The sequence below is a fragment of the Malus domestica genome, chromosome 06 (genome assembly GCF_042453785.1).
Source record: "Malus domestica chromosome 06, GDT2T_hap1".
Classification (NCBI taxonomy): Eukaryota; Viridiplantae; Streptophyta; class Magnoliopsida; order Rosales; family Rosaceae; genus Malus; species Malus domestica.
This window is the reverse complement of record NC_091666.1, coordinates 7,813,285-7,885,373: the sequence shown is the minus strand read 5'-3', so window position 1 is coordinate 7,885,373 and position 72,089 is coordinate 7,813,285. Positions and strand designations below refer to the sequence as shown.

The 72,089-nt window shown below is 38.2% G+C and overlaps 2 protein-coding genes across 9 annotated transcripts; one reads left to right on the top strand and one right to left on the bottom strand.

Moving 5' to 3' along the window:
* Positions 1-44,763: 44,763 nt before the first annotated feature.
* On the bottom strand, positions 44,764-60,649 carry LOC114825617 (uncharacterized). 7 transcript variants are annotated; one of them, XR_011581940.1, is made up of 5 exons: positions 59,750-60,649; positions 59,575-59,646; positions 59,387-59,486; positions 56,716-56,797; positions 44,764-44,962 (listed from the first exon to the last, which is right to left on the bottom strand). XR_011581940.1 is itself a non-coding variant. In XM_029104543.2 (3 exons), the coding sequence occupies exons 1-3, from the start codon at positions 60,365-60,367 to the stop codon at positions 59,481-59,483; spliced, it is 696 nt and encodes a 231-aa protein (XP_028960376.2). In that variant the 5' UTR covers positions 60,368-60,649; the 3' UTR covers positions 59,120-59,480. The 7 variants fall into 7 exon arrangements, 2 of the variants coding, with proteins under 2 accessions (XP_028960376.2, XP_028960377.2); XR_011581941.1 differs by having other exon boundaries at positions 56,716-56,782; XR_011581942.1 differs by having other exon boundaries at positions 59,580-59,646.
* A 966-nt stretch (positions 60,650-61,615) lies between these two features.
* LOC114825616 (E3 ubiquitin-protein ligase HOS1-like) lies at positions 61,616-68,627 on the top strand. Of its 2 annotated transcripts, none has more exons than XM_029104542.2 (10): positions 61,616-61,946; positions 62,611-63,001; positions 63,346-63,480; positions 63,594-63,769; positions 64,220-64,624; positions 64,742-64,900; positions 65,615-66,112; positions 66,687-66,824; positions 67,176-67,903; positions 68,062-68,627. In XM_029104542.2, the coding sequence occupies exons 1-10, from the start codon at positions 61,833-61,835 to the stop codon at positions 68,234-68,236; spliced, it is 2,919 nt and encodes a 972-aa protein (XP_028960375.2). In that variant the 5' UTR covers positions 61,616-61,832; the 3' UTR covers positions 68,237-68,627. The 2 variants fall into 2 exon arrangements, with proteins under 2 accessions (XP_028960375.2, XP_070679533.1); XM_070823432.1 differs by having other exon boundaries at positions 61,658-61,946; positions 64,742-64,904; positions 65,619-66,112.
* The last annotated feature ends 3,462 nt before the right edge of the window (positions 68,628-72,089 follow it).

Here is a 72,089-nt window from a genome sequence, read left to right as displayed (position 1 = left end):
GTGTCCATTTCCCGATTCGGCCTTTGACTATTGGCCGAGTAAGCATTTATCGAATGACATCCGTCTAGGCAATGACCTGAGTAATGGATGGGAGCATATAGTGCCGAAGTTTTGATGCGGCGAAGAACAAAGCCAAGCAAAGCTTCTCGACAGGTGAATAATTGATCTATGGAGTATTGAGGTTTCGGCTGAGAGAGAAAATAGCTTGTTCTCGCTCAGCATCAGTATCTTGCATGAGGAGGCAACCGATGGATTCTTCGACCGTTGAAATGTAAAGCTTAAGGGGTTTATCACGTTGAGGCGGTACGAGGACGGGCGGAGTTGCAAGAGCAACCTTGATTTGCGTGAAAGCCGCTTAATGTTCTTCACGCCACTCAAACTTATCTGAGTCCTTAAGTTTCAAAAGCTTAGAGAATGCCGTCATTTTGCCAGCAAAATTAGCTATGAAGCGACGAAGAAAACTTATTTTCCCGAGCAAGGACTGGAGTTATTTTTTGGTCATCGGGGGTGGGGCGTTAATAATCGCACGAGCTTTGTTTGTGTCTACCTTGATGCCGTGATAGTGGACAAGAAAACCTAAGAAATTACCGGCCGACACACCAAAGGTGCATTTGGCCAGGTTCATCTTAAGGTTATGTCGACGCATGCGAAGGAAAGCCTGTCGAAGATCATCAATATGCGTTCGGTGACTTTTCGATTTGACCACGACGTCATCAATATACACTTCTATGGTGGTGCCGATCAGGTCATGAAAAATAGTGTTCGTCGCGCGTTGATATGTGGCACTAGCATTTTTGAGACCGAATGGCATGACTACCCACTCGTAGGTTACAAGTGCCCCCGGGTAGCGAAAAGCAGTTTTATGAACATCGATCTCGATAATAAATATTTGGTTATAACCGGCATGTCCATCTATGAATGACAGCATGTCATGATTAGCCGCGGCGTCGATTAGCAAATTTGAAATTGGCATGGGATATGCATCATTGGGTGTTGCTAGATTCAAATTTCGAAAATCAATGCAAATGCGTAGGGCCCTATTTTTCTTTAGCACTGGTACGATATTCGCCAACCATTCGACGTATCGAGCAGTTCGAATAAACTCGGCATTTAAAAGTTGAACAATTTCATCTTTTATGCTGAGCTGTACTTCGGTCGAGAATCGTCGAGGATGTTGTCGAAAAGGCTTGCAACCAGGTTTGATACGTAATTCATGCTCGACAAGGGTTTGGTCAAGGTCAGGCATCTCATGATAGCTCCAAGAAAAATAATCTTTAAACTCGCCGAGTAAGTTACAAAGTTCAGATCTAATAGAACGGGGCAACAAAGCACTAATAAATAGTGGCCGAGGGTCATCAACCGTCCCAACATTTATTTCCTCCAACAGATCTTTGACTTGAGGCCGACTGTCTTCGAGTTCGGCTGGGGCGGCTTGGACTTTGTCAAGAGATAAAACAGGACCATTGTCCCCTCCGGCGAGGAACTCTACGAGGTTAACGCCCAAATTCAGTTATTTAGAGATCGCATATCAATGAGCCAGCAATCGTTCCATGGTCGATGAAACTGCGGCTCGGTGTTTGGTCTGACTGGTGTCAGACATCGGGATCGGAAATAAAGCTAGCCAATCCGAGTCTCGCCAAATCCTGGTGAACAGTTTCGGCGCCAACCTCGATGGCCTTCTGAACAGATATCTGAGTCGGTCTTCCTTCCTCATTGAAACCTTGTAAGGTAATGTAGTCGACGTGGTCATCATAATATCGTGCTTGGATCATGTTAGCTTCGAAGGGTTGAGCATCGGCCGGATGAACAATAATCGATTTGCCGTCCCAAAAGATGAGAACTTGATACAATGATGAGGGGATATAATTTGTTTGATGAATCCAATCTCGACCGAGGAGTGCATTATACTCAGTTTTGGAGTCGATGATGAAAAAGACGGTCATGTGATTATGACCGACGATGTTCACTTCTAGTGGAAGCACCCCTTTGGTTTGGGATTTGTCCCCGACGAAACTGCTCATGGTGATCCCTGATGGAATAAATTCATCGTTAGAGCGACGTAACGCCTTCATGATGGTTACAAGCATGATATTAACAGTTGATCCACAGTCAACAAAAATTTTAGAGACTGGGTATCCTTCGATGTGAGCCGTTACATACAACGGCTTTAGATGATGGAGATTGGTCGATGATGATCAATGAAATAATTCTACCATAGCTGTCTTGAGGTTTTCATCTTTCGTTGTTGACTCAGTTTAGGCAACAGTTACAAAGTCAAAGTGAATAGCTTCCTTAGTAACTACGTCGCCATCCAGGAAATTCGGTTAGAATGTGCTCGGTTGAAAGTCGACTGGAAAAACATGGACCATATTGATTTCCATGTTATCAAGGACTGAAAGACTAATCGGGTTACGATCTTCTTCTTCGGGCCTCTCTTCTTCCTGGCTACCTTCTATGGAACCTCCTTCTGTTGGATTTGTATTGAGTGTATCTTCTTTTCCTATTTCGATGGTATGTTCCCGTGATGTCTCTTTGGAAGCCTTTTCATTATGTTCATTGGCCTCAAGTTCGCCTGGAACTGGAATTGAGCCTGGGACTGGTGGCAGGAGATGAGATTGCTCCTGGTACATAATACAGGCATCCTGGGTGTCAAGATAGGCATCCAATCGTGCGACACGTTCAATTTCATCGATCGTAAGGTCGAAGAGAGAAACGGCCGAAAAAACTTTGAAGTGGTATCGTAAATACTGAAGGTCCTCGAGCGAAAAGGGAAGGTCTGCCGCGTCGATATCAGTGTATGGGTCAACTTCAAAGCCAAGGACTCGAGCTTCCCGTATGTGTTGGAACCTAGCTTTCAACCCTGGATCTGAGGTCTTTTGGATAATTCGTTTAGCATCTGGACAAGTTAGAACAAGATCAATTGTATCTTGATATGCTTTCGGCAAACCATATAAATCGTTAGTCGAATCCTTTTTATGGAACTCTTGCATGTATTCCAAGGCCTCCCCAAGGAATGGTGGATATAAATTCCGTCGAATTTTGGTTAAAGGTTCATGTGGGGTTAGCGGGGAAAGTTTTCTTTCAGTTTCCTCCCTGAAGTGCTCAAGGCGTGCCTTCATTTCCCCGGGCCGAATAAGAAGTTTAATCCGCTTGTTGGCCTCCTCAAATGTAGTTTCAAAATCATGATTGACCGGCTGTTTTCCTTGAACCAACTCTGTCATAATGGTTGGGGATGGTCGTTCATCATCGTTGCCAATTTTTTCTTTCGATCGCCACTTGGAGACCGAAGTTTCCTGGGCTGCTCGTCGGCAGGCCATGCAGTCTATTCTTTGGTGCCGATGCTTCTGGGATTTGGACAGTGTAGTGTATATACCTTTAGAAGAATGATAAGTATACCAACACTAATCTTGCGGTTTGGGAGGTTTGAAAGTTTTCTGGCTTGGTGAAAAACCTGAGCTGCTAGAATTACGTGCGTAATAGTCCTCGTTATAAAATGGTGCATCGAAGTCGAGGCACCGTCTGACTGAAGGTTTCTCTTCAAACCGTGCTTTAGGGCCGAACCTATCAAAGACCCTTTGATGTTGACCTGCGTCGCGCACCTTTTGATGTGTTGCAGCCATAGGTTGCTGTATCAGAACCTGAAATAGCTTTTCCTTTAGCTCGGCGTTGATATTTCCTTTACACTGTCTGCATAAAATCGCTGACCCGTCCTCTTCATCGGTGCTGAAATCTGTCATGGGCTTGACAATAGCTGATCCCGAAAGAGCTATGGGTGGCTTGTTTGAACAAAAATCAATGTTGAACTATGGCCGAGAATTATACTTCAGAATGCGTTACATTGTAACGAACTCGACTTTCCCTTTTCCTTTGTCCCTAGGTAGGCGAGCATCATCCATATTTACTGTTGCCATGGGAAATGGGTTGGTGTCGACACCCATTTTCTTTTCCGGAAATCTGAGTTTACCGTTATTAATCCAGCTTTGGACAGCATCTCGAAACACGACACAGTTATTTGTCGTGTGCTTGTTCAAGTTATGGTACTTGCAATATATCTTCCCTTTCAATTCTTTGGCCTTAGGGATGTTATGTCCTGGCCAAAGTTTGATAATCCTCGCAAGCAACAATTGGTCGAAAATTGTATCAGCCTTGGTGATATCAAAAGTATAAACTTTTGATGTTTTGACTGTGGTTTCTTCAGAGGTCGAACGACTTTTGGGATCTGTAGAGTTAAGATAAAGTAATGCCTTGCATATGTATGGTTTATCTATGACAATTTCGACCGCATCTATACTGGCGTATTGGGAGTCTTCTCATTCGGTCGATGCATAACTAACCGAAGGGTTCTTGTAGATTGTTCCTCGGGTTGGAGATTTTGATATCTTTTCTTCTCGGAGTAGATAATCATACTGCTTGACGTGTTGAGCCAATTCATACATATCCTGAAAATTTGCCCCCAAGAATTTCTTTTTATATTCTACATCCAACCCGTTCAAGGTAAACCTGACAAACTCAACTTTGGGAAGAGGTACTCGACACCAATTTCGGGCTGACTTAAACCGTGTGAGGTAATCCATGGGCAACTCATCAGTCATTTGAGCCATTCTGGCTAATGAGGAAACTGACATTTCCATTCCTGGTCGATATAACTGTTCATGGAATTTTTCGACTAGTTTCTCCCAACTTTGGATGGGATTAGAAGGAAGGTTAATATACCACGCGAATGCCGAGCCTGTCAACGAGAAGTTAAATAACCACAACTTATGAAAATCACTATTGACATCTCCACACTGCGCTGTAAATCGAGCGACGTGCTCTAAAGAAGACAAGGATGATTCTCCCTCAAAAAGGCTGAAATCTGGAATTTTGAAAACTTTGGGATATTCAAATTTCTCCACGTAGGCCGGGTATGGATGAATGAATTTTGGGAATTTTGGCCCTTTTATCAAGGCCGAATCGATCATCATTTGAACCTCTATTATATCAACAAATGTTTCGATCCTTTGGTCGGATCCATCTGATTGACTGTTTGATCCTCCTCTATTTTCTAAGTCAATTGGCTTAAGTCGAATAGGGATTGGCTCGACCTGTACTATTGGTAACAGATTATTTCTTGGTGGCAATTACCAGGAAAAATCGAAAGACCTGTCGTCGCAGACCTTGCTAACCAGTATTTCAAGCAATTTGGTTTGTGTCTCACTGGTACTGCGTATCACATCGTGCAGTTTATCGATTGTCAAGTCGTCTTCGAAGAAACGATCTTGTTGGTGGATCAAAGCCTTCACCACCATCTTCATCACAATCCTCCATTGTCCCTTCATTGAGAACGTAGGTGTTTTTGTTAAGGATTTCTAAACTGCGAAGCTGATCGCCGAAACCAACTTCCTTTTTTTGGCGATTTGTGCTTGTGGACTCAGGTGTCACGGCGCTAAGGGGATTCTGTGCCTGTGGTACATTTTGTCCTATGTTCTGAATTGGTAAATTGGTTGTTGATTTTCCCATAGCTGTTTTCTTTTTAACCGATCGTGTCTCAATTAGCATGAACTTTGTAGTTTTAGCACTAGGTCCCACCGGGGGTGCCAAAATGTTGACCCTAAAAACTACCAAGCCTACGTGGCGCGCAGGTCGAGTAATCTATGAGCTAACTACGTCATTCGGTTGAATACGGGGCATGCCAACTAGACGGTCGAGCTCGGTCGATAAGTAAATGTGTTGACGTTGCATTGAGCGTGCGGCTGACTTCTTGCGATTGCGACCGAGGAAAGAACACGTCTCGGCCTCTTAGGTTCTCGAACCTGAAGACAAGGCTACTATTCTTACGAAATTCACAAATCATCGTCGTCGGATTCTGTCACAATGATGGTATTCGTCAGAGTAAACTCACGCCGAATCGACACCAAAGTGTAAGGGCACAAATACTCAAAGCGGATATAAGTCTTAACAGTAAACATAGTTCGGCTGTCGAAATGCCGAACTCTAAATCCCATTTGAGAGTATCCAATCACAAAATAACTCGAGTATCCAATCACAAAATAACTCGGCGTGCAATGTGCCGAGTCCAATGAACTGTAACACCTCACTTCGCCGAGAAGGCTGATGAGATGACCTCGACCAATAAGGATTTAGAAATCCTTCTCGACCGAGACTTGGATAGATAACCAATCGCCCTCGACACAGTGTTGTTTATGCCAACTGAAGATGCTACGACATCGGCTGATTCTACGGCGACAGTGATGTTTATGCCAACTGAAGATATCACCGGTTGCCTCTACAGTGCTGTTTATCCAAACTGAATGTGTGTCGGTGAAAAAAGAAAGGAAAAAATCTCAAGGTTGTTGAGAGAATTTGCCCAAGGCAGTTGTGTGTTAAATTGGAGGGGCTTGTTTCAATGTCTTCCCTCCTTATTTATAACAGTCAACCTGTATTGAATCCCAATCACTTCCAGATTAGAACTCATGATCCAACTTTATCTCGCCCAATCCTATTCCTACTAGGACTTCGAACATAATTCATTATCAGACTGTATTCAATCTCAGCATCCTGATCCCCTCGAGACTCCCTCTCCTAATAGGATTTGTCCACATTCCAATTTTCGATAGGATATAGCCCACTTCGATCGCGCAGCCCATGGGCTAAATATCTCCTAATAACACTTGTTTACGACTTTTGGGCCGAGGATGAATCTAAACTCAGCCCATTCAACACTGGGCTGAGAAAGATCTAACTCGGCCTAAAAATAATATTTTTGGGCCCAAACAATATGACTTGCCTTCTTAAAACATGAATGCATGGTATCTCGCACTCCAAACTACCAAGTAGGCTCGATGCACAGGGAAATATGCTTATGCTACCTCCATCCATGTTGACTCCCTGTCTTGGAAGTAGTCGTTTCTACATTCATCACAATGATATTTTGATTTGTGTACATTAAAAAAATCTATTACTTGTCTCCTTTCAAGAATGAGAAACACATAGCCCCAAAGAAATAACATTAAAATAAACATAGAAATTAATTTATTTGCCATGGTATAGCCTAGTTGATGATAGATGTTGAGGTCACAACATAAAACTAATTGACAATATGAAGAGTGATCAATTATTAGAAGCTATTGCAAAATTTGTTCATTCTCCGATATTATATTTTGCATTTCACATCATCACAATTGTTTCCTCCTTCCATTTTTGTATGTTGCATTTCTATACTTACAGTTTTAGGTAATTTTCAATTTAATACCCTCAAGTTTCACAAAATTTGCACTTTACTACACCTATATTTTCGTCTCACTTTTATATATAAAGTTTAAATTTTCAGTCAAATGTTACGTTAACTGATGACGTTGTGTAGCTCTTAATTTTTGACTTGTCAATTTATGCCATGTGGAGTAATTAATTAATAAATATTAATAGGTAATTAAATATTTTTTAATAACTTAAAATTGAGGGAAAAAAAAAATCTCTCGCTTCTCTCTTCTTCTCCCTCCTCCACTCCGTTAGAGCAATGTCACCCATTGCCAAAGGGCAAGGACAATTACCCTTTAACCTAAAAGACCAACTCTAGCGGGCAAAAAGAAAGAGGGCAATTGGTGGGCCATGTAAAACCCGCCCAACTACCCATACAATTAAGCTCGGTCTTGTGCCAACAGGCACGGATGACGTCAAACATATTTCATATTTTTTGTGTGTGGCGTGTGTAATACACGAGCAAGAGAAGAGAGTTGGTTAACAACATATGTTGTCATGGGCCCTACTACAACATCTCTAACAAAAGAGCCAAACGGCTCTATGACGTGTCACAATGACCTGATGATATGGACTGGTAGATTTCCAATGGTTCAAAAAATTTGAAAAAGTTACCATTGTGCCACGTGACGTTCAGGTTAAGGATGACAATTCTAACTGTTAAACCCGATAACTGTGGATAACCGTCCGAATGGATTGGATTTGGGTATGAAAATTCGGGTATATTTTGGGTATGGGGAAAAACCATGATTATTATGCAGTTATGGTTTGGATATGGTTATAGGGGTCCCCAATCTGTATTCATCTCCAAATCCGAACCGAATAATATATATTATATATAATATTAAAGTATTTTATATATATATATATGTATATATATATTATTCACTGAATCCATTATCTTGAGAATACAAAAATTGTATTGTGTGAGTTGCATTTTGTGGAAAAGTTCAAAAGTTTTAATATGAATCAAAATCTATGAGAATTCAATTTTTACTTATGGGAGATATCAAAAGATCAAACCAACATTATCAACATTTAGCTTTAATTTTTATGTTTCACAAGATCCATTCATTAAATCATTTTATACATCAAATATTTAATGATGAAATTAATATTTACTAAATTATCATTCATCGATTGAATGAATATATATATATATATTTTGACGAAAATGGATATAACCATTAATCGATGAGGAATCTGTTACCCTGTGGGTATGGTTATGGATAATACTCGATGGTTAATTTGCGGTTATGGATATGGTTAGTTTTCATGGTTATGGGGATGGATATAGTATTTCCATCCCCAAACCGAATCGTTGCCATCCCTAGTTCAGGTGCGTCTGATTTCAGAAGAGTAGAGAAATCAACGACAAACTAATCTTGTTGGTGCACAAAACTGTGTTGACTTTAGAACAACGCAAAGTGTCAAGGTGTGACCTTTGCAAGGTTGCTTCGATCACCAAATGAAGTTATTATGTAAAGAGATAAATATAAGAAAGCAAACACAAGTTGTACATGGTTCACTCTAAGTTGTGTTACGTCCATGACAGTAGAGGAGTTTTCATTAATAATGTAGAGTTTACATGATGCAAAGGTTTAAGCATAATCATCATTGTTAAGTTCTAATAATGGATTAACTAGAATAATAGCATTAGGGATCAATTGTGGGAGAATGACTCATTTTATAGTTGAGAAGAGTCTCATTCTTTCGTTCACGGTCGATTTAGGACTCTAGGAGCTTTATTTTGGTGTCGACATGTGTCACTTGTGATTGGTCTTTTAATTGGAGAGGAACTCATGTGTTTCGGCAAGGTGCATCAACACAAACCTTTCAATATGTATTCGAAGGTAGTTAGTTGATCGGTACTCGGTAGTTTCAAGATTGGTGAAGTATGGTACGAACTAATCCAAGGGTAGAAAAAGAAAAAAAATTGGAAAAAAAAAAGAATAAATTTTTTTAGGGAATTGTTATTGGCACTCCAAAAATCTCATTTTGCACTCCAAACTTTCTATAATTAGAAAGAAAAATACACTTGTGAAGAGTGTAGAATGAGTTTTTTAGAGTGCCAATAACACTTTCCTTTTTTTATTATAATTACCTCACCCTCTTTGTTTATCCTATACTACAATCTCCTATATTTGTTTTTCACTTTCCAAATCATCTTTTACCAAAAAAAATGAGTGAGAAGGCAAATTGGTTTATCAGGGCAAACCTTACTTTGCCTAAGGGTTAGGTGCATGTTACTCATAACCCTGTCATGGAAAATGAGATTGTGCAACAAATGTGGAAGAAGATTCATGCATAATTTTTCAAACAAATTCAAGGCACATCCTGGACTGAGCAATCCATGTCAAGGTTCGTCCCTACTACCACTACTTAACTCCTCTCACCACCATGAACATAACCCACTCCAAATCGACCCCGTTTGGCTTCCGTTTCACGACGAATTAAGCTCGCTTGTTGTGAGTTTCTCGATGATGAACTCATCATTCTATCCACGACACCAACCACCACTACCAATCAACATCACAGGAACCCATGAGGATATCTATGCTTCACGATCACTCATCAGTGTGAAGCCACGAAGTTTCTGCAATCCATGACTTCCACGGTGGTTTTCACCATCTTTCATCCACAATCAAGCTCTGGTGAAGGTATGAATGTTACTCTACTTGTTGTAAGCCATCTTCTAGTAAAATTTGAGCCATTTTGGCGTTTTCTAGAAAATTTAGTGAAGCTTGGCCATCGCGTTGCATGGCTAGTGACCATACCCTGCTTCTTAAGCTAATTTCGATGCCCTGAATCCGTTTTTATATACGTTTGTTGAGATTGCATCGTTTTAGCCTAGTTTCGTAATGGACGACCATTTGACCTTTGTAGTAGAAGGAGATCCGAGCGTTGAATCGTTATGAAATTTTATTATGTTGTTGTGTACGTAATGTGATACTCTTAGGAATTGGTGGACTGGAAATTCAATGTGGGAATCTTTTGAATTGAATAATTAGGGTTGTTGACTTTAGCGGAAACCACTTTGATAGAGGGTTGACTTGTAGAAGTGCATGAACTAATTTTTAAGGATCGAAAATCAGTTTATAGTTTTGGTTAAGTAACCTATTGGGGGCACATAGGGAATTTTAAAATTTTGGTTTACTTGTTTTTTGGCTAGGTTTGTTGGGATTTAGGCTTTTGTCTCTCCTTGAAATCATTCAAAACTAGTGGAGTTCTATGAATGTAATTTGTGTTTTTGTCTCTATAGGTTAAACTCTTTTTTATTTTACTAATATGAGCAAAATCTTTTAGCCACGTCAAAATTAATGTGGCGCAATTTTAGGGGTCAAAACATGTCACGTCATCAATTAACAAAATATGTAACATAAAAGTTAATTGAAGTACCAATGTGACATAAAAGTTAAACTTTAAGTATTAAAGTGAGACAAAAAAACATTAAATATAGTAAAGTACGAATTTTGCGAAACTTAAGAATAGTAAAGTGGAAACTACCCTATATTATGTAAAAAAAAATTAATTTGATCAATGACCAATACTTAACAATAAAAATAAATAAATATATAAAGTACGATGAAACATAATAAATTTTTCACCCTATGATGTGTATGTTCTTTCTTAAAGAAGTTAAATTCAAGGTCTAAAATATCGATATTATCCCGATATTTCCATCAAAATTTCCGTGTTTTTGGACTACCGATATTTCCGATATCATCGATATTTTAGACCTTGATAGGAACTCTATGTGGTACTAAGTCACTCATGTATCTTACCATGCAATGTATAAAGTGTAAAATATTGTACTAATTCATTATATATAAATGATTATGATGTGTTTAAACTTCTTTCATTAATTACTACATATTTTCTACACTCACAATGTTTGCCAGCTCGCTATATAATCAACTTAAATCTGTCAAATCCATCATGCAATGCATTTCCTTCCAATTTTTTTGTGATAAACTAATAGATAATTGACTAAATAAACATCCTGCAAAGTTTCAATAAAAATTTCCAAGTTTTTCTTACAATTTCCATGGTTTTTATTCAATTTTTATCAATATCGACAATATCCCAATATTTCCGTCGAAATTTCCGTGTTTTTGGACTACCAATATTTCTGATATCATCGATATTTTATACATTGGTTAAATTGCGTAGTGAAGGAAGGTTGTTCAAAAACAATAAATTGCATAGAGAAGGAAGTACAATGTACAGCCTGTTGGGCCTTTCTTCAAGGATTCCAAGCTATCATTTTATTTTTGGGAGTTTTAACAAAATACTCATGTTACTGTTTATTTTTAACGAAAATCATATTTTTACCTTTAACTGGCACTATTCACTATACCTTTAATGAAAAACCATATTTTTACCTTTAACTGACACTATTCACTATACCTTTAAAAATGACTTTTCGTTAAAAGATAAGTTTTTTTAGACTTTTCGTTAGTTTTCTTTCTATTTTTTTGGTTAGATCAACATGCTCCGATCAATGATTGATTTCATATTAAACTGACCTGAAACCAAAATTGATTTCTTGAATCAATGAATCAAATATTTGATTAACTGTCAACGAAAACAAGAACTACTGATTTTATTGCGCAATTAAATTAATGTGCATTTTATAAATGAATGCACCAACACACATGCACTCACATGCACATTCATATACTTAGTTTAGCAATTACAGGGCTTACTTAGGACATTATTAGTGCGAAATGTAAATTTGTAGTCTCTTCAACTAGTTTAAAGGAAACAAGGTTTTCGATCACATTATTCGGGAGACCGATTCTCTTCAACTAGTGCAGGTTGTTGTAGTCTCTGATCAGATCACACTTTGTTCAGTTCAGTACTAGATAAAATTAAATCTTGTCCAAATTTTTCAACAACGAATAACCAATGTTGTGGTGCAATGACTAGTCAAAATTTCTTTATTTTTTTAGCATGAATCCTTTTAGTTTTACGAACCTCCTCGAGATATTACCCCTGATGCGTTTTACTTTTAAACTTGCATATAGCAAGAATATCCCTCCTAATTAGAAAAGTTAACACTGTTAACTTTGAGCTAAGGCAAAGGATACGTGTTCAAAATTTAAAAAGGAGACATGGACGAGACATAAATTTGGGAACAGCAGATCCTGGCCAGCAAGAACAGCTTGGCCTTCTATTATTGCCTCTCATGTGGATCCTACGTGGCGCGGCGTTTTCTATGGAGCCGACGGACAGCAAAGCACACGTGTACCTGGCCACCCACACGTGCAATCCCGGTCAAACTTATCCTGTCTTTACTGGATCCAGTCAATGGTCAAATCCCTCCTCCCCCCGCCCTCCCCAATGAGTTGCCCCCAAATTTTTTAATATCCCAACTGTGCCCCTCACGACGTCCACTCACCTTCTTGATCGGCCGTGCGGGTTCCCCTACACGCACAAACACTCCCTAGCCGTTCGATGTGGTCTTGAAAGTTTATGGTGGGTCCCAAGTGTCCGGTTCTCTGACCTGCTGAGTTGGTCGCCATGTGATTAAACTGTTGGACGAATCGTTGCTTTAATTCGGTTTTTCCGTTAATCGATGTTTCTGTTGGGGCTGCACGTGCGTCGCACGTACGATACACGAATATCATAATGCTAAAGTGCTATAACACAATGGAATTAACGAATATACCCATACTTAGTTTAACTGGAGGTGTGGTCTACCTGCATAAATAAAGGGTACTTTTGGAAACTTGAAAAGTGGGTATGATTTTATAAAGGATTGTGTTTGCGAAAAGCATGTTTTGTTGGTCGGGGTTTACATATAATAATTGGGAATGACAGAGGATATTAGGCTATCATAGTTTAATCATTTTAAATTTAAATTTTACTTTATTTTAATTTTGGTACAAGATTGAGTTGAGACTAATTAATCTTTTGATGAAATATAACTCGGAGGAAGATTCTCCTTTTTTCTAATCTTTCTAATTTTCTCTTTTTTTATTTAAATAATTACAATTAAATTACGTTAATATTTATATTGATTTTTTTATATAAAAAAAAACTATGAGAACAAAGAAGAAAAAGAGATGAAAATGAAAAGAAAGAGAATCTCACTCCGAATAATTGGCTCTCCAACTCAATCACGTCATTCCTTCAAATGATGAAAGTGTTCAATTATTAATTATTAAAGGGATTTGATTTAGTGAAAAAATGGTAAAATGATTAGGGCATGAGAGCAACCAAGTTGAATAAACAAATGGAATCTCCCCTTTTGATAAATTCTAGGGTTCCTTCATCATTATGTAATCTGAGCATGTGTTCCTAAGACGTCGAGTTAATCAGCTTTAATCTCAGCATAAACATGGCCTACTTGCATTATTAATTATAAATAATAACTAGTTAATCAATCTTAAGCTGGTAATAAGAAAAAAGTAGCATAATTCATTTAATCTTGATCACGAAGGCTCCTACTGGTTGTGTTGCATGCACCGCATCAGGTTTAGTGGAGCCATGCATGGACTGCAGGTCGCCTTGATTCCTTTGCACTATTTGAGCAAGCTTACATTATTCCTTGATTTACACAAGTTGTACATCGTTCATTATTCTTAGAAGAAAACTAATGAAAAAAGTTTGAAAATTTTGAGTTTTAACAATAAAGATAAAATAAAGGATAAATTAAATAGTATCAGAATTGACTTTTTAGTGTAAAAATGTAGTTTTTCGTTAAAGTGAACGGTACCGGAAGCTTTTTCATTAAAATTCCCTTATTCTTATATCCTTTGCTTATGGTCCTCTCACACATAAAGTTTTGACCCCGTTGCTAAATTTATCATTCATGTTAATCAGAGAATCAAATGAGTAGTGGAGGATCCAATAATAAAGACCGAAAAATATGTAAACAAAAGTAACATTGAAAAGTTGATAATAATACATTTCATTCATCATCATACTCAAAAAAACATTACAAGCTAAAAATCGTAATCAAGTCGTCCACGACTAGGTTTCATAGTCTGAAAATGTTCCATCACAGATTCATTACCAACACAAGAAAAATATTTTTCTCAATGTAAACAACTAAACCATCACTCAACAACTGATCTCCCATTTTATTAGAGTGGACCATTAATGATATTTACAGTAGAAAATGCCATCTCCACTGAAGCAGTTGCGAAAAATATCACTAATTCCCACAATTGACAAAAATCATTATAATAACGCAAAAAAAGAATATAAATGTCAAGTTGATCTTCGAGTGCCAATCCATCTCATTCCTAGAAATCTTTAGAATACAATGGAGTAAGACGAGCTGGCTTTTCTTTGTCAAGAGCACTAAAAACGAATCATTTAGATTCAAACATGCCAAGCAAATATGCAATCTAGTATTCCCTGCAGTGAAACAATCATCTAATTTTGTAAGTTGAAAATCAATGACCTCAAAACAGAGTTTCACTTTGTAATGATGACGCTTGGTCTTTCTTGGAATGATAGTCTTTCATTCGAATTCTTTTTTCTCAGGTCTCTCTTATTATTCAAATCTATATGACACTGATTTTGTCTTGAACTTGAACTACCTGAACTAATAGATGGTGTTATTGGCTTTCACTTGAAAAATCTTTCCATAATTCTTATTCCTACACTACACTATTAATAAAAACACACACAAAATATACCTACAAACCAACAAAAAATATTCATCCAAATTCCAATAAATCAAATAAGTATGCAAGAATTCCAATAAATCTAATGAGTATACAAGCATAAAACATATCAATAATAGACTATACATTTCCATCAATGTCTAATAAATTCAATTGAGTATTAATATAATTCAATCGAGATTAGATTAGAATACTAAAATACTAACTTGAATTTTGAAACAAATCAAGTTATGAGATTGGTGTACAATTGAAATATGAGATTAGGACTGAGAATTTAGGGTGCGTTTGTTGCACCGGACTATCTCGGACTGGACTAGCTTTAGGGACTAAGCTGGACTAACTTAGTGAAGCGTTTGGTGCAGTGTCGAACTAAAAAACTAAATAAAATAACAAATTATAATATTATATTTTTTAATATATATCTAATAATATTTTATTATTAATTCAACTTTGTTTTTCCCTAAAAGTTCGAACAAACACTTCTACCTCTCTCCAAAAAGTTTTTACTTTTGTTCATCTTTGGTTCCGTCCCCAATTCTTGCTTTCCTCCCATCATTTTCCTACAAAAGGCTTCAAGACCAAGTTTCCTGCAAAATTGTACCCTTTTCCCCCCTCTCGGTCTCTTAATCTCTCTTCGTCCCCAACTCTCTCCCCTTCTCTATCCATTTCTCTCCAGAATTTTCTGGAGAAAAGGGAACCTTTATGGGAATTTTCTGGGAATTTTCGAAAATAAGGTAGAATTTTTCTATTGAGATTGTTGATGTTATTGTTTTGCTTCTTCTTCTTTTTTTGTCTTCGGATTTTGGTGGTTGGATTTTGAGATTTAGGTTGTGAGTGGGTTTGGGTTTCAAATCTGGGCAGATGGAGTTGCCCAGGAGCATGGAGACTTGCAGCTTTCATACGACATGCAGACAATTTTGAGAACAGGACTAGCAATCCCATAGTTTTTGAGGGGTTTCACTAAGACCGGCTAATCTCATGGTTAGTCGGAGCGAGTGAAGGTTAGTGCCATTAAAGTTACTCCCACCAGGTACCAAACACGGGACTGGACTAACCCTTAGTCCAGTCCAATCCAATCCAATGAGAATTAACGAGGGCAAACAAACGGCCCCTTAGGGTTTAGGGAATTGGGGGATTGGGCGTTGGGATGAGGGGACGGGAGAGCTGGGCCTCTAAAAACATAGTAAAACACTTGACTAAAACAGTGTCGTTTTGGACAAAGTCTTTAAAATTTTATTTTCTTCATTGTACTAAAAAAAAAAAAATCCTTTCTTCTTCTTCGCGGTTGTCTTCTTCGTGAAGCTGCCCATTGCAGGCCCACAGAGCAAAGCTTTCAAAATCGAGTTCAAGTGGTACCCGAAAAATTTCAAGCAGGGATTCAGAGTCGCCAATGAGTACTAAGACCTCGTAGGTCCCTTTATAGATCCACCACTACAACCTCTATAAATCCACCAACGCAACCTTTATTGATCCACCATTGCAAATGAGTATTGAGGAAATTATCACACAACCAAACAGCCATAGTTCTGCAAACCAAACATCATTCTTCTCCCTCTCTCCGCCCACAATTTGCTCCAGACTAGCAAAAACATTGTAAATCTTCCTTGAGGTTCCTTTTCACCGACTGATTATAACCACTATGGAGATCCATATTAATTAATGGCACAAAATGTGGCTTCAGGATCTTACTCATCGCCACAAACATCACCAGGTTGAGATCAAATGGTAAAAACAACCCTCCGAATTGATGGTGACAGGTTGCAATCATTGCTGTCATCCATAACAGAGGACGACGATCGCAGTCATGTAGAAAAAAAGGATTGGGGGTCACCAGAGAAGAGAGGGGTTGCGGGTGCGTCTCCGAAAAAGAGAGGGGATTCAGTGTTCAATGCGGGAGAAGAAGAATGTTTGGTTTGCAGAATAAGGAATGTTTGGTTTTGTGGTTAGAAACTTAAAAATGGACATGTGTCTTTATTTTATTGGGTTATTAGAAGGTCAGTAAATTTTGAGTATTGAATAGTCAGCACCCAAGTATTATCCTTATGAGAAAGCATGTATTCTCCTTTTGTAAAACGTGATTTAATTAGAGAAAATGGTTTGCTATTTTGCTAATGAGTTACGATTTTGTTGAAGACCCAAATGAACTGGTTAGGAAGATTGCTAATTTCGTGCAATTAGAGCCAAAATTAACTGTTAAATGTAAAATATAAGGACTAATTAGATTATTAGTCCCCGTAGTGATAGAGTAGTTGGAAAATAACCTTTGTGGTTAAAAAAAAAAAAACTAGGATTTCAATTTTTGTGATGAAGTCTGTTAGGATTTAAGCCCAAAATTGAACATTCCGTCAACTCTCTGTTAATTATTAGCACGTGAGCCACACATATAAGGCTAAAACATAGTTCTCCGTTAATTGTAAGGCTAACTTTATTTTTTTAGTTCACATATGAGCCTCATGTGTTAACAATTGACGGAGGATTGATGAAAATTTAATTTTTGACCTAAATCTTAACATACTTCACCAAATAGGCTTAAATCCTGATTTTTTTAATCATACGAGTTATCTTCCAAATACCCTATTACCGCAGGACTAGTAATCCAACTAAGACAAAATATAACAATGCTTTTGTATTTGGGCAGTTGGGCTTCATCCACACAGGGTTTAGGCCGATATCGAGTTGGAGCAGGCTGAAATGTTTGACCACTTAGTCCAAAGCAGAGCTACGGTCTTAAGCTGAGGTGACTTTTTAATTAGGTCCGGCTTAAATATTAGGATTAAGGTTATGTTTGAATTGGCTTTTAGAAAATAGAAAATAGAAAATAAAAAAAATAAATAAATAAAGAAACCCTAAAGTCGTTCATTAGACTTTTTCAATATTTATTTTGTATTTGACATGGTAAGCATGCAGAGTCAAGAACAAATCAAGGAATTATTTCACATGCACTTTTTTTATAAGTGAGACCGGAGAAGGGGAGAATTTAGCACATGAGCTTTTTATGTATAGTGATACTTTTAACGAACTAAGCTTCAAATCTATTGTGTTAAGAAGGCACTTGAGATATCGAAACCACAATTGAAAAATAATAATAATAAGAGTAAGCATCCACCAAGAATTAGCTAACACAAACTTCAAATGCAATAAGATGTGTTATCTATCTATAATGAACAAAAAGGAATCAAATTGATGAGTCAAAATCCATACATTTATTGAAGATGTTTACTAAACTGTCTATATTTTTAGTATGAGTGATATTTGTTCGTCGCAGGAATCTCCTGGCGGACGAGCACACAGCTCCCCTGGGAGAATGGCGTCGGTTGAGGGTATCTGTCGTACTTCTGCTTTCTTCTCGGACTCGCTCGGGCAAGCCTTTGTCGGGCAGATCTTGGTCGGGCAAGACACACTTCGGGCAAGGCTCGTCGGGCAGTTCTGAAAGAGAAGGACAGAGTTAATTTGAAAGGGTGCCTTTGTGGGGCCTTAGGTGTAGGCCTTAAGGCTCACAATCAAGATTAACTTTGTCGTGCTCAGGCGTGCCACTGCCATCTTTAGTATGGCAGATGTTGAATGGGTGTTAAGCTTTGATTGAATATGTATACGCCCGAGAAACCAAGTTAGATATAACAGGTGCCTTTGTGGGGCCTTAGGTATAGGCCTTGAGGCTTCCTGTCAACCTAAACCAGCGCTTGGATGTATCATATTTGGTCTTTTATGGTTGCCAAAGTCTTATCACTATTATACCTTTGATTATCTGAATCCAAGAAGTAGGACGAACCCAAATGAGTGCCTTTGTAGGGCCTTAGGTATAGGCCTTGAGGCTTCCCATCAGAGTTAATCCTTATACTCGGACCAACTAGACCGCAACATGAAATGAAGCTAAATAGATGCCTTCGTGGGGCCTTAGGTGTAGGCCTTGAGGCTTTCTATCAGAATTCACTCCGTGCTTAAGCCTTTTCTACGAATCAAGATATAATAGCAACAAAACGGAGAAATAGATTGATTACTTGCGCCCCAAGTAACTTCGGACTTCTCGCTTATCAAGGATTGTCGTGGATGGGTTGAGTCCACATAGAGTTCTTTTTTATGCCTTGAGGCCAAGGACTTTACTGATCTTTAAATTACATGCCCGCGGGCTTAAGACTTAGATCTGATTTGAACTCTGACGCGATTCAGATCGGATTCAAGTGCTGAAGACTCATTTTCATTATGACTTTGCTAGAAATAACTTGTATATAACTGGGAATATATGACATGTTATTGTGCTTTTAAAAGAAAGAAAAGACAAAGACAGAGCAAAGATAGTCGGGTAAGTTTGAACCTTATCGGCCAAGGCTGAACTTCTTACAAAATCTATCTTTGTGGCTCTGTCAGAGGTCTGAAAGCTTTTAGAGGGGTTGACGGGGGAGAAGAGGATACAAAATGAATCGATACCACCATGAACAAGGTAGCAGAGCTATTACAGGGGTTTGGGAAGGTTTATCCCGAATGGGATGAAGGCTTGTGCTGACTACAGCTTCGTTGAAGGCAAATTTGGCTTGAGCAGAGTTTTGGCTTTTGTTTGTTTGTTTGAGTGTCCTTAATTCTGTCTTCTCTTCCTCATTTTATAGACGACTTCAGCTTGGGTTCCTGTAGCAATAGCGGTGCCCGAATGCGGTTTGGTGATGACTCACTAGCTTTTTTACATGAATGCCACCAATAAAGTACTTTATTGGGCTGTGTAGTAACTGAATAGCCTACCCCCTGTGGTCTTTGAGTAGGTAAGCAGGTGGCCTTTGTAACTTGTGCCCAGCCGAAAGCCTCTTTCCTGCCTCCTAAGTTTTCCTCTGGGCCTTGGGTTTGGGCCGACTTTCTCTCTGGCCCAAAGTTCAGATTTTATCCCAAACAGTGCCCCCTTCAATTGATGTTAAGGTTGGGATCCCAGGCGCCAATATTAATTGAAAGAGACCCCTGCTTTAAACCCTTAGAACTCTTAGAACCCTTGTGAGTGAACTTCTCTGTTCTCTGTGTTTCGTAAAAAGAAAACCTTCTCTGATACAACAAAACTTCCCAATTCTTCCATCATTTCTTTCTCGTTGTCCGACGAGGTTGTATCTTTACCGTTCTCCTTGTTTTTCTTCCCCACGGCCTTCATTAAATGGCCTCAGGATCCGGCCAAACCCTACCATCCTACGAGTCTGGTGAAGGAATTGCCACTCTACGCCGTCTGCTCAACGGGCTGCATCGTCCGCGGGCAGGTCTGCATTCTGAACTCTTCTTTGAGATGCATGGGGTTCAATCTTTGGGTCCTGCCTGGATTTCTCGGGTTCCCTCAGTAGTAGAAAGTAATATGCCTAGGGGAAACTGGTTTACCCCAAATCCTTATTTGGCCGACTCGGGCATTTCTTCTTCTAAGTGGTCTTTTCATCGTCGAGGCTTTCCCTTGATGAATGATCTTGCCTGGGCCTAGTGGATTGACGAATTGGAACCTTCCTTCAAGCAGAAATGGATGAGTAACGGCATCTACGAACTGATTATGCTTTCGAAGATTTCAATTACCCCTAAGCCCGAATTGCTTGCTTCTGCTCTCCTCTTTTGGAATACGGGCACAAACACCTTCGATTTCCGTATGGGTCCCATGTCTCCCACCATTCTTGATATGGCCCAAGTCTTCGGGTTGAGGCCATCGGGCAGGGTGATAGATGTTACTCAAGATTGGATTCCATCCTCTACCACCGGGGCTCAAGTTCTTCCACCTACTTCCTTCCTCTTAGCTATAACTCAGTTACTTTCAAAAGTTATGGGACCTCCTTTAAAGGATTCATCCCTTTTGTCAAGAAGAACTTCGGGGCAGGCTCTCCTCAAGCCGACAAAGATCAAGAGCATATGTACTTTCTTCTTTACTGGCTTAACAAGCACGTCTTCCCCAACAAATCCAAGGGGGTACGGGGAAATCGGTATGATCGAGGCTTGGAGGTGTATCATCCTAACTTCTGCAGCAGGCAGTTAGGATTTAGGCAATCCATACCTGTCCCATTCTTCGACTCCATCCATTGTGGCACTTCATTTCGGTTACAGACTCCTTCTGAAGTAATATTTCGAGCTGCCCGCCGTAGTTTGGACGTGATGAGCCAAGCAGCCCGACATTCCGTTGTTCTTAATTTCGAATGTACCTCGCTGTTTTCTTCTTGGTGGGAGGAAAGGTGGACTAGAAAATACGGAGGAGATTTGAAAGTGAACCACGATCGTATTTTCAGCCAGCTTTCTCTTAAATCATATCCTAGCTCGGGCGAGCTTGCAAATTGGAAAGATATGATCCAAGAGAAAAACCGATTACTCCTAATAGGTGACTTTCTTCCCATCCGATTTTGCTTTCCTTGTTGTTTACTTTCCTCACTCTTACCTGTTTCTGCAGCTTCAGTTGATACTGAATCCGAAGCTATCGAATCAGAGAATGATTCTGCTGATGCCGCAGTTCTTCATGGTGCTGCAGCAGAAGCTGAAAGGCGGGAAGCCGGGGAAGGGACAGACGTCTCAGAATCTCTTGGGGATTCAGGAGCTGAAGAAACAATTAAAGGAATAGCCAAAGATACGACCAAAGCATCTAAACGAAAGAGGGTGGCCATAACTAAAACTACAATCTCTGATCCGGCGCTTCCTTCAGCAACCACACGACCAATTCTTACCCGAAAGAGTAAGCGGGCAAGAGTCACCGTGCCTCCTAAACCAGCAGCCACATCTGCTCCCGTTTCTGAAGCGGGTAAAGAGACAGAACAATCTTCCAGTGAGTCTCTCCTCTTCTGGATCAAATGGCTACCTTTCTCCCTTATCTGATTATCCCTTTATCACTTAACAGGACTTCAAGCTTCTAAAAGGTCAACCCTTGCTTCTAAGAAGGAATCACGAAGGGCTGCTACGCTTAAAGAGGTATGACTTCTATCTTTATACTTTCTTATTTTCAAACCTTTCTGAATTTTGAATAATTTGGCTTTAGGCTACAAGGAAAGAAAGTCTTTCTCCGCAACCTGCCCTAGATGCAACCCCTTCTTCTCAATTTGATCCTTCCACAGGAATCATGTTGCATTTTGTGGATGAGGATGATACTTTGGTGAGTTACTCTTTCTTTTCATTTCAACTTTGCACATTGCTACCCAAGTAACTCCTATCCATGTTCTTTGCAGCCATCTTCGGGATATGAACCCCTTTCCCCGTCAGTGGCCTTGGATAAAGAACCCATAGTTCCTGAGATCCCTGTAGCTTTAGACACAACTATTTCGCAAGCGCTTACTCGCCAGACGGTCGATGAACCTCCTTCTCCTCAAGATCAACCTCAGGTGCTGGAATATTTTCTTCTTGTTTCTTCCTCTGGTGACCTTTTGCTGATCATCACTACTTTCTTTGGATACAACCAGGATGTAGGCACAGGTTCAGGCACAACTTTCCCATCTGTCGCTGGTGGTGAAAAATCTTCACCTCGACAAGGAGTTAGTGCATTCTCTGGTGAAACCCCGGGGTTAAGTCAGGTAACTTTCTTCTCTCCAAAGCCTCTTTTGTTTTGACTTGTGTATAGTTCATCTTGTCCTGATCCTGAAGTTTTGTAGCGAGCTTCCCCAAAAGAAACTTCCCCTCCTCCAATGGCCCGTAACCCAAGGTGCTTTCAACCTCCTTCTTCCTCTGGAGATGTTGACACCTCCCTGTCTAGAGATGAACCGATTGAACAAACAGAAATTGCCCCTTCCATAGGCATTATCTCACCAGAAGAAACTGTTATGCCGGACCCTTCTCCTTCCTCCTCTGATCCTGCCAAGTTGCCCAAACTCTTCGAAGCACTCGGGCGACTTAAGACGCGGTTGAAGTCTTCAAAGCAGGCTTCAACAAAATCTATGTCTTCAGAGCAGCAACAAATCTTTCAAACATGGGCAAAGAAAGAATTCACTGCATCATTTAGCCTCAAGGCTCTCTGTGACCTCGAGAGAGTCATTACTGAGTTCTTTAAAAACGATCGCTTATCTAAGCCTCAGTATGATTCTTTCCTTTCTTTCTTTGAAAACTTGAGGGCCCTCAGGGAGCAACATCAGAGAGCAGACCGGCTGGCTAACCGGGCAAAATGCTTCATATAGAGAGAATCGAGCTCCTCTACCCAAGTTAGTCGGCTGATGGAAGAGAGTATGCAGACCAAAGAACGGATTGAAGTTGTTTCTTCTGAAATTCAGAAGTTGGAGAGACAACTGATGATCCTTAAGGCGGAGCAAACAACTCTTCTGGATAACCTTGAGCAACAGATCGAAGGGGTGGAAAAAGCGACTTCAGAGTTAGAGCAAACCAAGTCTGAACTTGTAAACAGCCATATTGTCTTGGCTGAACCAAATAGAATTTTTACCATCATGCGAACATACCATTCTAGAATAATCACCTTATGTGAAGATATAAAGTTTTTGGAATAGAATTACTTTGTAATCTCTTTTTGTTTTAGAATGGATATGTAACATTCCTCATGTTCTGCTCCATTTGGATAGGCCTCAGGCAACTCTATGCCCCCTTGCCTACCTGCTTTTCTCCTCCATCTTTATTGTTGGCAATCTTAGCCCCTGCTCCCGGGTCATTTCAATGGCATTTTACTCTGTTGATAACCCCGACTCCTTGAAAACGAGGTCGATCATGCTAATAGGAGCTTCGGGGAAAGGGTTAGTATCCACCAACATACTAGCCTGAGGTGAATCGAGTAGTAACTTCCCCTTCACTATAAGATCATGTACCCAGTCCCTAAACTGGACACAATTGACTATAGAGTGGTTGAAGGTATAATGCAACTTACAATACTTCTTCCCCCTGAGTTCCTCGGGCTTGGGCATCTTTTTGGTGCTGTCGGGCAAAATGACTCTTGCCCACACAAGTTCTTCATAGATTTCTGGCGCCTTGGTTAGATCGAAAGAATAACTTTGATACTTTGGGGGTTTCATGGGTACGAACCCACCATCATTCATCACGATCTTCTGGTCCTTGACTGGTTGGACTAACCCTTTGATCGTCAATGGCTTGAAGGGTGTGGTCATCTCAGCAGCACACACATCTATACTCTTCTCCTCATGATCATCTTTGCATTCGGGTCCAGCTTCCCCTACCTCTACATGGTGAATAGTAGCTTTATTTTTGTAGAACGGAGGAGTTTTGGAAGTATGTTTTACCTGCTGTTCCTCCTGTAACAACCTCTCATACTTAGTAGCAGCAATCACCAACTCTTGTAGCTCATTAAACTGTGCATCATAGAACCTCTTTCTCAAAGGTAATTTTAAAGCCCTTTGAGCAATGGATATGAGCTGTGCCTGGTTGACAGGGAACTGACATCTCATCCTTGTCCTCCTGAACCTCATCATAAAATCTTCGGTGGACTCATGATCATATTGTTTCACTTCTACCAGATCATTAATGGTGAGCTCTGGCTCTATCCTGTAGAACTGTTCATGGAAAACCATCTCCATTTGCCCCAAGTTAGCAATGGAATTGGGGGGTAATAGAGAATACCATTGAGATGCCAATCCTGCTAGTGAATTTCCAAACAACCTCAATTTGTAGTTTGGATTGTCCTCATACGCCACACAGTGATTAGAAAATTTGAAAATATGATCTCTGGAGGACACACTGCTATCTTCCCCTGTGAAAGTCGGGAATGCGGGCATCTTGAAATTAAGAGGGAATGGATTTAACTCATCGATATATTCAGGATATGGCTTCTGGTAGGTAACCCTGAATACTGGACGAACTCGAGGCTGGGCGTTTTGAATCACCGTTCTTCTTAACTCAGCCAATTCTTCTCTTAGTTGCTGAGTAGCTAAATTATCATTCTGGCCATGGATAGCTGACTCAATCTTCGGACTCCGGTCATTGCCCGCGTTTGCTTCCCTCTTGGTTTCAGATTTTCTCCAGTTAGATCCTCCACCTTTGTTGATCATCGGGGGTGGCCTATAAGGTAGAGGTTTATCTGACGTAGTAGTGGTTGTTTCTTTCCCGCTAGTTTCTCCAGCCGTGGCTGGCAGTCCAAACTTCATTCTTTCTTGTTCGCTCTGCCTCCTATTATTAAATGATAATAATGGGAAGCTGGGAAACTCCTTTTCTGAAGCTGACTCCATCACTGCTTGACTTTCTTCAGGTATCACCTTCTTCTTTCCCCTATCCTTTTCTTCTTCTAGTAGTGGAAACAAAGAAATGATTGGCTCACTTCTTATAACAACTGGACTCATTCCACTTCCTTGAGCACCATTTGGAGTAGAGAACTCCAAATCCAGCCTCCTTTGTAGATTTCCTGTAAGCATGCAGAGTCTGCTTACTTCTCCCTTAGTCTCCAAGGAAATTCTTTCCATGCTTTTCAACACTTGGATCATTGTAGCTTGCAGTTCTTCATTAATCCCTTCCCCCTGTGATTTCTCAGATGCAGTCGAACTACCTGAGACCACCTGTCCGGATGGGGATAAAGGATTTTCTGATTGTTCTGTCATCTGGAAAAGATCCTTCTTGGCTTCTTTTTTGGCAAGTTTATAGCTTCTCTTTTTTGGACATGTAAGATCTTAGAAGTGTAGCTGTTTCTTATCCCACCGGGCGTGCCAAAACTATGTTCGTCGCAGGAATCTCCTGACGGACGAGCACACAGCTCCCCTGGGAGAATGGCGTCGGTTGAGGGTATCTGTCGTACTTCTGCTTTCTTCTCGGACTCGCTCGGGCAAGCCTTTGTCGGGCAGATCTTGGTCGGGCAAGACACACTTCGGGCAAGGCTCGTCGGGTAGTTCTGAAAGAGAAGGACAGAGTTAATTTGAAAGGGTGCCTTTGTGGGGCCTTAGGTGTAGGCCTTAAGGCTCACAATCAAGATTAACTTTGTCGTGCTCAGGCGTGCCACTGCTATCTTTAGTATGGCAGATGTTGAATGGGTGTTAAGCTTTGATTGAATATGTATACGCCCGAGAAACCAAGTTAGATATAACAGGTGCCTTTGTGGGGCCTTAGGTATAGGCCTTGAGGCTTCCTGTCAACCTAAACCAGCGCTTGGATGTATCATATTTGGTCTTTTATGGTTGCCAAAGTCTTATCACTATTATACCTTTGATTATCTGAATCCAAGAAGTAGGACGAACCCAAATGAGTGCCTTTGTAGGGCCTTAGGTATAGGCCTTGAGGCTTCCCATCAGAGTTAATCCTTATACTCGGACCAACTAGACCGCAACATGAAATGAAGCTAAATAGATGCCTTCGTGGGGCCTTAGGTGTAGGCCTTGAGGCTTTCTATCAGAATTCACTCCGTGCTTAAGCCTTTTCTACGAATCAAGATATAATAGCAACAAAACGGAGAAATAGATTGATTACTTGCGCCCCAAGTAACTTCGGACTTCTCGCTTATCAAGGATTGTCGTGGATGGGTTGAGTCCACATAGAGTTCTTTTTTATGCCTTGAGGCCAAGGACTTTACTGATCTTTAAATTACATGCCCGCGGGCTTAAGACTTAGATCTGATTTGAACTCTAACGCGATTCAGATCGGATTCAAGTGCTGAAGACTCATTTTCATTATGACTTTGCTAGAAATAACTTGTATATAATTGGGAATATATAACATGTTATTGTGCTTTTAAAAGAAAGAAAAGACAAAGACAGAGCAAAGATAGTCGGGTAAGTTTGAACCTTATCGGCCAAGGCTGAACTTCTTACAAAATCTATCTTTGTGGCTCTGTCAGAGGTCTGAAAGCTTTTAGAGGGGTTGACGGGGGAGAAGAGGATACAAAATGAATCGATACCACCATGAACAAGGTAGCAGAGCTATTACAGGGGTTTGGGAAGGTTTATCCCGAATGGGATGAAGGCTTGTGCTGACTACAGCTTCGTTGAAGGCAAATTTGGCTTGAGCAGAGTTTTGGCTTTTGTTTGTTTGTTTGAGTGTCCTTAATTCTGTCTTCTCTTCCTCCTTTTATAGACGACTTCAGCTTGGGTTCCTGTAGCAATAGCGGTGCCCGAATGCGGTTTGGTGATGACTCACTAGCTTTTTTACATGAATGCCACCAATAAAGTACTTTATTGGGCTGTGTAGTAACTGAATAGCCTACCCCCTGTGGTCTTTGAGTAGGTAAGCAGGTGGCCTTTGTAACTTGTGCCCAGCCGAAAGCCTCTTTCCTGCCTCCTAAGTTTTCCTCTGGGCCTTGGGTTTGGGCCGACTTTCTCTCTGGCCCAAAGTTCAGATTTTATCCCAAACAATATTAGTTCCCAATAAGCTATTAACTAATCCACATTAGTCGAAATCAAAATAATTTGATTACTAAAACTTCCTTGTTCAAAATAAGTTCTTTAACATAGAACTTGTTAAAATGAATGAGCAAACTTCAAAATTCAAATTTTAGAAACCTTTTTGGATTATTTTGGGTAAAAGAGAAACGAACCAATGAGTTGTCTATTGAGGAATCAAAATACGACAACCACTTTGTTAGAGTGGAAATGGAGTTTTGTTTGGAGGTTTAAAAGAAGATTAAATTCCAATCCTTGTTGTCCCAGATGTCCTTCAAGTTCTTAGGAGTGTCAAATAATGTGAGAATTTTTCCGTCAAAGAATGGGTCAGTGTATCATTTATTCAAATTTGAGGCCACTTAGAGCATTTTCAATGGAAGTTCCTATTTAGGCCATCTCTAATCGAGGGCTGGCCAGAGGGCTCGTTTTAGCCCTCTGGCCCTCCAAGATTCTCCAAGATATTAATATTTTAATGAACAGTACATGGCCATATTTGCCTCCGTCTCCAACCGAGGGCCAAAGGGCCAGAGGGCTCGTTTTAGCCTTGTCACAAAAAACCGTCTCCAACCGAGGGCCAAAGGGCCATAGGGCCAAACATAATTTATTATTTAAAAACTACAACTAAAATGTTGTTTAAATTTCATGTTGTATAATTTTTATGTTGGTTAATATTATTTAATGTTGTTTCATATTGTTTAATGTTGTTTCATGTTATTTAATTTAATTTAATGTTGTATAATGGCTTAGGAAGTTATAGGAAAAAAATAGAATTTAAAACAAATATGAAACAAATTTTGTCAAATAGAAGTTATAGGAAAAAAAATGGAATTTAAAAAAAAATATGAAACAAATTTTGTGAAATAGAAGTTATAGGAAAAAAATGGAATTTAAAAAAGAATATGAAATAAATTTTGTGAAATAGAAGTTATAGGAAAAAAAATAGAATTTAAAAAAAATATGAAATAAATTTTGTGAAATAGAAGTTATAGGAAAAAAAAAATATGAAACAAATTTTGTGAAATAGAAGTTATAGGAAAAAAATGGAATTTAAAAAAAAATATGAACCAAATTTTGTGAAATAGAAGTTATAGGAAAAAATAGAAGTTATATGAAAAATTTTGTAAATAAAAAATAATAATAATAATGTAAAAAAAAACAATCAAATCAAATGCAACGGCTAGTAGCCGTTTCATTTTAATTTAAAAAAAAAAATCCTGTCGGTTATAACCGACAGGAATACACCATTATTTAGTATATTAAATAATAGCATGTATTCCTGTCGGTTATAACTGACAGGAATAACAAAACTATAAAAAAAAAAAAATAGCCAGCCAGCCAGCCCTTTGGCCCTTTGGCCCTTTGAAATTCCGTGGGGCCCTCCCAGATTCTTGAGCCCTCTGGCCTAGCCCTCGGTTGGAGACGGTTTTAGGGCTATTTTCGGCCCTCTGGCCCTCTGGACCCTTCGGTTGGAAATGGCCTTAGGGATTCTCACCACCACCCTTGAGTACTCATTTAGAGCAACTCCAGCCTGGGAGCTCTTTCCCCAAGCTATTCACTGTTCAATCCACCCTATGAACAGTAACTACCCTTAATGAACTGTAACTGGTTTTTACATCTTCACCGTTGCACTTGAATAGCCTTGGCAATAGACAATAAAATATATATTTTTTTAAAATAATACAAAATAAAATTTTATTTGTAATTTCGGTTAAGATTTGTAATCGTTCTCGTTGCATTACGTGTCATTATCCGAAAAGACAATTATTGGTGATGGATTTCGATAAGATTTTTATCCAATGCCGTCGTGCCACGTGTCCTTACTTTTTCAGAATCTTTGATGATAAATTTCGATTACATTTTTAATCGTTCTCGTTGCGCCATGTGTCATTACCCGAAAATATAATTATTGGTGATGGATTTCGATAAGATTTTTATCCAATGCTGTTGTGCCACGTGTCCTTACCTTTTCAGAATCTTTGAGGATAGATTTTGATTAGATTTTTAATCGTTCTCATTGCGCCACATGTCATTACCCAAAAAGACAATTATTGGTGATGGATTTTGATAAGATTTTTATCCAATCCCGTCGTGTCACGTGTCCTTACCTTTTCAGAATCTTTAAGGATAGATTTTGATTATATTTTTAACTAATGACGGCATGCCACGTGGCACTATCTACAACCTAATTCGCTTTTGAATCCTCCATATAATCCATCATCCATCATCTGAAATCTCACACCTATTTTCTCAAGATCTCTATAATTATTCATAGATTTTGCTTCCTTCTTTACCAAAATCAAAATCTATATCATTATTCATAGTTTCCGCTTCCTTCTTACAATGTCTTCTTCTTCAAGGATGATGTGGGAAATCGATCAGCAAGAGAAGAATTATTTAACCAATCAGAAGGAATGTTCAATGTCCAGGTGAGCCGAAAAGAGATGGAAGAGGATGAGGAGCATAGAAAGAAAGATGACGAAGCAAGAATGGCCAGAGCCTCACATTCCTGTCAAGTCATCCAAGCTGTGGCTTAGATCTCCAGGCCCAGCCGTTCCGAAAACCTTGATAGAAACAGGCAACGACGAGTTGCGAAGCTGTTGGACGATTATTTTATCCATAACAGTACATTCCCTGATACGTACTTCAAACGTCGTTTTAGAATGGAACGACATTTGTTCAACAAAATCATGATTGTTGTTTGCAACCATGATTCTTACTTTGTGCAAAAGAAGGATGCTTTTGGTGCTATCGGTCTCATTCTAGAGCAAAAAATTATTGCTGCGATGCGGATGCTTGTGTATGGAGCATCTGCAGACCAAGTGGATGAGATAGCGAGGATTGGGAAATCAATCATTCTTAAGTCCCTGATGAGGTTTTGCGAAGCAATCGAATCTATCTACACCACAGAATACCTCATGCAACCTACTCACAAGGACTTGCAAAGGCTTCTGAAGAAGGCGGGGATGCGAGGTTTTCCTAGGATGATTGGGAGCATCGATTGTATGCATTGGACGTGAAAAAATTGTCCAAGTGCATGGCAAAGCGCTTATGGGGACATAAAAGGAACAAAAAGTATCATTTTGGAGATGGTGACATCTTTTGATACACGGATTTGGCACACCTTTTTTGGGGTTCCGGGAGATCAAAATGACCTCAACGTCCTTGCCTAATCCCCAGTGTTCAATGATGTCTTGCAAGGAAAGACACCAAAAGTCACGTACTGCGTCAACGAACGTATGTACGACGGGCCTTGCTACCTAGCAGATGACATTTACCCAAAGTGGTTAACATTTCTCAAAACAGTGTTACGTCCGCAAAGTGCAAAGGAAAAACACTTTGCAAGTTGTCAAGATGGGTGCATGAAGGATGTGGAGCGTTGTTTTGGTATGTCCAAACTCGTTGGGAGATCGTCAGGGGTGCTGCTAGATTGTTTGATGTAGAGTCGCTTCGATCCATCATGATGACGTGCATCATTCTTCACAACATGATTGTGGAGGATGAGTACGATTATGATACCGTTGATGAATATGAGCCAGACACGATGAACAATTCAAGAACACGTATATATTGTGCTCATGACGTCACCGAAGAACCCGTGAAACATGAGCCAATAGAAAGGGATGGACGTTACAATGCATTGGTCATTCAATGATATACTGCACTTCAAAGGCCATATATGCACAATGCCTGGCAAAATGACTTGATAGAGCACCAATGGGCATTGAAACAAGCTGAAGATAATTAAGTTCATCTAGTGTGTTTGTTTTTATTTGGTGTGTTTTTTTTAGTTCATTTTTAGTTCATTTTTAATTATTTGGTATGTTTATGTAATTTTATTTGGTGTGTTTTTGTCATTTGAATAAATATTCTCTTATAGTATAAATAACTTACCAAATTAAATAAATTTACTCTCACTATAAATAAAGTATTAAATTCAATAAATTGGAAACAACATAAAGTACACTATTCAATAAATAATAAATTACAACCAAAAGTGATTGGAAAATTATGGGCTCCGATTACAAAAAGTACTTTATTCATCATCACTTAACCAATTTGTGGTGCTAGGATGATCTGCTCTTGTCGTGCTAGGACCATCTCTTCTTGCTCTCGCTTCTCTTGCACGCCTCTTTCGCACCACATCCTCTTTCTCCAACTTCCAAAAATATTTAGAATTTGGAGACTTCCCTTCTAAAGGCATGTTCATAATGTCACGATCTCGTTGAGCCATTCTTTATTCTTTAACATGTTCCCTTTCTTGCCTAAGTAGCTATCTTTCCCTTTCATTAGCTTGAAATTCTCTCTCAACAGTTGTAGCTTTTGCCTCATCTCTAGCCTTATCAGCCTCAAATTCATTTTCCACGCTAAAGTCTCACCTTGGCGAGCAAGTTCTTCCATGTACTTTGCATAATCATTCTTGGAAGCATTCCCTTTTCTCTTTAAAGCCTTCTTACCTTTAGGCCTAATTGGATAACGGGTCGACCCCGACGCTTGTTCAGGGAGAGGCATTTCGGGCACTTCTTTTGCATCATCTTCATGAACATGCGAGCCATGATCGAGTGTAAAGTGTAGAGGGGTGCTGTTCATGAAAACTTCTGGACTGACAGACACAACTCTGAATTTAGGACAATCTTTTACAATATTCCAACATTCCCACCGGATGAATGATTTATTTTTGCTTTTGGTTTTGGCACCATACCAAGCTTGTACTTGAAGTTGCTACACAATGAGGGAGAAGAAATAATTATAATGAAAGTAGGTAAAAAATAAATAATACAAACAAATAATTATAAATGAAAGTAGGTAATAAATAAATAATACAAAAAAATAATTATAATGTAAATTTGGGTATAGTACAAACAAATAAATAATATATTGTTATCTGATTCGCGTAATTTTCCCCACTTCGAAGATTAGTACTAGCTTGTGCCAAGACGTCTCTCCACGTACTAAACGATTGGCTAAGCAATTTCCAACGACTGGACATCAATTCTTTGGTTCTTTTCCCACCCATTTTCTCAAGATAATTGGTATGAATAAGACTCCACATTTTTCGCAACTGCATCTCATTACCCGTAAGCGAACTATGAGTAACTTCAACCCAGCTAGTACACAACGCAACTAGGGGTGGATTTTTTTGCCAAATTGCCGTGCCAACCGAATTGCCAACCGTGCCATACCGATTTTGTGCCAAATTTTTTGTACCAATCGGTAATGGTACGGTATTGTACCGTACCAAAATTTCATGGTACGGTATTGGTAATGGATACCATTACCACGGTATTACCGTACCATACCGAAAATACAATATAATTTATAATTTATAAATTATATAATAGATAATTATATAACACGTATTTATAATATTCCAATAACTTGAAAATAAAACCCTACTTATATTAGCATTGTTGTTGGTGACTTTGATCTCTTAAAATTGTGGAAATCAAACACAAAAGAGTTCATAATTTTTTCACAAATAGCCAAAATATCTTTGTAACCCCCACTTCTACTGTTGCTAGTGAAAATGCATTTAGCTTAGGGAGGAGGGTTGTGAACCCTTTTAGGGTATCGTTGACTCCTAAAATAATGGAGGCACTAGTGCGTACCAGTGGTTGACTTAGGGCAGATGAAGTAAACTTCTACAATGAACCAACGGAAGATATGCTTCAATTTTACAAGGAAATGGAAGAAGAGAAAACAAGAAAGATATGCTTTAATTTTTTTAGTAAATTTGTTATTAAATGGTTTTCAACTTTAATTCTTCTTGCTACTAATTAATATGTTTTCTTTGTTTGTAATGTATGCTTGACACAAACTCAATCTTCTACAAGTTCAATGCCTCCTCCAAAAGCTTCGACATCTCAAGCTTGAATAACTGATCAATGAATTATCCTTTTTGAAGTTTACTTCCAATTTTCATTTGGTTTGAAACTTTAATTTCTATTTGGATTGTTAACTTCTATTTGTTTTGGTTCGTAACTTCTATTTGGATTGTAAGCTTAATTTTCATGATGAATCTTGATGCATCATTTGAATTATTATGTGTGTGAATTGTGAATAATGAATAATAGATGAATTTAATCTATAATGTATGAGATAAAGGTACAAAAAAAAAGTTTTGTCCTTGAATTGGGTTAAAAAAACAAAAACAGATTTTGTCCCAAAACAAAATGGCAATTATCATTGCCATACAATGCCAACCGAACTTTTGGCAATACCGAACTTCGGTATCCCGAAAGTTTGGTACGGTAATGGTAATAGATTTTTCCAAACTGAAAGTTTGGTACGGTAATTGGTACAAGGGTTTTGGTACGGTAACCGTACCGAACCCACCCCTAAACGCAACATCTTCAAGAAGCGACCAATTCGTACTTGCATCAATAGTCATTTTGTTGAAAAAAAATTCGATTGAAACTTTGAGAGAAAGATAGGAATTTGATGGAAAGTAGTTGAGAAAATATGAAATTGTGGTGCAAGGTAGATGATAATAAGAAGGTATTTATATAAAAGTAAAAACAATTTTTTTTTTTAATTTCAGATTTATTTTTCGGATTTTTTACAATTTTTTTAAATTTTTATTGAACTAATTAATCTCTGCTGTTGGATTTAAAAAAAAAAATTGAATTCCAACACTCCAAATTGTGTCACGTGTCACAACGATAACTTTTCTTAATTTTAAAACTATTTTTTCTTTTATTTATTTATTTATTTATAAAGCAGAATAATATCAACCGTTGATCTCAGATCCAACGGTTGATATTAAATAAGATTTTATTTTTATTTTTATTATCGTTGCAAATCGGACGGTCCAATTTAAAGAGCCGTTGAGATCGAACGGACCATGGGAAGCCACGTGGCTTCCCAACGGTAACCTCGGTAGACTGCGACGTGAGCCCATACTCTAAAAAGTTGTTGGTTGACGCGCCCCCATGCGCCTGACAGAAAAAAATATAAAATTAGGCCGACGCCAAGATGATGTCAACCCTGGTGTCACATCCACTAGGGCTCTTGGGCTGGCAATTCTTCACAGGCTCGAAGCTCGGGCCTCCACTCTCCCTCGGGCTGCCCATGCTGGAGCTTCAAGGCCAGGCTATCTGGCCTTATTTCGTCCCCATCTCCTAGTGGAATATTGCTTTCAATAGAAGAGTTCTTATAGTAGAATTCCTAAATTTGAAGTTTTTATAATTTTATGTGATAATCTAATTAGATGCATATTTTTTTGTTTATGTTAACATTTTTTTAATTAATTAAAAGTATTAAAAGCTTCAATCAAGATTGTAGGTCATATTTTCCACTCAAAGTTGTGTCCCTATATATGAGTACATAAGCTATGTTCCAATGAGTCCATATACTTTAGGCACTCACTCTTTGATCCATTGGAGATTTATTTTGTCTCTATATTTGTTTTATACTCATTTTATACAGTGATTGTCCCTTGAGAAACTCCACTAGAGATGCTCCTAGACCTCGTTTACTTTTAATGACTTGAATAAAAAAGGTAATGCCAAAGAAACCAACTATTTAAACTATATTTTGTAAATCATATATCGTAATTGATGATGATTAGATTATTACTTAAGTCTTGATTAACGTGTTTATTTTTTTTATTGACGACATATCACAATAATTTGCAAATTTGATCTAAAAAATTGGTCTACCTAACCTGACTTCAATAAAAATTCGACGCCTCTCCTTAAACATGCTTACAACCACAACACCTCACACTATCATCATGCATCCTTTTGTCTCTTTCAAGTTGGTATCATCACATTTCAAGCACAGCCATTGACAAGCAATCAACCAACCTTTTTCCTATATTGGGCCATAAATAACCAAGAGAAACTCATAATATAGCAACCAGGAACTCAATGTTCATATTTTTGTCTAAAAAATGAATAGAAGAAAATGCCGAATAAACGAAATCACACTCTCTTTGTATGCAAATCATGGTTTAACACATATATAGAAAAGGGGTTGAAAAGGAAAAGGAAATAAAAGAACAAGTTACCCAAGATCGTAAAATTTCGAGATCTATTATCTTCATCGGAGAACAAGTCCTGTTATTCCAGAACAGAGTTCAAGCTGACAATTCACACATTAAGCATCAAGGTTCTTAAAATACCACAAAATCATGCTACCTGATTAACTTTTCGATCATATTTGACACACCCTGACAGAGAGCGAGGCATGCTGGCCGTCACGTGATGGTGAGATAGCTATGTGCACAGTGCGGAAGCAATAAAGATAAGAAATATACGAATAAATAAAAACTGAAAGTTACTAATGTGCACAAATAACAGGAAGTGCTAGGAGTGAGATACAAGAGTAAATACTCCTAATCAGAGCATAGAAAGTCTAGGTGCAGTCCAGTAGGACAATTATTAATTATACAGTATCAGAAGACGTCCTACAATTATTTTATTCTGTCAGAACCGCTGAAATCCTCAAAGCCACCAACAACAAGTCTACCTAAAACCTGGAAGGGCGCAAAACAGAAAATGTGAGTGGGCAAAAATAAATGTTTTTCAAAACCATTTCATCATTAAAATGCTCTAACCCCTCACCGTAAAACATGTATAATTTTCCCAAAAATAGAATATAAACATATATATAAATATCTCAATTCAAATCATGCTTCACATAACTATATTCATAAGTATGTCATACCAAAACATAAAATATAATAAGTAACTCAGGTGAGAATAAATTCATGAAAAATAACATATTAGCCGGAACCCCTGAAGAAGTCTATACGACTGAATTCATAGCTCATTGGTCAATCTAGCTGGAGTCACTACAATCACCTATGCGGCATTACACTGCACATAAGTCGAAACCACTAAAAGGGTCTTTACGACAAGACTGGGTGTAATATAATTATACTCAATATTACGCTTTCATGATAGTTGGGCGATGAATTGCTAGTCACCTACGAGTCGGAACCACCTATGATGGTCTATATGACAAGATTGTGCACCTAAATTGGATCCAATGTGAGCATATGGTGCGGGAGGTGACATTATATACAGGCTTGTGCCGTATCTCTGGCTAAATCACAATCATCTTAGGTGCAGGTTTATGAGCTCAATGTTTCTCAATCACAACTTTAATCACAATCACAATTCATAACTCACCTGGGCTTACCTGAGCATCCACAGCACCACAATTATATAATATGCATCATATACCAGTTCATATATGGAATATAAATTTATATGCATGGTATTTCAAGGCATACTTTCATTTAAACGCATTTTCTAGGAAAATATCAAATATAAAAGTATATACTGAAAACCAAAAGCCCACTCACTGGTATGCCAAAGAGTCGTAGCCCCCAAGTCGCCCTTGACTGCGCTCGTCCTCTAGATAAGTCTCCCCTATACGCGAAACAACTATAAAAACGTTAATTTAAAGCACATAACCAATACTAGCTAATAACCTCTCATACATTGCTTAAATAGGATGTTTGAATATACCAACGTGATTTACATAACCTCACGAACATCCCCATATTTTTAGAAAAATTTTATGACCGCCCACGCACCGCCCACGCGCGGGCACGTGCCAAGCACACTGACGGTAACAGTGATGCCATTAGGAATATTTCGTCAACTTTGACAGAATATTCTATCTTCTTCTCCGGATAGTCTCGCCAGTCATCGTCGTCGTCATCGTCACTGTTCGTAGGAAACTGGAAAAACACGAAAACTTTCATATCTTGTCCAATTCTCAACTAAATTCCATGAAACTTGAACCAAATTGAAGCTTAGGACGAGTATAACACAACTATACCTGTTTTGGGACCTAAAATCCACGAAAATTTGCTGCGGAACCTTCGATAATCCGGCCAAACTTCAAATGCATATATCTCAACTTCTCGACTTCCAAATCAAGTCATTTTTCTTCTCCGAGCTTCGTGGAGAGGTCCTTAAGCTCCCAACAAGCTTGAAATTTCCCAAAAACTCCACATTCACGTGTGCATGAACAGTACCTCCATTCGGGGTTCTTGGTTCTCACGATCCCGAAGCTTTCACATCCTAAAAATGGTACGGATAGGTTCGTGATGATGAGATGAAGATGATGATGCTAACCACAAGCTCAATCCGTGCATGAAAAGGAGGTTGCAATGGTCGTCCGTACAACTTGTACGAAATTTGTAGGAAAATTATGAGAGAGGAGAGGGAGAGAAGGCAGGGGAGAGAGGGATAAATCTTTTGGGTGTGTGTGTGTTGTTGTCACACTAACACATCATCAAAACAACATTTTTACAACACCAACCATAAAATATCTAGGTCTAAACTTGACCAAAATAAACTAGGGCAATAAAATAAAATTCAAAATTTTGCCCAAGTCCAACGATGTGATCCATCCCTCAAGGGTAATTCCTCCAATTCACATCATCGAGAATATAATACAATAAGTTGAGGGACGGGCTGTGACAATCTACCCACCTTATAAAATTTCATCCTCGAAAGTATACACACAAATACTTCTACTGATAGTTATAGAATAAGCGTGGATACATCTCTCTCATCTAATCCTCTGTCTCCCAAGTAGCCTCTTCCACTGAGTGATTTCTCTATAATACTTTCACCAAATGCACTGTCTTATTCCTCAGTTCCTTATCCTTCCAATCCAAAATAGTCACTGGTTCCTCATCATAAGTCAAATCCGAATTAATTTCCAACGGTTGAGGAGGAATCACATGAGAAGGATCTGAGACATAATGACGAAGCATCGAAACATGAAACACATCGTGTACCTTAGACAACTCTAAAGGCAACTCAAGTCTATAAGAACTTCACCAACTCTTTCAGTGATCAAATACGGCCTGATATACCTAGGACTTAACTTGCCTTTCTTTCCAAACCGCACAACAACTCTCCATGGTAATAGTTTCAAAAACACCCAATCACCTACATTATACATCCGGTCAGTGGCATGTCTGTTGGCTATACTCTTTTGTCGATCATGGGACGCTTTCAAGTTAGACTTAATTACCTAAATATTCTGAGTGGTCTCCTCCACTATCTTATAACCCACTAAAACTCTTTCACCCACTTCTGACCAGCATAATGGCGTTCGACAAGACTTGCCATAGAGTGCCTCAAAAGGTGCCATACCAATACTTGAATGGTAACTGTTGTTGTAGGCGAACTCCATCAAATCCAAACAATCATGCCAACCATCGCCAAACTGTAACACCGAAGATCTCAGCATATCTTCTAAGGTCTGAATAGTTCTCTCAGATTGTCCATCAGTCTGAGGATGATATGCCGTACAATAAAGTAATCTTGTACCAAGAGCTTCCTGGAATGCTTTCCAGAACTTAAAAGTAAATCGAGGATCTCGATTCGAGATAATATTAACTGGAACACCATGGTATTTCAAAATCTTCGATATGAATAACTTAGCTAATCGGCTTAATGGGTATTTTTCCCTCACAGGAATAAAGTGTGTTGACTTAGTAAGCCGATCAACTATCACCCAAATGTTGTCATAACCATCCTGTGTTGATGTGAAATAATCCAACACGCAAATTAAACCCTCTTTTTATCAATTGTAGCAAAGTATGTAAGTAGGGATCGTTCTAGGCCGGGGATTAGGAGGGATTGCTAAATCACTTAAAACTGACTCAAAAACATAAAAACAAAGTTTAAAACACTAAACTAGACTCAAAGAATGTAAAACTAGACTTTAAAACACTAAAACAAACCAAAAGACTCAAAACAGCAAGTAAACACTCAAAACTGCTTTAAAAACACTTTCTGGACAGTTTTGAGCACTAAGGAAGAATTTGGACGAAAATATGTTATAACTTGACTCAAGACACTTAAAAACACAAACTAAATCACTTTCTAACTAATATGACACTTCAAAATAAAGGGGGAATTGGTTTTGACGAATTTGAAAACAAAATAAAACTTTGTAAACTAAAACAGATTTTAAAACGAATTTGGATGATTTGAATGGATGGAAAGCTAGCTAAGGGGTTCTTCTCCACACATGTTATACTTGCAAACAAAACGATTTCCAATTGCTTTTCAATAAACCATGAATTCCCAAGGCCCCAGATTAACCGTGAACTGCACTAATTAACCCTTAGATTTTCCCAAAGTTATTGAATTGGATGAACTGCATACGACAACTCAAAACATTCCTCACAAGTTCCCTGCATGAACTGCATAACAAAGATACAAGCAAAGATCATTAAGTTCTATGAAAATCATAAGCATTGGCGAGGCACTCGTTACTATGAACTGCATGAAACTTATGCCAAGAATTCACTTAACACGATTGTGGTCAACAACCTTTACTACTTGTGAATATAAGTTCGTAACGATTAGGTGAAATTCCCTTATACTCTAGCATCAAATTCATGCATGCAAATTAAGTGTCGACCCTCAACCAACATACAAAAATCAGTTTTAATTCTTGTAGATAAGCAAATTGAATTCACAACTTATGAAATGCACTTGAAAGTAATCAAATTATATAGCAAGCATAAACATGGTTTTGAATCCCCCCTAACCAAGGGGGGGTTTAGTTCCTCATACGCACAAAGCAAAGATAAACAAGTTTAAACATTAAAATCCAAAGAAAGAAAACACCTAGAACGCTCCAACTTGGCAGCAGGTGCATCCAAGATTCCTCATTCCTCCTTGCTGCGGCAGAGAAGTTGTGGACAGGTTTTAGGTGGTATTTGTGGTGTAGAATGGATGGGGAATGGTATGGAAAGGTTTAGGATTGATGGGTGGTGCGGCAAGCGGTGTTTAGGGGCAGGAATTATGGAGAATGGTGGTGGAAGGGTGCGGCAGAGAGCAAGGGTGATTTCTGGCGTGAATTGATGTGTATGAGAGGTGGTAATTCAGCCAAAGGGTTAATATGAGTATATATAGGAACTTAAAACCCTAGGGGAATCAGATATGGACTTGTATAATTAAAACCCATCAGGAAAAGGCTTAAAACAATCAGATTTTGAATGGGAAAAGGCCTCCTAGGTGCGGCAGGTAAAGGATAGGGTGGATAAGGCTTCTAGAAAGCCTTGCAAGGCAAGGAAATTAGATTTCTAGAAGGGAATAGGTGCGGCACTAAGGGATAAGGCTGATTGTGAAGGGATAAGGTGTCCTAAAGTGTTTAGGACTCCTCTTTGGAGCTGAAATCTTTGTACATTAGGATTAGGAAAGTTTGTCTTTGTCAATCCTTCATCATCTTGGATTCCTTTTACTTCTTGGACTTGGAAAACTTCTTTGTTGCTGGAACTTGATGCCATTTGGATTTAACTTTCCTACTTCAAGTAGGAAACCTTGTTTGAGTAGGAATCTTCATCTTCTAATCTTCAATTTCGTCCATCCTCTTGGCTCCAAGCATATGATGTCCATTCCAAGCTCTAATTTGCTCCAAAATGCATCCTTTTGCATACTTTGCCCTTATAGCCTGAAAACACATAAAACTAGCTTAAAAGACTATTTTAACTAAGGAAAAACAATGTAAATGCACAAGAACAAGCTAACTAAGGTGCATAAATATGCCCCTATCATGTGTACGAGGAAGCTTGTACATAAAATCCATGGTAATATTTTCCCATTTCCTCTGTGGAATGGGAAGTGGCTGCATCAACTCAAACAGCTTATTCCTTTTAGCTTTAACCTGTTGGCAAATGACACACATACTCACATATTCAACAATTTCCCTTTTCATACCCGGCCAGTAATAAAATGGGTGAATGGTATGATACATCTTGGTGCCTCTTGGATGCATTGCATATGCCGAAATATGTGCTTCATCAAGGATTTCTTTCTTTAACTCTACATTATTCGGCACATACATTCTACTCTCCTGCATAAGCATACCATCGGTTTCTCGAATCCTGAAATCTTTCTTCTTCCCCTGATTCCTTGCTTGAATTATTTCCTGGGTCTCTTCATCATTTATCTGGGCCTCGAGCACACGATCAATTAAGATTGGTCTAACTTGAAAATTTGCGAGCAAGGCTTCCTCTCGATCTTCCACTCCTAACCTCACTCCAGTGGACCTCAAATCTGCAAGAAGAGGAACATGACAATCATAGATGGCATTAAGTCTAGCTGGAGTCTTCCTACTAAGTGCATCAGCTACTGCATTTGCATGACTAGGGTGATACTCAATCGTGCAATCATAATCACTAAGAAACTCAATCCACCTCTATTGCCGAAGATTTAAATCTCTCTAAGTAAAAAGATACTGAAGACTCTTATGATCTGTGAAGATCTTACATTTCTCACCATAAAGATAATGTCTCAAAATCTTCAAAGCAAAGATGATAGCCGCTAACTCCAAATCATGAGTAAGGTAATTCTTCTCATGAGGTTTCAACTGTCTCGAAGCATAAGCAATCACCCTACCATGTTGCATCAATACACAACCCAAACCATTCAAAGAAGTATCACTGTAGACCTCGAAATTACCATTATCATCTGGGAGTGCTAAAACATGTGCATGAGTGAGATAATACTTCAACTGTTGAAAACTTTACTCACAATTATCATCCCACTCAAACTTAACATCCTTCCTTGTCAACCTCGTCAGTGGTAAAGCAATCACTGAAAATTCCTTAACAAACCATGTATAATAGCTTGCTAGGCCAAGAAAACTCCGCACCTCAGTGATGGTTTGAGGTTGCTCCCAATTCTCCACGGCTGCCATTTTTTGAGAATCCACTCGGATACCTTGAGCTGATATAACATGTCCCAAAAATGCCACTTAATCTAACCAGAATTGGCATTTGCTAAACTTAGCATATAACTGGTGTTCCCTCAAACTTTTCAACACCAATTTAAGATGTCTAGCATGCTCAACTCTAGACTTAGAGTATACCAGGATATCGTCAATAAAGACAATGACAAACCTGTCCAAATAGGGCTGGAATACTCGATTCATTAAATCCATAAAAGCTGATGGTGCATTAGTTAACCCGAATGACATCACAAGAAATTCGTAATGACCATATCGAGTCCTGGATGTTGCCTTAGGGACATCTTCACTTCTAATCTTCAACTGGTAGTAACCATACCTCAAGTCAATCTTAGAGAATACACAGGCACCTTGGATACGAGGCAATGGATAACGGTTCTTAATTGTTACCCAATTCAATTGCCTGTAATCAATGCATAGCCTCAAGGTTCTGTCTTTCTTCCTCACAAATAAAACTGGATCTCCCCAAGGTGAAGTATTAGGCTGAATAAAACCTTTATCCACTAATTCTTGCAACTGAACTTTCAATTCCCTTAATTCAGCAGGAGCCATTCTATAAAGAGTCAAAGATATATGATTCGTACCTGGAAGCAAATCAATAACGAACTCCACATCTCTGTCCAGCGGCAATCCAGGTAAATCGTTAGGGAACACATTTGGAAAATGCCTGACCACACGCACATCCTCCACATTACTAGGAGCATCATCATTCAATACCACGTGAGCCAAATATCCCTGACACCCTTTCGACAACAATCTTTTAGCTTTCATGGCAGAAATAACATCATGCCTCACCCCGCTAGGCTCTCCTACAAATGTAACTTCAAGTAATCCAAGACAATGGAAAGTAACCGTCTTTCCATAACAATCTATCTTGGCACGATTATAGTGTAACTAATTAGTGCCCAAAATCACATCAAATTCCACAATATCCAACGACATAAGATTAGCTGGCATAATAACATCCTCCACCATCATTGGACATCCTGGAAATACCCGATCCACATAACATTTCTCCCCTTTAGGCATAGAAAATTCTAAATCGAATCCTAGAGGTGTAGGATGAAGTTGCGTCACTTGAGCAAATGTATGAGAAACAACAGAATGCGTAGCATCACAATCAATCAATACTCTAGCAAAATGACCAAGAATATTTAACATACCCATGATTAAATCAGGATTATTCTGAGCTTCTTGCAGTGTCATGTTATGGATACGTCCTTGATTCTGTTGTCGTCCACCACGACCTTTGTTAGCGTGAATACCTCGTCATTGTCTTGGCTGACCAGACTACCTCGAAGACCTTACACTACTAGCAACAATCTCTACCTGCTGAGGCTGTCCCCCTTGGTACCATTGGGATCCACCAGCTAAATGTGGCTGATATGGCATAGAACCTCCCTGATACTGAGGGTAACCACCCTGATAAGGAGGGTCCTGCGAATACCGATACTGTCCTGAAGTATAAGGAGCGGCGTCGCCCTGATAATGATAAGCACCACCACGTCCAGTCTGGCCATAACCACTAGATCCTGAAGCTGGCTGGGTCGGCGCATGTGGTGGTAAGGAAGGTTGTTGGGGCCTCTGCTGATTCTGAGGGTAATGTGCAACCCTATGCCCCATTTGTCCATAAGTATAGCATGCACTGCTACCTCTCCTACATTCCCTAAAATGCCTATTGTTACACCTACGGCATAAAGGAGCACTTGAACCACCAAAGTCTCTCTGCCTCTAAAATCTCAGGCTTCTAGAAAATCTACCACCTCTCCTTAGCATATTAGAGCTTAAGCCTCCACTAGAAGAGCTGGAACTGCCACTACTTCTCTTAAAACTCTGGGTCTTACGAGGTCCTTGAGATGATTGACCTTTACCTTTATCATCTCGTCTCTCGTTCCCATTCTTTTCTTCTTCATCTTCACTTTCATTGGGCATGTTCTCTGAGTCCTCAATCCGCATTAAAACCTCATAAAACTCCTGGTAAGTGGCACAGGGAGTCGATGTCGCTATAGAACGCTATTTATTTTTAGTACCCAACCTGAAGCGATGTAACATCTCAACTGGATTAGCAGCAACCCCCGGATCATATCGAGACAAATCAGGGAACCTCCTGTAATACTCATTTGTTGACATATTTCCTTGTTTCATATGAGTAAACTCTTGTTTCTTGCGATCATGAGTAAACTCTTGTTTCTTACGATCAATGTACTCAGAGGGAATAAACCTTTTCCAAAACAACTGTTTAAACACTTCCCCATCTGCTACAACCTCTAGTGGCATCTGATATGACTTTTGTCTCCACCAGGATGCAGGCTCCGGACCCAAAAACTAGGTAGTCGTCTCAACCCACCTATCAAGAGGAAGATTCCCTTGACTCTGCATCACAAGGAAAGTCTTCTTAACATGATTAAGCCACTTTTCCAATCCCTCATGTCCTTCATTCCCATGAAATGAGTCAGCTTTAGGTTATACACAGTCTCAAGAGGTGTCATTTGAGGAGGACAGAACGAAGACTGAATGACATTAACTATAACTTCCCCTAATTGAGCAATATCAGGGAAACTAGGTTCAGCTGAGTGATGTGACTCTCTACGAGGCGGCATAGTTTTGACAGAAGACATCACAATGATTAGATCATTCACAAGATATACAGGACTGCTAAACCTAGGCTCTGATACCAAATTGACACACCCCGGCCGAGAGCGAGGCATGCTGGCTGTCACGTGAGGGTGATGTAACTATGTGCACAATGCGGAAGCAATAAAGATAAGAAATATACGAATAAATAAAAACCGAAAGTTACTAAAGTACACTAATAATAGGAAGTGCTAGGAGTGAGATACAAGAGTAAATACTCCTAATCAGAGCATAGAAAGTCTAGGTGCAGTCCAGTAGGAAATATACGAATAAATAAAAACCGAAAGTTACTAAAGTACACTAATAATAGGAAGTGCTAGGAGTGAGATACAAGAGTAAATACTCCTAATCAGAGCATAGAAAGTCTAGGTGCAGTCCAGTAGGACAATTATTAATTATACAGTATCAGAAGACGTCCTACAATTATTTTATTCTGTCAGAACCGCTGAAATCCTCAAAGCCACCAACAGCAAGTCTACCTAAAACCTGGAAGGGGCGCAAAACAGAAAATGTGAGTGGGCAAAAATAAATGTTTTTCAAAACCATTTCATCATTAAAATGCTCTAACCCCTCACCGTAAAACATGTATAATTTTCCCAAAAATAGAATATAAACATATATATAAATATCTCAATTCAAATCATGCTTCACATAACTATATTCATAAGTATGCCATTGATAAACTCATATTTATATATACTTTACATCAAATTCACTTGTCTTTTCTTAATTAGTTCCTTATTTTTTGAGCTATTTACTTTGTTTTTGTGTTTTCTAGGATTTTTCAAGCAAAGAAAAGAAAAATAGCACAAGTTGGATATTAAGTAACAAATTCGTCAAAACTGCCTATGCAGGTCAGCTGACTTTGGAAGCAAGTTGCGAACAGCTCAAAATGAATTAGAGAATGAGCCTTCTATGCTTGCAAAGCTACGGATGTCTATTTTTTGGAGCATTTCGCGGATTGTTAATAGCATTTTTGTAGAAGAAGTTATGGCTGTTTTAACACTGAAAGGTTCACAAGAGACTGGGCAGTTTATAACTGCAATGAAAGCAATAAACCCAATAAATCTAGCAACCAAAACTAATGCAGCCAAGAACAAGCCAGCTGATACCTATTCAAATATCAAAGGAAATGAAAATAAAGATGATGAAGAAGTGGGAGTAATTGGCATAAAGGCTACCCAAAGATTTACAATTGTTTTACCATTTCCTCTCACTTATTGTCATCACTAATTGGCTATTAGTGGGGTGAGTTATAGAGTGGAAATGAGGCAGCAAGCATGGGCATAAAGGCTGAGGTTGCAGCGGCAAAAGAGTAGTTTTTTTTTAGGAAAAAAAGATAGAAAAAAAAAGAAGGAAAGGAAGGAAAAAAAGGCAAGGCTGCTGCGTTGAGGAAGGAAGGAAAGGAAGGAGGAAATCTTGGCATTCTCTTCTTTCGGTTTTATCTTCTCAAACTCATGTCTTTCTTTTGGTTTAATTTGAGAACTATATGTAACTTAATTTTTAGAAATTCGGGGCTTCAAAATTCGGGGCTGTTTTGAAGCCCCGAATATGATTGCAAGTTTGTTATGACATTTTGTTTGAATTCCTTTTATGAATGATGAAAATTGGTTCACTACTTGTCTCATTGATGAATTCTTTATTTGTTTTCTATGGATGCATACTTAGTAAGCATATCTAGGATTCTAATGCTATGAATATGTGTGTGCCTGCTCTTGTCGAATGAGAACCTACATATGTTCTAGAGTAGTACTTGTTAATTGCGATTAACATGTGAACCAATTTCTAGGATAAGTAAGATAATGCCAGTAGTTACGATGCCTTGTGATGACTCAAACTCTTTTCGTTCTTAATGATTTCTACTTGTTAAATCTATGAACACGCCATTCTAGATTGCATGCTAGGGACTAAGTTAAGTTGAAAACGCCATTCTCTTAATATACGACGTAAGAAAGAGTAATAGGTTGAGTACTAACATTGAGCCAACTTGAGCATCTTCATCCGGAAATAAAAGAAATTTGAATGAAGCATAACATGTTTGCATGATTATTTGGTGGTGGATAGCAATACCCCTAACTCGTTTTTCTTAATTTGTGAACTACTTAATATCTGTTTCTGTCCTGTTTTTGTTTGATTTAATTTAAATAGCAAATCAACTCAACAAATCCCAAAAATTTGTGTGAGTGTAGCTTTGTGTGTCTAGTATCTGCATATAAAATTTGGTAGACTTAAGATAAGTATAAGTCGGTTTAATAATTATTTTTCGGTGGCTGGTCAGTAGAGACAGCAACCCAGTTTTTTTTGACATTTTAGGTAGTTAGATAAAACAATCTTCTGCGGGAAAGACCCTTATTTTCATATTCTACAATTGACAAATCTTAGTGTTAATAAGGAAAATCAATAGGACATTTGTGTGCTACTTTGTGGTGTGTTTTTAATCCTATCAAATTTTTGGTGCCGTGTCGTCAGGGATTGTTATTTCTAATTACTTATTTTTCTGTTGTTTTCTTTTCTTGTCTCATTAGTGTTTTTGTTTTTGTTTTTATTTCAGGTACTCTTCGTAGTATATGCATACTCGAAGGTCCAAGAGCATTGATCTAGCTTCGTACGATCCTGAGCTTGAACGAACACTTCAAAAGTTTCAAAGAAAAATCAAGCAGAAGCGTGCATCGGTGTCCTTACCACCATCTTCTCCATTACATTTGAGTTCAGAAGAGGAGGAAGAACCACAAGAAGGCATGGCTGATAATCGTACTTTGAGGGAGTTGGCAACACCGAATACGGATCAACAACCATTGTGCATCACCTATCTAAATGCAGATGGAGGATTTGAGCTCAAGTCCGGCATGATTCACTACTTGCCTAAGTTCCATGACTCCTCAACAGAGGATGCCAACAAGCATCTCATGGAGTTTCACGTGGTATGCTCGGGAATGAGACCAGCAAATGTGGATGAGGAGCAAGTCAAGTTGAGGGCATTCCCATTTACATTAGAAGCCAAGGCAAAGGAGTGACTTTACAATTTACCTCCGGGATCAATGAACACATGGAACCAGGTGAAGCAAACATTCTTAGAGCAATATTTTCCGGCCACAAAAGCTGCAAGCATAAGGAATGACATATATGCAATCCGACAACAACATGGAGAACCCTTTGGAGATTACTATGAGCGATTCACATATTTGGTTGCATCTTGTCCTAATCATCAAATTTCAGAGCATCTTTTAATACAATATTTTTATGAAGGATTGTGTGGTACTGATCGTGTAATGCTTGATGCAGCAAGTGGAGGAGCATTCATGGACGAGACACCAACTAATGCTAAGGCATTGCTAAAGAACATTGCTGGCAATACACGACAATTTGAAAGGTGAGATGAGCTACCTCTTAAGAAAGTTAACGAGGTAAGTGCTAATTCTAGTATTGAATTACAATTAGCTAACTTGACTAATCTTGTGCAACAAGTTATGGTGGCTCCAAAACAGGTGTGCGATGTATGTTCAAAAATGGGACATGCCACGGACATGTGCCCTTCATTGATGGATCAAGGTGGTCTTGAGTAAGCTAATGCGTTAGGAGGGTTTCAGGGGCCACAAAGGCAAAAGTATGATCCACACTCCAACAACTATAACGCAGGGCGGCACGATCATCCACACTTAAAGTGGAACAATCAAGACAACGGACAACAATCTGTTCCTAACACTATAACCGTCCACCTGGCTTCTTTTAAGCAAGACCGCATGCACCATTTCAGCCTCAACAACAATAAGCTCCAAGTAAGTCTCTTGAGGATTTAATTGCTTCCTTAGCTAACTCTACTCAATCTCATCAACAGAAAATAGACAAAGCAATTGAAAACCTTGAGCGCTAAATGAGTCAGTTAGCAAGTTTGATAGGGCAACAACACCAACTAGGAAGGTTGCCTAGCTAGACCGTGGTGAATCCAAATGCGGAACAGATGAATGTTGTGACTTTAAGGAGTGACTTTAAGGAGTGGAAAAGAAGTTTTTGAGCAGTCAAGGATGCAAAAGAGGACTAGAAAAGATACAAATGAGCAAGGAGAGCTACAAACCAAGAATCTTGAGCAAGATGAGGCTTCAACAGAAACTGAAAAGTCTTTTAAAGCTACAGAATTGAACACAAAAGATTTTGATAAGGTAAGTAAAAAAGTTCAAAATTCATTTAACTCATGTGTCCCTGTTCCTTTTCCTCGTAGGTTTATGAAGTCTAAGAAATAGCAAACTGATAAGGAAATCTTGGATACTTTCCGGAAAGTCCAAGTGAACTTACCTCTTTTAGATGCCATAAAACAAGTGCCCAAGTATGCAAAGTTCTTTAAAGAGCTTTGTACGAACAAGAGGAGATTCAATGATCAAGAAACTGTGGCATTGAGCGAGGAAGTATCAGCTGTTTTGCAGAGAAAGCTGCCACCGAAGTTGAAAGATGCCGGTAACTTTACCATTCCATATGTAATTGGAGGCAAAGAGTTTGGGAGAACATTGTGTGATTTGGGGGCATCCATCAATCTGATGCCATATTCAGTGTATGAGTCATTGAACCTTGGAGACTTGAAGGAAACAAATGTAGTAATCCAGTTGGCAGATCGTTCAAGTAGATATCCCAAAGGCCTATTGGAGGATGTACTTGTGCAAGTGAATGAGCTCATTTTTCCCGTTGATTTTTTTGTTCTTGAGATGGAACATGACCCTATGCCTACTGCACTTCCTCTTATATTGGGAAGATCATTCCTTAGAACGGCACGTACGAAGATTGATGTCTACGATGGTACCTTAACCATGGAAATTGATGGGGAAAGCGCCAAGTTCAAAATCTTCAATGCTATGAGGTACCCTAGTGAATTAGAATCTTGTTTGTCTATTGATGTGTTTGACTATTTTGTGCAGGATTATTTTAATGAAGGTGTGGGACAAGATAATTTAGAGAAGGCATTAGTGCATAGCATTACACATGAAAAGCTTAATTATTCTGAGCACATTGAAGAAGAATTAATCCAAACAGTGGCCACTCTTGAGTCTCTTTCACCAATTCATGGTAAGTGTTCTTCCTATTTTATTTCTTTTCCTACTTCTAACGAAAAAACTCTTCCTTCTGTGATTCAGGCACCTAAATTGGAGCTTAAACCGATTCCTGAACATTTGAAGTATGCATTTTTTTGAGAGGATGAAACATTACCGGTTATCATATCATCACATCTCACAACAGAAGAGAGGGAGAAACTGATTCGGGTACTGAAGGATCACAAAACTGCCATAGCTTGGAGTATTGCAGATATCAAAGGTATAAATCCAGCTACATGTATGCATAGGATTCTGCTAGAGAAAGGTGCAAAACCAACAAGGGAAGCTCAACGCCGTTTGAACCCATTCATGATGAAGGTCGTTAAGAAAGAGGTTATCAAACTTCTAGATGTTGGCATCATATATCATATTTCAAACAACAAGTGGGTGATCCCTGTTCAAGTAGTTTCGAAGCGATCCGGAGTCACAGTTGTTAAGAATGAAGCTAGTGAGCTAGTGCTTACACGTGTACAAAATAGTTGGAGAGTCTGTACAGATTATCGGAAGATAAATAACACCACATGCAAGGATCACTTTCCAGTCTCATTCATAGATCAAATGTTAGAAAGGTTAGCTGGTCATTCTCATTATTGCTTTCTTGATGGATATTCTGGATATAATCAAATTGCAGTTGCTCTGGAGGATCAAGAAAAGACGACTTTCACATGTCCATTTGGCACATTTGCATACCAGAGGATGCCGTTAGGACTTTGCAACGCTCCCGCCACATTTCAAAGGTGTATGGTAAGTATCTTTTTTGATATGATTGAGAAAATAATTGAAGTGTTCATGGATGATTTTTCAGTTTATGGTGATTCTTTTGATACATGTCTACATAATTTGTCTCTAGTTTTAAAACGTTGCCAAGAAACTAATCTAGTCTTAAATTGGGAAAAATGTCATTTCATGGTTTCATATGGATTAGTTCTAGGACATATCATATCTGAAAAGGGAATTGAAGTTGATAAATCTAAAGTAGAACTTGTTAGTTCTTTACCCCTCCCTACTACTGTCAGGGAGGTTCGTTCTTTTCTTGGACATGCAGGTTTCTACCGTAGGTTTATGAAGGACTTCTCAATGATTTCTAGACTCTTATGCCGTTTACTTCAAAAGGATGTAACATTTGATATGAATGAAGAGTGTGTGGTAGCATTCAACAAGCTTAAGGAGTTGATGTGCGGTGCTTCAGACTATGTTGTTGGTGCAGTTCTAGGGCAGCGTGTCAACAAAGTGCCACATGTCATCTATTATGCATCTCGAACACTCAATGATGCACAGTTGAATTATTCAACGACAGAGAATGAGCTTCTAGCTGTTGTATTTGCTTTAGAAAAATTTAGATCTTATCTGATTGGGACTAAAGTTATTGTGTTTTCTGACCATGCAACTTTGAAGTATCTACTAAAAAAAAAAGATGCAAAACCGCGACTCATTCGATGTATACTTCTGCTTCAAGAGTTTGACTTGGAGATCAAGGATAAGAAAGGCAGTGAGAATGTTGTAGCAGATCATCTTAGTAGATTTGTGCATTCAAACATAGAGGAAGATTTTATCCCTTTACGTGAGTTTTCCGGATGAGCAATTGTTTTCATTAAAGGCTATTGACCCTTGGTATGCAGATATTATCAATTACAAGGTCATCAAAAAGATTTCGGATGATTTTACACGTGCTCAGAAAGATAAGCTTGTCAAAACCGCCAAATTCTCCGAGTGGGATGATCCTTATTTGTGGAAATATTGCACTGATCAATTGATTAAAAGGTGTGTCCCCGAATCTAAGTTTAAATCTATTCTAACTTTTTGTCTTTCTTATGCATGTGGTGGCCATTTTGGAGCAAAGAGGACAGCCCTGAAGGTGTTAGATAGTGGTTTTTATTGGCCTCGTGTGTTTAAGGATGCGTACGAGTTTGGTGCAACATGTGATCGTTGTCAACGAACAGGTAACTTGGGCCCAATAAATCAATTGCCACAAACCCCTATTTTGGTTGTTGAGATCTTTGATGTGTGGAGCATTGATTTCATGGGACCTTTTCCATCTTCAAATAGTTTTCTTTACATTTTATTGGCTGTGGATTATGTTTCTAAATGGGTGGAAGCGAAAGCCACCAAAACTAATGATTCAAAAGTTGTTTCAGATTTTATTAAGATTAACATCTTTGCAAGATTTGGAACACCTAGAGCAATCATCAGCGATGGAGGGAGTCACTTTTGCAATCGAACATTTGAAGCGTTGCTTAGGAAGTACAATGTCACACATAAGGTGTCTACACCTTATCATCCGCAAACTAGCGGTCAAGCAGAAGTATCAAACCGTGAGGTGAAGCAAATTTTGGAGAAAACTGTGAGTCCTAGTAGGAAGGATTGGAGCATGCACTTAAACGATGCATTGTAGGCTTATAGGACTGCTTATAAGACTCCTATTGGAATGTCCCCATTTCAGTTAGTTTATGGGAAATCATGTCGTCTTCCAGTAGAGTTAGAACACAAAGCTTATTGGGCGATCAAAGCCTACAACATGGACATGAGTGTTGTCGGACAGAATAGAAAGCTTCAATTGAAAAAGTTAGAAGAAATCCGGAATGATGCATACGAGTCTAGTCGAATATACAAGGAGAAATCAAAGGCATTTCATGACAAGATGATATCAAGGAAGAGCTTTTCCATTGGACAAAAAGTTCTTCTACTTAATTCTCGCCTTCGGTTATTTCCAGGTAAACTTCGTTCTCGATGGGTTGGTCCATTTGTTATAACTAATATTTTTCCTCATGGTGCAGTGAAAATCCAAAGTGCAAAGACCAGAAACATGTTCAAAGTGAATGGGCATAGACTCAAGCCATATTATGAGTCTTTTGCGGAGCATGATGTGGAGGTTGTACCCTTCCAAAAACCATCTCCCCTTGGATGATTACTCTTGGTACCGTCTAGCTGCGGATGTAAAAGCAAGCGCTTATTGGGAGGCAAACCAATATTTCTATTCATTGTCTTTTTATTTCATTTTTCAATTTTCCGTTTGTTTTTGTTTTCTGAATTTTCTTGCATGCTAAACTGAATTATTTCTTTTCTTTGTAGGAAAATTTGATCGTGCCTACCATTGGAGTTGTTTGCAAAATTGGAGTTTGGGGTCACTGTTTGATTTTACTGCAAATTGGGGAAGTTTTCAGTCCAAATGCTTCATTTTGTTTCTTACTATTTTATTTTATTTTAATTTTATGTATTATTGTGTGTTTTTTTTTTTTTTTTTTTTTTTTGACATTGGGGACAATGTTCAATTTAAGTTTGGGGGTAAGGATTGAAAAAAAATGACCAAATTGAAAATTTGAACTGGTTTGATTTGTTTTCATGTTGTTTCTTTTTGTTTTCTTAGTTAGTTTTATTTACTCTAAACAAAAACACAAAAACATTCAGAAAATTTGAAAATTCAAAAAAATATTGTCTTGTTTTATTTATTGCTTTGAATTAGATTTTTGTTAGTTTCCCGACCCAATGATATAATTGGATCGAATTTGAACTACAAGGATCAAGAATTTAGTAAGCATGTGTCGTGTGAAATTCCTTATTCTCCTGTTAGCCTTGTACATGTTTAATCATATGTGAAAAACCAAATCCACATAGCCTTGTTGATGTGAAACTAAAGTATGACTTAAAACTTCGCATGTGAATATAGTGACCATATACAACCTACGTAAGTTTTTGAGCCTATTGAAAGTGTGTGCATTTTTCACACTCATATTCTTTCATGTATGATGAACTTATGTGACTTACATCTTTAGAACTTGCGTAACGATCTTTCAAAATATTTGTCATTTGATTGCATGAACTTGAAAATGATAGAGGCATTAGGTTTATCACTATGGCCCAAATAAGCATGTTTCTTAAAGAAAAATAATATCATTAGATTGCCAATTTGAGCTGTATATGTTGAGCTTTTTATTTCTTATCACCAGATATGTCTACCCTTATACCTTAAACATTTTTCCTTACCCTTTCCAAGCTAGCTAGTGAGCAATGTGAGATTGTCTTATGAGAAATGTTTGTGAAGTACTTTGAAGGAGTTTGGAAAAAGAATAAGTGTGGGGGTATTTCATGTTTGTATTTAGTTATGTGCAAAATTAGTTCGAAAAAAAAAAGTATACAAAGCAAATAAAAAGTTTTTAAAGTTTCAGTTTAGCGATGTGGTTGGAGGTATTAGTAGAGTGGTTTGAGAGCTTTAGTTCTTGTAAATCTCAACAAGAGAATTGCTTGCAATGTAGCTTGGAACTTGTGTTTACCTATCCTTTCATTTCTATAACCCTCTTCCTAAGCCTCATTACAACCAACAAAAGTCCTCTTGATTTAAGTTTTGCAATTATGATTGTAGAGATGAGATCTTTATGCAAGCTTATGGTAGATCTTTCACATCTGATTCTTTGAGCGAAACACGTTAAACTAAACATATATGTGATTGAGTGTATGTCCCGTGAGAAGATCACTAGTTAGCATGTGGTGTTTTAAAAAAAAAAACTTGAAATTGCATTAGCATGGCTATTACACACACTACACTTCATAGATGATTAAAAGGTTATTGCTAACATTTGAATAAGGAAGATGAGCTTGGATTAGCTTGTTTGGTGCTAGCTAAGGTTCTTGATGATTTGTTTTCTTGAATGAAATTCTATGACGGTCACATAGGGGGAAGCTATTGTTTTTCATGTTGCTACTTTTTCATATTTTCTTCGTTTTGCTCGAGGACTAGCAAAAGCTAAGTGTGGGGGTTTTTGATAAGCTCCTATTTATATATACTTTACATCAAATTACTTGTCTTTTCCTAGTTAGTTCCTTATTTTTTTGAGTTATTTACTTTGTTTTTGTGTTTTCTAGGATTTGTCAAGCAAAGAAAAGAAAAATAGCACAAGTTGGATATTAAGTAACAAATTCGTCAAAACTGCCTGTGCATGTCAGCTGACTTTGGAAGCAAGTTGCGAACAGTTCAAAATGAATTAGAGAATGAGCCTTATATGCTTGGAAAGCTACGGATGTCTATTTTCTGGAGCATTTCGCGGATTGTTAATAGCATTTTTGTAGAAGAAGTTATGGCCGTTTTAACACTGAAAGGTTTACAAGAGACTGGGCAGTTTGTAACTGCAATGAAAGCAATAAACCCAATAAATCTAGCAGCCAAAACTGATGCAGCCAAGAATAAGCCAGCTGATACCTATTCAAATATCAGAGGAAATGAAAATAAAGATGAGAATTAAGTGGGAGTAATTGGCATAAAGACTACCCAAAGAGTTACAATTGTTTTACCATTTCCTCTCACTTATTGTCATCACTAATTGGCTATTAGTGGGGTGAGTTATGGAGTAGAAATGAGGCAGCAAGCATGGGCATAAAGGTTGAGGTTGCAGCGGCAAAAGAGTAGTTTATTTTTTTAGGAAAAAAAGATAGAAAAAAAAAAGAAGGAAATGAAGGAAAAAAAGGCAAGGCTACTGCGTTGAGGAAGGAAAGAAAGGAAGGAGGAAATCTTGGCATTCTCTTCTTTCGGTTTTATCTTCTCAAACTCATGTCTTTCTTTTGGTTTAATTTGAGAACTATGTGTAACTAAATTTTTAGAAGTTAGGGGGCTGTTTTGAAGCCCCGAATATGATTGCAAGTTTGTTATGACATTTTGTTTGAATTACTTTTATGAATGGATGAAAATTGGTTCACTACTTGTCTCATTGATGAATTCTTTATTTGTTTTCTATGGATGCATACTTAGTAAGCATATCTAGGATTCTAATGCTATGAATGTGTGTGCTTACCCTTGTCGAATGAGGACCTACATATGTTCTAGAGTAGTACTTGTTAATTGCGAACATGTGAACCAATTTCTAGGATAAGTAAAACAACGCCAGTAGTTACGATGCCTTGTGATGACTCAAAACTCTTTTCGTTCTTAATGATTTCTACTTATTAAATCTATGAACACGTCATTCTAGATTGCATGCTAGGGACTAAGTTAAGTTGAAAACGACATTCTCTTAACATACTACGTAAGAAAGAGTAATATGTTGAGTTCTAACATTGAGCCAACTTGAGCATCTTCATCCGGAAATAAAAGAAATTTGAATGAAACATAACATGTTTGCATGATTATTGGGTGGTGGATAGCAATACCCCTAACTCGTTTTTCTTAATTTGTGAACTACTTAATATCTGTTTCTGTCCTGTTTTTATTCGATTTAATTTAAATAGCAAATCAACTCCAAAAATCCCAAATATTTGTGTGAGTGTAGCTCTGTGTGTCTAGTATCTGCATATAAAATTTCGTAGACTTTAGATAAAGTATAAGTCGATCTAATAATTATTTTTTGGTGGCTGGTCAGGAGGGACAGCAACCCAGTTTTTGTGACATTTTAGGTAGTTAGATAAAACAATCTTCTACGGAAAAGACCCTTATTTTCATATGCTACAATTGACAAATCTTAGTGTTAATAAGGAAAATCAATAGGACATTTGTGTGCTACTTTGTGGTGTGCTTTTAATCCTATCAGCCATACCAAAACATAAAATATAATAAGTAACTCATGTGAGAATAAATTCATGAAAAATAACATATTAGTTGGAACCCCTGAGGAAGTCTATACGGCTGAATTCATAGCTCATTAGTCAATCTAGGCGGAATTACTACAATGACCTATACAACACTACACTACACACAAGTCAGAACCACTAAAAGGGTTTGTACGACAAGACTGGGTGTAATATAATTATGCTCAATATAACGCTCTCATGATAACTGGGCAATGAATCGCTAGTCACCTATGAGTCGGAACCACCTATGATGGTCTGTACGATAAGACTGTGCACCTAAATTGGATCCAATGTGAGCATATGGTACGGGAGGTGACATTATATACAGGCATGTGCCATATCTTTGGCTAAATCACAATCACCCTAGGTGCAGGTTTATGAGCTCAATGTTTCACAATCACAACTTTAATCACAATCACTATTCATAACTCACATGGGCTTACCTGAGCATCCACAGCAGCACAATTATATAATATGCATCATATACCAGTTCATATATGGAATATAAATTTATATGCATGGTATTTCAAGGCATACTTTCATTTAAACGCATTTTCTGGGAAAATATCAAGTATATAAGTATATACTGAAAACCAAAAGCCCACTCACTAGTATGTTGAAGGGTTGTAGCCCCCGAGTCGTCCTTGACTGCGCTCGTCCTCGGGATAAGTCTCCCCTATATGCAAAACAACTATAAAAACGTTAATTTAAAGCACATAATCAATACTAGCTAATAAATTCTCATACATTGCTCAAATAAGATGTTTGAATATACTAATGTGATCTACACAATCTCACGAATATCCCCATATTTTTAGAAAAATTTTCCGACCACCCACGCGTCGCCCACGTGTGGGCACGTGCTAGGCACACTGACGGTAACAGTGACGCCGTTAGGAATATTCCGTTAAAAAGTAACATAATCTATTAGTTTTACCTGACGGCATTAGAATATTCCGTCAACTTTGATGGAATATTCTATCTTCTTCTCCGGTTAGTCTCGCCGATCGTCGTCGTCGTTCGCTGGAAACTGAAAAAACACGAAAACCTTCATATTTTGTCCAATTCTCAACCAAATTCCATGAAACTTGAATCAAATTGAAGCTTATGACGAGTATAACACAACTATACCTATTTTGGGACCTAAAATCCACGAAAATTTGCTGGGGAACCTTCGATAATCCGGCCAAACTTCAAATGCATATATCTCAACTTCCCGACGTCCAAATCAAGTCATTTTTCTTCTCCGAGCTTCGTGGAGAGGTCCTTAAGTCCCTATAAGCTTGAAATCTCCCAAAAACTCCACATTCACATGTGCATGAATAGTACCTCCATTCAGGGTTCTTGGTTCTCACGATCCCGAAGCTTTCACGTCCTAAAAATGGAACGGATGGGTTCGTGACGATGAGATGAAGATGATGATGCTAACCACAAGCTCGATCCGTGCGTGAAAAGGAGGTTGCAATGGTCGTCCGTACAACTTGTATGGAATTTGCAGGAAAATCGAGAGAGAGGAGAGAGAGAGAAGGCACGGGAGAGAGGGAGAGATCTTTTGAGTGTGCGTGTGTGTGGTCGTCACACTAACACATCATCAAAACAACATTTTTACAACACCAACCATAAAATATCTAGGTCTAAACTTGACCAAAATAAACTAGGGCAATAAAATAAAATCCAAAATTTTGCCCAAGTCCAACGATTCAATCCATCCCTCAGGGGTAATTCCGTCAATTCACATCATCGAGAATATAATATAATAAGTTCAGGGACGGGCTGTGACAATATTACCTTTGAAACGAAGGCAATTACATACTAGCACAGAAATATGAACACTTAATCAATTTTAACAATCGACAAACACCCTGTGAGGCTGCAGCCACAAAGAACAACAACAAAGTAAAACATTTGATTCCGAAGGTTTGATGGAATTGTTATGATGTGAAACCTGTTACACTCTGCAGAATATTTTGTACCAATTTCTTGATACTTGAAGAAGCAGCTAAGCTGACTTCCATCCTGATTGTGAAGCACAAAATAAATGTCAAATACTTTGTATTCATAGAAGAAGCATTAATACCAAACCGTCGCTAATCAGGTCATAAATTGTAGTAGGAATAGCATATCAAATGTCAGGCAGAAATAAGCTTGATTAATCAATGACAGAAAACAAGTTAAATAAAACACAAGTGCCTTTTCTGCTCAGAATAGCGGTTTTAACGACACTCTTTGTGACACAGAAACTTTTAAGAACAAATTGAAAATAGCACAAGGAATGGCCTGTTTAAACACCGTTTTCACGTGCGACCAATCAAGTCCCCTACTTCATCTCTCAGATAACGCCAAATGCCAATGCCAAGGTTCAATCCAGCAAGTACAAATGGAATTTGGGAGCCAACAAAAGAGGGGGAGAGGAAGAAAGACGGAGGGAGGGAGGGAGGGAGGGGGAGGGGGGGGGGGGGTAAGAAAGGAGGCAGAAATCACGCACACCAGAGATTTAACATCACACAAATCAGGAGTACAATGATTAGCATTAACTAATTAACCTGACGTGGAGATACTAAAAAAGATCCTAACCTTGAAGCACAACAAGATAATTAAATTCATTCATGCCATTAAAGAAGGAATCAGAAGAATCAAATTTCCTACACACGCATAAAACATATATTAATTTCCCACATGCCTGAACATTAATTGTGCAAACCTATATGTATAACCTATTTACTTGCCTTAATGCAAAACTTACAAAGGGTACGGGCATCGGTATGTAAAAGCATGAAATTCAAAGATGAAACAAGCAGATGTCTTAACATTCAACGTCAAAAAAGGCTCGCCTTGTCGGAGCTTTTCCAGAACAAGGAAGGATGCAGTCACTAAAGTCACTAAACTCTGTATTGAAATAGGGTTTGCAGAACAATGCAAAACTCTGCTCCCCAACGATGTAGGGAAGCCAGTTACATGTTACAAATAATAAAACTATCAGAATCATTCAAAAAATAAACGAAAGCACAACAAATCTCCCACAAGCCTAATCGCTGAATACCATTAACAAGAGAAAGTTCTAAAATTGACACTATATCATGCACATATAATATAAACTCCATATACATATTAGACCTACTTCCATGTAAAGCAACTAGATTTACCCTGCATCCTGCCCCCTAATGAGCAATACAATAAAGCCGAAAAAGACTATCTCTTTTTTTCCTTCTTATATATTTTTGTTCTGCCTTGTATAGGGTAAATTCCAATTCTTCTTCTGTTAAAATTGAGTACATTATACCTCAAAAAATTGAGGCTTCCACTCCACAGGTGCAGCAGCAACTTCCATTTACGCAGTTTCGAGAAAATCACAATCTTCAAGTCACCATACAAATCTACCTCTGCAACAAAAACCCAATCATCCATTAGCATAAAAAACCCCACAAAACATGAATTCGCAGAAACTCAGAGAGAGAGATATATATATACCTTACATGGAGAATCTGAAGACTTATAAGCATCTGCAGTGACACCAAGCAGCCACAACCCAGGAAAAATACTCTGCAAATTCATTCAACCCAGAAATAAATTACATAAAATTCATAAAATAAAAAAAAAATCATGTTAAAACCAACCAAAATGGGAGAGGGCAAAGTGGACGTACATCGAGTTGTTTCTGAACATTCTTGGGCCGCTTCTTGGGCCTTCTGGGGGGCCTCGACCCGGTCATCACGAACACGTCCTCTTCAATCTCCTCCTTCGACAAAGCGATCCAAAACTTGCTCTTCTCCTTCTTCTTCTCCACACTCTGCCCCTCCGCCAGACCCCTCAACCTCATTGACTTCGGCTGCTGCTGCTGCATCATTTCGCTCTGACTCCGGTTTGGCCCCTCCGGTTCCTGCGCTTCCCGGTTTGCAGCAGCCGCAGCGTTAGGGCCACTCGCCTTTTGAAACGACGCCGTCGCCAGAGCTATTCTGGGCCTCAAATTCCATGGCTTCTGAAGTAGCACCTCAGCTTCCTCCTCTTCTTGATCGCTCTCCCGCTCCTCGCTCCTGCGACGCTCGTTTTCCGAGCACGGGATCAACGATAATCGGCAGCGATCGGCGCGGGAGGACCCGACGTGGTTATAGCGGTCTGGTTCGGAGTCTGGGTCGGAGGCCGGTTCGGAGGAGGCGTGTCGGCGGTAGCGGTTGTGGTTGTTGGCAGTGGCGTTCTTAGTCCCCCATTTCAAGAATGTGAATGGGAAGTTGTGCAGCGGCGGCTTCACTGGCGCTGTCGCCATTATTCCTGATCAATACGCAGAGCTCAAGCCTTCAAAGTTTCAAGCCCACCAGGCGGCTATACATACAAAACAACCTATATATAAATATATATATCTATCTATCAATCTTGTATGCTAGTGCTTCAAGTATTTAGAGAGAGAAAGTGGAGGAGGAGAGAGGGAGAGAGAGCGGAAGAGAGGGAGAGGGAGAGAGAGAGTAGGTTGTGTGTGATGACAGGGAAAGCCAGGGCTGTGGTTTTTTCTAAAAGCTGTTCACCTTAAAAAATTAATAATGATGCTATTTACTTTATTTTTTATTTTATCTTTATTATTAAAACTTAAAATTTTTAAATTATTTTCATTAGTTTTTTTTTTTTTAATCCTGCGTTACGATTTTTGGATTTACTATTTTTGCCTCGCTTTTTAATTTATTTCTTTTGTTTCCGATTCGTTTTTGGCTAGCTACAGTAATATGGTTCAAATTTGTTTTTGACAACAATTGAACTCTCAATTACAAGTGAAAAAAGTACCACAAACGTAGTACTAAGTGACAAATTCATCTTGGGCAAGGAGGCATACGGTAGTATGGTTGACTCAATAAAAGGGTAGAGGAATTTAAAAGATTTATAATCCTTGCAAACTAGGATCAATCATACAACAAAAGATAGTGTTATTCACACTTATTTTTACTTTTCACACATTTTTGTTAATTGATTAGACGGTTGAAAATTAAAAACAATGTAAGATAAGTAAAAATCGGTTTGTGAATAACACTACTCAAAACAAATATTACATTAGGCCTAATATAAAAAGAGACAAACAACACCCCCAGATAAGTTGAGGAAAAGCCAAAAAGCTTATTCAATAAAATACAATAATCAAACAGGAGAATTAGTTTATCCGGGCAATTACCCTTTCAGAGAACAGCCGAATCCATCCACGTCTGGATATCCAGGCAATTACCCTTTCAGAGAAGAGCATACTCAGATGGATGTCCGGGAATTAGTTTATCCTCTCCTACTGAGAAGTGTAGAAAGATGTATTTATAAGAGCTAGGGTCAACCATGGGTGAGGAATATTGCATCATGTGTCGCCATCCAATTTGCCAAAGTGTGTAATTCGTTGGATAAAGTAAAATTATCCCGTTTGACTAAAACAGATAAAAACCTCTTGCACAGACAACTTTGGTTTTGAAAGGAAAATAATACACTTGTAAATGAGGTTTGAGGTTGGGTCCAACTTATTGTATTGGGTTCGGCTAGGATAGGTGGGCCTGCTTTATGTCAATTTTTCACAGCCTTCGCTCACAAAATCCCAATTTTGAACCTTTTCCCAAAACAACTCCCTCTCTTTATTCTCTCTCTCCGAAGCTTCTATGGGAGCTCCAATGGCTACTAAACCCTAAAACCCACCCGCTTCAACCTCACTTCACCAATTCATTCTCTCCATCATTTCGTACGGAATCAACTCTCGCAGTCTCGGATAAATGGATAGGAGATCAAACGGATCAACAGGACCTTCGAGCTCCGTCAATGGCGGCCCAGCCACAAGATCTGGTTATCATGCTCCGCAACCTAACTACAATAGTCGAGCTGTTCAGGTTCATTCTCTATATATTTTCATTTTCCTTTAACATAGATACTGCCTAAAACCCTAGCTTTTTTTATAGCCACGGTTTGGTTCCTGTTATCTGCGTTTCGTTCATAATCCGTACAGGTATTTGTATAGGGCTATTACGGTGACGTTTTGGTGGGTTTTGAAGAATTTAATTGGTGAATTATATAGGGAGTTTGGGTAGGAAAATATTGGTAATTTTGATTTATGTTTTTTTTATTGAGTGCAATGGAAAAGTTGTTGAGTAGGAAAATATTGGTAATTTTGATGTATGTTTTTTTTTTTTATTGAGTGCAATGGAAAAGTTGTTGAGAAGGTAACCCTCATGTATTTAGCTGCATCGTATGAATAGGGTTTTAGAAGTGTTAAAAGGGAGTGTATGTGGGGAGTGGATTGAGACGATAAGCGATTGATGGGAAATGTCTGGTTTTAGGATTGCAACGTAGCACAAAATTGGGAGGTGAAGTAAAAGTGTTAAGTTTAAAGCACTACCTTTTCATTATTTTTTGACAATTATTTTGGTTCGCTAGGTTTGTTTGTTCGTAATATTCACCTTATTGAACGATCTGTAATGTTTGGAGTTATATGAAGTACTTTGTGGATAAATAAGATCAGAAGTCATTTATATGTTGCTCTAATTTTAATTTCAGGAAGCATTGGAACAGTTGGCATCTATTGATCTGATTGACTTATGCAATGAATCTAAAGTTGAGTTCTGTCGGGCGACACGAGACTTGAGGAGTTGTGGACGACAAGTAAAGGATGTGCTCATCTCATGTGGACATGCTTCATTATGTGCAGAGTGTAGCCAGCGCTGTGATGTGTGTCCAATTTGTAGAATTCCAATACCAAAGAATGTTGCAAAATTATGCCGGCGCCTCTATGATCAGTGTCTAGAAGCTCATCTTATACCCAAAAGAGGTGATAAGAGACTTCAAGAGAAAGAAGATGGGGACGAGCAAATATCTGCTGATGTCCAACGCCTGTATTCTTTATTTGATGTTGCCCTGGAGAATAACTTAGTTTCTTTGATATGCCACTGTATCCTTTAATGATCTTTTGATTCTTTACCTTTTCTTCTTTGTTTTGTTTTATTTGTTCACATGATAGAGAGTTTAGTTTTTAAAAAATCACCACAACTTTTAATATCTTACAATTAAAGGGGAGTACGTAAGAAAAGGTAAAATTCTTGTTCATCAGAGGTAAAAACTCATATTATTCTAAGGAGTAATTTGAGAAAACTGAAAAATCAACTGCTAAACAGATAACTAGGATCCATGTGCGTTATAGGACATTCTGTTTTTCGTGAAACTTTATTGCCGTTTCTGTTAATTGTTCATATTTGTGTTGATCATTTCATGTTTTCTTTGACATAGAATAAACAGATGTTACAGATGTTTGTTTGGATGAAAGTGCAGTGTCCAGTGATCCTGTTATTGCTTTTTTGTTGGATGAAGTGGTTGTGAAGGATTGGTGCAAACGAACATTCCAGAAGATCATCACAGAACTTCAAGGCATTTGTATCCTTTTATCTTTATCAATATTTTGACATATAAATCCCCTAGTTATTTTTTTGTGCATTTGTACTTTGCATAATTTGATTAATTTGTATTTCCTAATCTACTATCCTAAGATAATCTTGAAGCGGAACCGATGAAATCTATGTTGAGTTTACTTCTTAAGTTTTCTGCACAGTTGGCTGGCATATGTAATGTGATTGAAGTTTTGGATTCATCTTTTGAAGGGTCTCTTTCAGCTCAGCTTCTTGACTTACACCAGCTTCAAGAGAGCATATTAAAGACAAAGCAGGTTGTAGCTATGTTCGTTTACATTTTTGTTCCTTTTTGTTTATCATGATATTGTTGCCTGATTTTCATTTGTGAATATTGTGTGTCTGATATCATATTATACATGCTTCAGTTCTCTAAAGAACTAATAGTTTGTACTCCTCTATCCTTAAACTCTCAAAGAACTAATAATTTATTTACCTGCTAATTCTGAAGCTATGGAAACACAAGAAGTGACATTCTGTTGGGCTTTGTTTCATGGATCTTTAACTGTTTCTTTTGTTGCATCTTTTACTTGTGCCTAAAACTTCCTTGCAGCAAGATCACTACCTTTTCAGTTTGGTCAAATGTTACATTTTTCTTCTAAACCGTTATCATTATGGATTTTCAAAGAGACTGGTTTCCAATAAAAATCCGTATGTGCCTGCAAACAATTTGTAATTGTTCTTTGAAATTTGGTTTTTGGTTTCAGCATATGGAGGTTATGATATGGTGTGTAAGACATGAGTTCCTTGAGAAAGTGAGGCCTCGTTATACGGATTTCACATCATGGCATTCTCTTGTTCGCGAAAGGAAATCTGCTGCAATTAAGCGTTCTTGGCCTGATTCAGTAAATAACTCAGAAGAGTCCAGTGGACGGGAAGGTACCCTATTTATTGAAGATGCCCTGGTTAATCTGGAGATTGAGCAGGGAAATACAGAGAAATGGGTGGAGGGATTAAAACTAGGATCTCTGCAGAAGGATGGAGTTTCATCAATTCTCAGGTCCAAGATAGAGGGGGTTGCAGGATGCTATCCATTTGAAAATGTTCGAGCAGCTGTTGATATACTTTTTCTATGTGGTAGTTCAGATTTGGTGGTTGCGAAGCAAGCTATTGTATCCTTTGTTTTTATTTAAACTTTGGATATTTCTTAATTCTGCATATCCTGAATTGGGCATAAATCCTGCCTCCCCTACCTCTAGGGATATCTGTATTTCCTTAATTTATAACAGTTTCTATATTACCTATTTGATCGGCACTGGACAATGCCTGATGAGCAATGGAGACACCTTCTAGAGGATTTTGGAGCTTCCTTTGCCATACCCAGGCAATTATTACTGGAATCCTTAATCTTTTATCTCTTGGATGATCACACAGATAAAGCTCTGCAGGCAAGTTCTTTTTTACTTTTTTCAGATGGTTAATGCTTTTGAATGCCTATTTTTCTTTTATTTGGCGACCTTAGTTTCATGATTAACCAATTGTGTCAAGGGTTTTAATGCTGTTTATCAATTGGGAGCAGCCTCTCCATAAATGGGGGTAAGGCTAGCCGACATTCACCTCTCCCAGACCCTGCGTAAAGCGGGAGCCTTGTGCACTGGGTACGACGAGGCATGGTTCACATGTCTATGGTCAGGCTGTGGCATTTGTTAAAAAAAAAAAAGGTTTCTCTCCAGTCCTTGCTACTCTAGAAGGCGAGATTCCAACTTAAGAATCTCAATAAGCTGTTGTGTCAAATGAAATGACTTGTTTAACAATAAAATAAAAAAATGGATTTTTTTACTACAGCTGTTGTTCTACTGCTCATTCATGTTCCAAGTAAACCACTTTTTATTTTTATCGTTAAGATAATTAAGATGAATTGGTTCATGGTACGATGTTTATGATCCAAGAATACATGAAAATTTTGAAATAGTAATAGTTTATACGTTTAAACTTGCATGAATTGTCTAGTATTGCATGTTGTTTTATTTATACTGGACAGTTCAAAATTTGTTCTTTAAATATCGGTATTAGATTATTTAGTCTCGAAATATCATTTTACATAGATTATTTAGTCTCGAAATATCATTTTACATAATTATTCTTCATAATAAATTTCTCAGGAAGCTTGTCACCTTCTTCCAGAGATCTCTGGTCCAGCAACTCATCCTAAGATTGCACAAGTACTTTTAGAAAGGGGAAATCCTGATACAGCTCTTTTGGTTTTACGATGGTCCGGGCGTGATGGTACCTCAAAGTCAATATCACTTACTGAGGCTGTTACTGCAGTTCGGGTGAGGGTAGAGTGTGGACTTTTTACCGAAGCATTTATACATCAAAGAATGCTGTGTACCAAAGTCAAGGAGAAGAAGTTGAAGCTTGGAGAATTGGGGGATGCAACAGATGATTCAAAAAGCAAATATAGGAGTTGGGAGGACTGGGTGGAGATATTGGTTAATGAAATTTGTTTCCTCTGTATACGAAGGAACATGGTAGACCGAGTGATAGAGTTGCCTTGGAACTCTGATGAAGAGAAACATCTCCACAAGTGCCTGTTAGATTATACTATTGATGATCCTTCCTCAACTATTGGAAGCCTTCTTGTCGTATTCTACATTCAGGTAATTCTTGTCTATGTTTATTGTTGGCTTCGGTTCAAGTTGGAGTAGTTGTGATCAACATCTTGCTATTGCTATGTTCACATGCATCTTTAGGAAAATCAACATGAATTTTATTGGTAGTTTCTGTAGCTCATAATGCATCCGAAGCTTGAGATTAGTTGCTTATTTACTGTGTGGCTAGTGTTGGTGTGAGAGTTGAAGATGGCCTGCAAATGAAGGGATCACAGGGCATTTTTATTAGCTATTTGGCATTTTAGCAGGAGTCTCACTAACTGTTTTCAAAACTATTTTCTGGTTTTCTTATAGGAAAATGATAAATGCACACCCTTTTTCTTCTCTAACGCACCCCTGTTTAATCATGGTCATTGTTTTTGTTTGATTTATTCAACCGATGGCCAGAAATAAACAGGGTGTGTGTGAAAATCAGCACCCTTCTTATATTATTAGTTTGTAGATTAGTGTATCTACTTATTTATCCAAGCTATATTTCGGTACTTATTCTGTTGAATAAACGAGCTTTGTGGTCAGACATGCTGACATAAATTGCCCATTTCCCCCCTTTCTAACATTTCAGCGGTACCGGTACTTTGAAGCTTACCAAGTTGATCAAATACTTAAAAACCTGGAGGAGGAGTTCATTTCAAAGAATTCTGTCAGTGAAGAAGTTTTATCTAGAATGAGATCAATGAGCGGATGGAGAGCTGGATTAATAGTAAGTGGTTTAAGTGTTAAGACTGTATGAGGACATTTTTATCCCTTAATATACACTAATTGGTGGAGTATTTGGTCATCAACTTTGTGAATTGCTTCGCTTATATTCTTAATTTTGATATTTAGACATATTTTGTAATTCAATGTATGATTGAGCTAAACAAAAGTACAATCTATATGACAACCTACTAGTCTTTTTGTGGTTAAACGTTTCTTCCTGCATTTGTGTTGATTCTAGTTGTCTTTCTTAGAGGAAAACATGTTTCCATTGATTGAAGCATGGTGGAGGTCTATTTGTGGGTGCATGGTGCTCCTTGTTTTTCTTTTGTAATGCTTTGCTTTTGATGAACAGGATAAAAGCATGGAGTTGCTACCTGAAGTCCAACGACAAGAAGTAAAGTCTGGAAAGTTTCCTGAGGTAGCTGTTACCACCTCTAGGGAAGTTGAAGTGGCGCCAGCATCACTTCCTGAAGTGCAAGAATCACAATCAACTAGTATGCTGATTCCTTCGTCCATTGATTCTTCTCTTGCTTTATGGTCAGATCGTATGAATCCTTCCTGGAAACCGTCAATATCTGAAACGGCCAAAAAAAGAGTTGGGTTGGTTGACAGTTATTGCTCTGAACTTGGTAACAATGGTTCTTCAGTTCTTCATGGGAAGTTACTTAGCAATTCTGAAACGCGATGGAAGCCTGATGATAGCATAAACAAAATTTTCAACTTTGAGGATGCATCAACTCCTGGAATTCATTGGGCTACTCCCCCCTCAGCAGTTAAGGACGGGAGCAGAAGTTCATCAAAAGTACGTTCAAATAGCCGTCTCCAAGACAATCAATATGCTAGAATGTCACCAGAAACGGAATGGAACAAGCGGTTCAACCCATTCCAAAATACAAGTCCTTCAAAATTTTACAGCGCTGATTCTAATCCAGTAACTACACCCAGCAGCAACCGTGGCCTGTTTAAAGATTCCGCAACAGACCTGCATCGGAGTGTGAACAGTAAGGGGTTCCAACGAGCCAGGGATGACCGAACTTGGAATATGGTTTCCAAGGATGACCCAATGGACGTTTCTTTGAGGTGAGAATTCAACAATTTTTGCACCTCTTGCCCCATTAAAGTTGGTTTGCTTGCTTTGTTTTAACCACTGTTGGAGAAGGTTTATATTGATAGTGTAGAACTAATAATTTTGGTTTAGTTAATCTCTATTTAATACGAATTATTTTTCTAATCTTCAGCTATGGAGAAAAGGGTCATGTAATTGAGGACGAAAACTTGAACAATGGACCGAGATGGAGGTCTGATGAAACTAGTGACGAGGAACAGGAGCAGAGTCCAGAGAAGGCCATTGGGATCACACATCATGCTTCTACCGCGAGGTGTTTACAAAGAAGGAGGTTTTCCAAGCGATGAAGATCATCCACCCGCACTTTTTCTTTTAACTTAAAATGGAACTCTTGTCCAGCAATGGTCCTTCCTCAGTATGATTTGCAGACGAGGTATCCTTCGAGGGCTATACAGAACAAAAGCGGTTTTGTTGTACATGCCGGTTGAAGTTGAACCCTTTGAAAGGCAAGTAATTATAATGTACACAAAACTGTTTTATAGTTGTGCCGTGCAGCTAAGATGCATCTAATCGGATCGTCTAATTTGACGGGCCATTTCTTCTTTCTTACTGAAATTGTTTCCATCAAGTTGATCAGGTGAAGTTGTAGTTTTTTAGCGGCTACGAATTGTGCAGGAGTGGGGATATTTTTGAATTCCTTGTTGAAATAATTTGATTGCTGAAAGCTTGAGGCAAAAAGGATTTGTAGCTTCTAACCTTACATATTAGTCGCGGGAATTAAAATTCTAGTCTACAGAAGAAATACTTTAAAATAAGTCGTTATATTATTCATCCTCTTGGGTTTAGAATGTATAGGCACATACATCTTATTCTACACGGAAAGTAATTACAAAAGATAAGGTAAATTAAATCCCAAAGATTACATATCCTAATCTTACTTAAAACAGGACTCCAATAACATTTATAATTAAGACACAAATCAACATATATTGCAACGGTGACGTCTTGTGTAAATATGTATAAGTTTTTGTCCAACTTTTTATTTTATTTTATACAAGAAGGTATGTAACGGTGTATGCGTGTTGTGTAAGTAATTTTTTATTCCAAAACTCAGTCAGGAACTCGTGGTGCTCTGATTATTAAATTGATAGGAGTGTTAAGATAAAAGTTAATTGATAAATCAATGTTAAACTTTATAAGCCAAGTAGAAGTAGGAAAGGTGGATGTGTTACATGAATGAGAATTGAAATTATCGTAATCATTAGCTTTCTTGAGTTTACTAAAACAGGTCTGCGTGTTTATTAACACATATAAAATAAAACAAATGCAAATTCTACGTTAAAATCTATAATCCTGTTCTTAAAGAGGCAAGAATCAAATCAACCAAAGTAAGCTAGTTGATCCAACAAATAGGGAGACAACTTTGGAACCTTTCATGTTGACGTGTCAAACTAGTCGAATAAACATATCTCAAGCTTGGTGGGGCACCCAAATTGCCAACAATCACAAAAAGGTGGATAAGAAAAGACAAGTTTGGATTATGTAATGCTGGATTCTCAATGAAATTCTTCTCTCCTAAATAGTTTCATAGTTAATTTGTCTACATAAAGCATACATGTGCAACGAGCTGTAAACTTGGACAAATTTTTCATGGTGATATTAACTCAAATTGTTTCTTATTTATGTTGGTATGTGAGTTTGGATAATGTAATGACTAATCTCAACTCATTAACTTTGTACTTGATTTGAGTCAAGTTATGATATTGTTAAAAAAATAAAAAAATAAAAACAAAGCAATATTATAAACTATTCATCTATTAAATTAGAGATCCAACTCAAAGGTATTGCTAACTAAAAAAAGTTGAGGTTTTACCGTAAAATTAATGGCAGAGTCATCCTAAAACTAGGGTAGGCTTGTGCCCATCCTGAAATTGTTTTTGGGTCCGGTACCATTAATCAAATTTATAATACCACTATAGATTTGAAATTGTAATCGTATTGGTTAGTCAAATTAACTTCAATCCAACAAATACAAAGCCTTCAATTTTTTTCCATCTAAGATTCCAAACTATAGTTCTATAATAACATTAGTTAATCATATTCTATGTTTCTTGCCTATAGACAATTTTTTATTTTATTTTTATCTTTGTTTACAGACTATTATTTTGGTTAGTTTCTCATTTCCCTCTATTATATCATCTATGAAATCAAGAAGAGAAAAAGATTTCCTGTGTCCCAATTAGCACGAAGAAACCCCTTCAAATTCTCTTATGCCTAATGTTTTTATGAAAATGTTCTCTTGGTCAGTGGTCACCATGAAAAAAGAAATGTATGATCACTCACCTTTGAATTTGATATCAAGAGTGAAGAATAAATGAATGTGCTTTTAATGTTTTATTTTCAACTCTTGATATAGTTTCCACTTAGTATTAAGGTCTAGTGGTATTCCTCTTCACTTGTAAGTGAAAGGTTTTAGGTTCGATTCTCGCTAAAGGCGAATTTGAACCACAATCATTGTGAGGCTAAGGTTACCCCCTCCCCAAGAATAAATGCATGATCACTCACCTTTGAATTTGATACCAAGGTGACCAAAAGGACATGATAGTTTCTATATATATTACATCCATTTTAGTTTAAAGTGTGCCCCTCCTAACATAGATTTCTGGCTCCACAACTGCATAAAATCAATTAGCAATATAGGAAATAACCCAACCCCTTATAAGCCCTTACAAGACTTTTATTTTATCAATGTAAGACTCTTTTACTTTCACATCCTCACACACACTAATTGCTTTGAGCCATCTTTACTTAGTGGTACTCGTTTTATATAAGATTTAATTGCTACAAAGATCCATTAGATCTCTATATGCAAGATTGGACTGTTAATTTTCCGAAAATTGCAAAATGGCAGCTAATTAACAAGCAAATGTTTTCTTCGAAAACTATCATGTGACACCAAAGAAAAATTTTATTTGAACCCATAACTTTTATCTCTACAATCAACTTACTCTCTAGACTCATATTTTTATTTTTTATCTATCAATATCTCTTTAACCATCATGGGGGTTAATTCCATACCTGTATTTTAGACGGCATGTCTTGGGTTTGATTTTTAGCGCTGATGAATCGTACGATGGTGGTCAGGGGAAGACTAATGCCTCTATGAGTCTTCTCGGCCCATGGAAAAGTGAACTGTCGTGACGAAGCCACCAGCTTGTCTCATTTTTCAAAAGCAAAAATAAAAAATCTTCTTACACCCAACTTTAGTTCCTAAACTACCCTCACTCAACTTAATTTTCTAACTTTACAACTTTTTTTTCTTCTTTAATGTTTGTTGAAGTTCATCCTCAAAAACAAAAAATATAAACAGGAAATACGAAGGGAGGGAAGAAAAGGGGATGGCAAGCCTTGGATTATATCAATTATCTACATCCTATGTCTTTTTTATAATAAAGAACCCTAAAACAAATCAGATTATCCATGAAAAATGAACAAAAACAAAATCATGAGTACATTATTGTTTTGAGCCACACAATGCTTTTTTGGGTTGAATTCCTTGTGAAAAGCACACAATGCTTTGGCTTTGCCGACGAAGATGATTGAAAGCTCTACCCTCTAGTCGGCAGGAAAGGTCTGGTTGGGTGGGGACCGTGGGGTGGGCGTGAAGTGTTGATAAATTATTATTTTTTATTTTAAACTTTTAGACTATCTCTAACTCTTAGGTTAAAATATAAAATTTTTAATCCAGAAAATTTACGTTTTAATTCGGAAACAGTTTTGTGAACACGGAAAATTCCTGAAATGAAAGAGACAAGAACAACGTGCACAAACAAATATTTGTATTTGATGGTTTTGGGTTACAATCTCTCTCTATTTTGATCCTCTGATTCGATCTCCGTAAGGTGTGTATTTGTGGATGTGTGATTGATCCAAAGGGCCGTTGGGCTTGATCTAAGGATGAACGTTCTTCAAGGGCCGTGGACTTGATCTGGAAGGTGGCTTTGAGCGGATCTTCAAATGGGTTTTTGGGCTTGATCTTTGAAGAACAGTGATGAACGGATCTCCAAGGGCTTTTGGGCTTGATCTTGAAGAACAGTGATGAACGGGTCTTCAAGGGCTTTTGGGCTTGATCTTGAAGAACGGTTGGATGTATGGATTTGTCGACGTTCGTTGATCCAAAGGGCCGTTGGGGCTTGATCT

Bases quoted from the DNA above. Each gene is read 5' to 3' on its own strand.
- LOC114825617 (XM_029104543.2), bottom strand. From the start codon at position 60,367: ATGGCGACAGCGCCAGTGAAGCCGCCGCTGCACAACTTCCCATTCACA. The intron at 59,647-59,749 runs GTACGTCCACTT...ATGAATTTGCAG, and splicing joins ATGTTCAGAAACAACTCGAT to AGTATTTTTCCTGGGTTGTG.
- LOC114825616 (XM_029104542.2), top strand. From the start codon at position 61,833: ATGGATAGGAGATCAAACGGATCAACAGGACCTTCGAGCTCCGTCAAT. The intron at 64,901-65,614 runs GCAAGTTCTTTT...TAAATTTCTCAG, and splicing joins ACACAGATAAAGCTCTGCAG to GAAGCTTGTCACCTTCTTCC. The intron at 67,904-68,061 runs GTGAGAATTCAA...TCTAATCTTCAG, and splicing joins CCAATGGACGTTTCTTTGAG to CTATGGAGAAAAGGGTCATG.